Raw genomic sequence first — 54,493 nt, forward strand, 5'->3', positions numbered from 1 at the left:
TCTGTGCTTTTGGGAAAGAATTTTGGGCAAATCTAATTTGGCCATATCATAACTATGAGGTGCTGGGTGACCCATGACTTGAAAGACTTGCAATTGGCCTTCAGTCAGAACAGATGACCCGTGACGAACTAAGTCCATCCGTCTACAAGCCAAATTTCATATCATACTATTTTTTTATCTATATGACTAATTGGACGGAACTTGGTGTCTTCCAGCTCCCATCTCAGGAGGGCAATGAAAATCCTAGCACCCGCCGAGTCCCTGCTTCGTCCGCATCACAACGCCCGTGATCCCAGCGCCTCGCAGCCGTCTCCACCTTCCGGATTCAAGATCCCCCTTCCTCCGCGTCTGCAGCTCCTCCGCCTTAGCCCGCGCCTCCTCCTCCAGCATCAACGCGATCCATCCCAGCAATCCAGATCACGCGATCACGCGATCACGCCTCCGTCCGCATTCCCAGCTCCATTCCAAAACCCCTCTCCTTCCTTCCGCGATCCGAATCCCAGCATCGCGCCCGTCTCAGCCTCCCATCTCATTTTCTTCCGTCAGCACATCAATCTCCCGTTGATCCCGCTGCGGCCAGCCATGAAGCATTTCGGATTCCATCCGCGACCCAGCCGATCGTGAAGCCCTGTGATCAGCGGCCCTCCTCCGTGATGCAGCAGCGCACGATCCTCCCGGCTTCGTCCGCTCAACCCAACGCATTCTCAGCGGCCATCACCCGAATCCAAGCCGTGATCCGCTCCTCCCAGCACCGATTCCGGCCGCCCATTTCAAAGATCCACAGCAACTCCATCCCGTGCGGAAACAAGGGAGAAGAAAAGATCCCACACCCGCGGCGCTCTTCATCCGGTCCACCTCCCGAGATCCCGCGCCCGTTTCTCCTCCTCTCCATACTGTGGTGATCTATAAATAGGGGAGAGCTTGGTGGAAGAGAGGGGAGAGCTCTCGGCGGGGTGGTGGCCGGCTGGTTCAAGAAGTAACAGGGGAGAGAAGAGAGAAAGAAAAAGAAACAGAGCCATGCTCTGTCTCGGGTCGAAAAGAAAGGAATATTTTATTAGCTTTGTTTGAGTTTAGTTTTTTTTAATTTAGGAGAGCAATGTTTTTCTTTAGTTTGAGTTCATGAGAACAATGTATTTTTTTAGTTGTACTTTAATTGAAAGTTTTAATTGAGAAGTTATATGTTGAGTTTGAGAGCATGTTGTTCTTATTTTTTAGCTTTATTTTAGGTTTTGTTTTGAGTTTTAATTTTTGAGAGTTTATTTGGGTAGAAAGTTATATTCATTCTGCAATTTTAATTTCTGTTATGCAATACAATTAAATCTTCCTTCATGCAATTTGTGTTCGCTTCAATCTTCTTGTTTTTGATCCATTTTAATTTATGCCAAAACTCTTCTTTGATTAATTAAATAAATATTTTTCGAATCTGAGTACCTTTCTTTTAGTTAGTTTCAATTAGAAAATTATTTAACATCCTCAAAGTAATGTTTTTTCTTTTGTTATTCAAAAATCGACTTTGAATCCGAGTGAACGTTCTAATTTTTATGCAACTCCAATCGCCTCCCTGTGGATCGACCTCTTATAACCATTATTCTTCGGGTAGAACAGATAAGAGTAAATTAAATTTAAACTTTGTTTGTCGGTTCTAACAACGATCTGTCTAGCATATTTTTAAGTAGACAGGAATCGGACGAACATTTTCTTAATAACCTATTGATTCATCATAGAGGGAGGAACAAAAATATGCTTCTGGTATGATATTTGGCTTTGTGAGCGTAATTTGGCATCTTCATTCTCTTGTTCGATGTTGTCACAAAACAGGAGATCAAAGATTTTTAGCACTTTCTTCGTGGCATAACATTAATTGTATATATCAGTAAGTTGGTTAGAGATTTCTACCTATTATACATCAGAGCCGGCTTTATATGATAAACTGATCAATGAGGGCTCAGCATATAGTGGATTGACCACTCAAAACTTGCTACATGACTGATTCAAAAAGCACAGAAATATGAGAGTTGTTGTGGCCAATATATGTGTCCGAACATGGGCTCCAGCTCTCATCAATATATTGTATTCTCAGGGTCTCTCCAAGTAATTCTATTTTGCCTCTTACACTGCTTCCGCTCTTTGATCTCCTATTTTTTTGAGAGCCATATTTAATTTAGGCATCGAACAATCTCCTATCTTTTGGAAATTTTGAAAGAACCATTTGAAACTTTTTATATCAAAGAAAAGTCGAATTGGCATGCGTCCTATAATTTCTTTTTTAAAAAAACAAAACTTGAAGGCGATGCCAAATCCTTTCCAAATTTCTAAAAGCCTTATCCATAATCTCTATAGGAGAAGTATTCTTGTGCTCTCGTGCCAGCTGATTGCAATTTGCCTTCTCTTCCTCTTCCTCCCTTCTTCTCCTCTTCTTCTCCGCCACCGCCCCCACCATCATAACCAATGTCGCCGCTGGCGGCACGACAGAATCATTCCTTTTGGTGGGGTCCACTGCATGGAGCGGCTTAAGGACCCATCACCTCTGAAAAAGATAATTGATGTAGCAATTTAGGACAACATCTAACATGCCCAAAGTAATAGCCTTTGTTTGACGACAATGCCTTGCCAGTCGTCTGGTAGGTAAGTAGTAACACCGCTGCCATAGACATCGACCATACCCGCAATCATTACCGATATTAGAATAATTTTAGGGATCACATAACATCTCATATTATTTTTCTTTGTTAGCATGATCCTGTATTGGTCAATATTTTTTTTCTTTATTAGCATGATCTTGTTAGAGTAATTTTTGGGATCACATAACGACTTATATCAGCGAGTATTTTTTTTTATTAGCTGATCTATATATATATCAACCTATTTTATTTTTCTTGTATGGAGTCTATACACGAATATATATAACTCCTGAGATGTATCGAATATGATGGAATAGAGAAATAAAATTACTTTTCCTCCTCTCTTTGTCTCTTAGTTTTTACTTCTTCTGCAAATATTTTAAAATGGTATTAGAGCCACCGATCATGTAACCTGTTGCCATCATCTTTTCCACCTTTGTTATGGTTGTCATCACCATGTCTAGAACCTTTGAAGACCCTCATTGCCGATCTATCAATCTCTATTTTCGGATGAATCAACATCCTAAAATTTTCTATTTTTTGGTGGATCCGCAGATTCTCTATTTCTCCGTAGGTTTTTTTTTTTAATGAATCAATATTGATCTCATTAGTAGATCTGCATATCCTCTATTTCAGTTTCAGATCTTCGGTCGTCTCTCCTCACCATCGCTCGGCCCCATTCTCTCCATCTCCGATTTTATTTGCTGTCTTTGGCTCTTTCACCCTTCAGATCGAAGTTAATTGCTCCTCTTCAATGGTGCCTCCGTCTACGAGGATCATCGACCTTTAGTTGCCTTCTCTTTGAGCTCTGTCTTTACTACAACTGTCATCTTCTATGTGTCTTCTTGTTACCACATATCAGATAAATCAAGCAGCCACATCAACAAACATGTCAGTCTGTTACGTCAATCAAATACATCAATCTGTCATGTCAGTCAGACACATTAGTTTGTCATATCGACTTCTGAGTTGTTATGTCAACTCCTAATCTGCTACATCAGCTTGTAAGTTGCAACTTAGCTCTTGATCTAGTACATCGGTTTCTACATATATTTGTGTTCTAGTTTTCAAACTCAAGTTGGCACTTATAGTACCATCTTGAGTTTGAGGAGAGATGTTAGAATAATTTTAGGGATCACGTAATGACCTGTATCACCCCATGCCATATTATTTTTTTTTTGTTACCATGATCCTGTATCGATCAATATTGTTTTTCTTTATTAGCATGATCTTGTTAGATTAATTTTTGGAATCACATAACAACTTCTATCAGCGAGTATTATTTTTTTATTAGTTGATCTTATATCAGCCTATATTATATTTTTTTGTATGGAGTATATACATGAGTATATATAACTCTTGAGGTGTATCGAATATGATGAAACAGAGAAATAAAATTACTTTGCTGTACAAGGCCGACATCGAGAAGACGTCGCCGATTTCCCACCATGCTCCTCTGACATGGGCTTCGGTGGCGATGTGATGGCGAAAAGACATGGGTCGCAGTTTTTTTTTTTTTTTTTTTTTGGCTAAAACGGATGATTCATACGGTACTAATATGGATACATCCAATAAGATTAGAAAACAACAAGTCCCAGAGTACTCTAGGCAACTCACCACCCGTCCTCGAAGCACTCCGCCGACCCCAAGTCCACAAGCTTCAGGTGCCCCCGCTCATCATAAAGCACGTTGTCCGGCTTGATGCCCCGGTGTGCCACCCGGCGGCTAATCCGGTCGAAGAGGTCTAGCCCCGGGCACAGCTCCACCGCGTGGAGCCACGCCTCGTCCTCGTACACCGCGTGCACCTGGGTGGCGTGCGGCAAGCGGGGCACTCTTGGCCTTCCGCTTGACGCACTCGCAGTCAACAATGTCAGAGAGGAGGGCCTTCTCGATGGACTTGATGGCAAACGCCTTGCTGGTCTCCGTCGCGATGCATCAATACATGATGCCGAACCTCCCCGTCCGATCTCTGGTCCGATCTCGTATTCCGCAGGGATCTCAACCACCATGTCACCCTAAAAGGGTGGGACCCTGGCCAACATTATGTCAAGCACCACCCCGGCACTCCAAATGTCCACCACGGAGCTCGGCACGATCGGAGAGGTTTCTTCTCCACCTCCCACGAATGGAAGATCGTGGTCGACCGCGATCACAAAAAAATAGGCTTGTCCTCTTCAAGCCGGCCCATTAGCCCAAAAGAGCGGGCTATTACACATAGAGACGTATGGCCTCCTTCTCCTTAACAAGGACCACCACCCAGGTTTGACGCCTCTTCATGGATGGCATTCCACATCGCCATATCCCTGTAGAGACTTGCTTGTGTTTCAGTTGTTGGGCAGCTTCCGGCAAAGGCAACATTTTCGCTTCTCAGAACTACTCCAGAGGTGCAAAACTATGGTGATTCAAGAGATTACCTAACAAATTATTTTGATCAGTGGCAATAGAAGGAAGATGATAAGAGTACGAATGTTATTGGGTAAAGTACGACGATCAGAGAACTCAAAAGATAGGTGCAGCTCATACCCTAAAAACCTAGAAGGGCAAGGTTAGCAAATCGTGCCTTTGATCCCTACAGCTACGCAGGTATCTCAATTGTTGTCGCGATTTCTAATTTGCAAATCCTAACATAAGTGCGGTACTAACAGGAAATTTTTTTAGATATGAACAGCAAGACTACCAAAATCTACATACGGTCGCATGATGATTGCGACAGCTATACACAGAAAAACAAGAAACACAGGCATGTATTAGTGTTTCTGATCTGCCCAATGGAACTTGCCCTTCTACTTTCATATCTTGACCGCACTTCATACTATTATTTCTTCCCACCTCTAGTCTTAGACTTCTTGTTTCTTGCTTCTTTGGCTACCTTCTCTGCTGTTTCCTGGTATTTAACAAATCAGAAGAGCGAATATTATAAAGGATTAGCAAAAGCAATGCAAAATCCCATTTCAATATACAAGTAATTGAAGCAGCCAATTTAGCAAGAGATTGCGCTATTGCTCTTTCAAACAAGAAGACAATGTAGAGTGTGCCAAAAACAAATAAGGAAAAGACAGAGATATGTCATATCATCTTAGAAAAGCACAAATAATATTTAGTCAAAAGCAAAGCAAATCACATGTATATGGTATTGAAGCACATCTCCCTGCGGACACAGAGCAGTGAGATTCAATTTATGTCTCAATATCTCAACGAAATTCGTACCAAGGTTGATGCATTGGCTGCAGCAGGCTCTAAGACTGATTCAGAAGATGTCATTCTCTATGTTCTAAATGGCTTACCCACTATATATGACTCCTTTGCCACTGCAATTCGTACCCGCTCCTCCCCCCCTCACTCTGGATGAGCTTTACGCTCTTCTCTGCAGTGAGGAGACCATCTTGTCCGCTAAGGAAAAACAACATATCACATTTGATTCTACATTTGCTTTATCTGCAATTCAAGGACGAGGTCGTGGTGGCCGATTTTATTCTGCATACCGAGGTCGAGGCAGAGCCCGCTCAGACTTCCGATCTGGAGCCTGGTTCATCTCCGGCCGTGGCAAATAAAGAAGGCCCATCATTGACTGCCAAATATGTGGAAAACGTGGTCATTCTGCAGCACACTGTTGGTATAGAATGGACAGCAATTACTCAGGACCATCTTCAACTTCCTCTGGTCCTCAGGCCTATCTCACAACGCCCGTCACTACATCTACTCCAGGAGATTGGATCATGGATAGCGGAGCAACCACCCATCTGATTGCTGATCCCTCAACCATTTGCCAGCCATCAGTCTATCAAGGTGCTAAGCAAGTAACTATTGGCAATGGTGACTCAATTCCAATTCGCCATTCAGGGGCTGGTATTCTTCCACTCCAACTCATACATTCCATCTTTCACAAATTCTTCATGTTCCTCGTATCTCCCATAATTTGCTATATGTTCATAAGCTTGCTTCAGATAACAATTGCCTTCTTCTCTTTGACTCTGATGGTTGCGTCATTAAGGACAAAAACACCAAGCAGATCCTCTTCCAGGGCCGCTGCACTGAAGGCTTATACCGCATTCCATTCACCTTTGTACCACATCACCCGCTATCAACCTCTGCACCACAGGCACATCTGTCCACCCTTACCTCAGTCGACTCATGGCATCACCGTCTTGGACATCCGGCTGCCTCCATCATCTCTCAAATAGCCAAACACGCTCCAATTCAAGCTACTCATAAGCCCGTCACAGTCTGCTCCACCTGTTGCATGGCCAGAAGCCACAAACTACCTTTCAACTCTGCTGGAATTACATCTCAGCATCCACTTGACTTAATTCATTCAGACGTTTGGGGCCCTTCCCCTCATTCCTCTGTCAATGGGTCTAAGTACTATGTGTTGTTTGTGGATGACTTTTTTCCGTTTTAGTTGGGTATATCCCCTTGTTTCCAAATCTGATGTATTCCACCATTTTCTCCATTTCAAATCTCTAGTTGAGAATCAATTCTCTTCCTCCATCAAAGTGTTTAGATCTGATGGTGGCGATGAATTCAACAACAAGAAATTTCAATCACTTTGTTCCTCTTCTGGCATTGTTCACCAAATGTCTTCACCATACACCCCTGAACAAAACGGGGTCGCAGAGAGGAAACATCAGCATATTCTTGAGGTGGTTCGAAGTATGGTCATCCATTCCTTAGTTCCAGCCAAGTTTTGGGTTGAAGCACTGCTCACTGCAATCTTCCTAATCAATCGTCTCCCAACACCACTACTACACCAGAAATCTCCATATGAAAAACTATTCCACAAACCTCCCAATTACAGTTTCCTCAAAACGTTTGGGTGTCGGTGTTTTCCCTAGCTTCGGCCCTACACTCACGACAAGCTATCCCCTAGATCGCCTCCATGCATTTTCTTCGGCTATTCCCTGTTAGCAATATATCATATAAATAAACAAATAAATCTATTAATTCAATTAATGAAAAATCTTAAAGGGAATAATATACATGCATATTATTCGTCATCCAAATAATTTTATTTCAATGCAAAATAAATCTAATCTAGCACAAAATAAATCTATGCATTTAATAAATTTATATCATAAAATTTCAAATCCTACAAATCTACTAATATTGAATTAAAAATAAAAGTAGAAGAAAGTAGCCTGATTGGAGGCAGGTCGAAGCGCGTAGACGCTGTCCCAAAGAAGTATTTGCCCCCACGTACGGATCTTCCGGCAATCCTTCTCGGAGATACGACGACCCTACAACTTCTTCTTCGGCACGTCTCGGAAGAAGTCAAAGTGAACCCGATCGGACTTGCAGATCCAGCAAAGAGCGGAATAAAAAGAACAAAATAAACTTAATAAAAATGTAAAAACAAAAATTGGAAGTGGCTAAGAGGAAGAAGAATTTTTCTAGAATTTTTTCACTATTTTTCTCAAATTTTTCGTGTTTGAATAGGATGAAATAGGGGGGTTTATATAGAGATTTATAACAGGGGCAATATGGTCTTTTCGGTGGACACGTCCGCGTCCGCGCTCTTCGCGCGAACGTGGGCAACGTGCGCCAGCGGACGCCAGTTGGCGCCCGCTGGTGTGTTCCCATTTAAACCAAAAACGCCCGTTGGGCGTTTCCAATTCAAACGGGCACGCGGTTCAATAAACCGCGTGCCATTAATTTTTCCCACAATCCCCCACAAAAATTAATTTTTAAATAATTTTAAAATCAAAACAACATGCTAGATATCTTATATTATATAATAGGTGTAGGTACCTTTCGGTTTGAACCTTCACTTAGTGACAATTGATTATATCTGTGGAGCCAAGGTGGTCTTAACCTTGAACCTCGGTCCATGGCTCAAATTAAATCAACAGCACACATAATATAGCCCGATCTGGGTTCTAAACGGGTTGCGCTATTATGGCCATGCGCATGTATCTATAATGTGCTTTTTAGAGAATCGCCCATTTTCCATAATCGCGGCCTCACGACTGCACATATAGGTGAGTCCTAATAAGGAAACTAGCAAGGAAGCTCCTGCCTCTTGGATCTCGGACTCATTAGGAGTTATACAAACGAACTCATCCTACCGCTTGCTTTTATGAGCACTAGCGCCATAGGGACGAGGAAAACATGAAATAGTGCTCCTCTTAGTCACACTCTGGTTTGTTTCTACCCATTGAACCTTTTAAGGTTGGGTTCCCACCGTGGTGATCTATCTTTATGGGCTAAGCCCCATCTCCCTCGACGACTCTAGAACCACTGTTCTAGATAAACCTTTTGTAAGCTGATCAGCCAAATTATTTTCTGATTTTACAAAATTTAAGGCAATAACATTATTTTTCAATTTATATCTTAATGATTTATGACATACTTTTAAGTGCCTGTTCATTTTTACATTGGCATTTTCTTGGTTGCATTTATCTATTGCAGATTTGCAATCACAATGTAAGGAGACAGGTGGTAAAAGGTGACTCATCTACTGGAAGATCTATTAGTAGATCTCTAAGCCACGCAGCCTCAGTGCTAGTAGTATCTAAAGCTATCAGTTCAGACTCCATGGTACTCCTAGATATCAAAGTTTGTTTGGTAGATTTCCAAGACACAGCAGCTCCTCCTAGAAGAAAGACATATCCTGTGGTGGATTTAACATGTAAGGTGTCGCTGATCCAGTTGGCATCACTATAGCCTTCTAGAACAGCTGGAAATCCACTAAAGTGCAAACTATAGGACTTAGTACCCTTAAGATACCAAAGAATCCTTTCTAATGCTGTCCAGTGATCTCTATTTGGATTAACAATATATCTGCTAAGTCTATTTACAGCATATGCTATGGCTGGCCTGGTGTAATTTGTTAGGAATCCTAGTGAACCTATGATTTGAGCATATAGACTTTGAAGGACAGAAGTTCCTAAGTTCTTTTTAAGATGAGTAGAGGGATCAAATGGAGTAGAGACAGGCTGACAATCGGTATAATTAAATTTATTGAGTATTTTATCAACATAATGACTTTGGGATAGCTCAATACTATTTCCACTTCTAATTATTTTGGTATTTAAAATTAAGTCAGCTTGTCCCAAGTCTTTCATATCAAACTTATGACTTAAGAATTGTTTTACTTCATCAATTATCTGAAGATCTGTCCCAAAGATCAGTATATCATCTACATAGAGGCACAAGATCACAAATTTGTGTTCAACTCTCTTGTGGTATACACATTCGTCTGTACTATTGATTTCAAATCCAAATGTCAGTATGGTTTCATCAAATTTCAAGTGCCATTGCTTGGGTGCTTGTTTAAGACCATAAAGAGATCTGACTAGTCTGCAAACTTTATTTTCTTGGCCTGGGATTTTAAATCCCTCTGGCTGGTCCATATAAATTTCTTCATTTAAGTCTCCATTTAGAAAAGCTGTCTTAACATCCATCTGATGAATCACTAATTTATGAATGGAGGCTAATGCTATAAGGACCCTAATAGTAGTAATCCTAGCTACAGGTGCATAAACATCAAAGAAATCTACACCAGGTCTCTGAGTAAAACCCTTGGCAACTAATCTAGCCTTAAATTTATCTACAGATCCATCAGGCCTAAGTTTCTTCTTAAAGATCCATTTGCATCCTATTGTTTTACAACCAGGAGGAAGTTCAGTTAATTCCCAAGTATGGTTTTGGATAATTGATTGCATCTCATTGTCCACAGCTTCTCTCCAAAAAGGTGAATCCAAAGATTTCATTGCGTCCTCAAAGGTAGTTGGAGAGTCTTCTATTAGGAAGGTATAAAAATCATCTTCAAATATTTTCTCTACCCTGGATCTTTTACTCCTTCTAGGTTCTGCTTCTACTTCTATTTCTCTTGTCCTTATTCTACTAGAGCTACTAGCTATACCGCTATCTACTCTAGTCTTAAGTGGAAAGGTGTCTTCAAAATATGTTGCATCTCTGGCTTCTATGATAGTGTTGTTACTAATATCATTTACTTCTGAACTTATTACCAGAAATCTATTCGCATTACTATTGGCTGCATAACCTATGAATATGGCATCCACTGTTTTAGGCCCTATTTTCTTTCTCTTAAAATCAGGTATTTTTACTTTTGCCAAGCACCCCCACACTTTTAAATAGCTAAGATTAGGTTTTCTATGTTTCCAAACTTGATATGGGGTTAGATCATTATTTTTAGAGGGAATCCTATTAAGGATATAACAGGCTGAAACAAGAGCTTCCCCCCACAAATTTTCTGGCACTCCTGAGCTTATAAGCATGGAGTTCACCATATCCATTAAAGTCATATTCTTCCTTTCTGCTACTCCATTTGATTGGGGAGAATAGGGTGCAGTCACTTCATGAATGATTCCATGATCTTCACAAAATTGAGTTATATCATTGGATGTATATTCACCTCCCCGATCTGATCTAAGAATTTTAATTTTTTTTTCTTGTTGGTTCTCAGCTTCGATCTTAAATATTTTAAATTTGCTGAGCACCTCATCCTTGGTTTTAATTAGATAGATATAACAGAATTTGAATAGATCATCTATGAAGGTCACAAAATATTTGTTACCTCCTCTAGAAGTTCTACCAGAGTCACAAACATCACTATGGATCAACTCTAATAGATCTGAATCCCTATTAACGGATTTAAAAGGCTTCCTAGGGAGTTTAGCTTCTACACAAATTTGACATTTCTCATGGTTCTTAAGATCACTTTTTGGTATTAGATTTAGGTTCATAAGTTCCTTAATTGAATTATAATTTACATGACCTAATCTACCATGCCAAATAGAAGGGGGTTCTATATTCATAATCAAAGAATTTTCATTTATTAAAGGAGCTATTACATTCAACTTGAATAATCCTTCACTAAGGAATCCTTTTCCAATAAACATTACACCATGAGAAATTACAACCTTATTGGACTCAAAAACAAGACGAAAGCCTTGCTGGACAAGCAAGGAACCACTAATGAGATTTCTCCTAACAACTGGAACATGTTGGACGCCGTGCAGGGACAGGACTTTTCCAGATGTAAGTTTTAAGTCCACACGTCCTACTCCTAACACACGCGCCTCCGAGCTGTTTGCCATGATCACAGCTCCTCCACTTGAGATCTGGTAAGAAGAAAATCAGGAGCGATCCGAACAAATATGAATACTAGCTCCGATATCAATCCACCAATCAAGTGCTTGTAAAGTCATGTTAACTTCAGGAGTGAAGGAAACATACCTGAAAGCTGTCTCAGAGGAGCCAGCGCCGGAAGTCACCATGTTGACTTGAGCACTGGATGTGTGTGGACCCTTCTTCTTAGATTGAAGAGGTGCAGTTTTCTTATAGAAGCACTGGGGAGACAAATGGTTGGTCCGACCACACACATAACAGAAACGAGCACCACCTTCCTCTTTCTTCTTCTTCTGCTCCTGGGATTGAATAGGCTTCCCATTGTAGTGGTGGTTAGGGTTTCTAGGGTTGTAGGGTTTTTTCTTGAAATTCTTACGGAAGGGTCGGTTCTGATTTTTCTTAGGAGGAGCCTCTACATTATGTGCATTATTTTTGGGTCCAGTAGAGGTATTATTTTTGAGCCTATGCTGCTCTTCAATCCTAATGGAGTTTAAGACTTGGGTTAGGGTGAGAACTCCTTGGGTATGGCTCAGGGTCTTGGCAAAATCAGACCAGGAAGTAGGTAGTTTATCTATCAGATAGGCTACCTGGAATGATTCATCCAAATTGGTTCCATTAGCCCTAAGTTGGTGGATCAGGGTTTCAAATTCATGAATTTGGTCATTCATAGGCTTTGAGTCCACCATCCTAAACTTATTGAAGTCGGAGGCCTTGAACCTCTTTACCCCAGCATCATCAAGACCATATTTGCTATCTAGGGTGTCCCAGAGTTCTTTGGCACTCTTGGCTGTGTAATAGATATCATACAACCTCTCAGAAAGAGCACTTAGGATTCTATGGATACAATGATAATCTATCTCATCAGGTGTCCTAGAGGGTGTGCCAGTGGAGACAGAATGTTCAGTATTGGAAGAGGTAGTTGGGTTGGACCCATTATCAACTTCGGTAGTACTTTCACCTATGGCTGAGATTAACCCTAATGTGGTGAGCCAGAACCGCATTTGGTTCTGCCACCTCCTAAAGTTATGGCCATCAAATTTTTCAGGTTTGGCACTAAGGTGGTCACTAGTGTTTGAGGCCATAGGATCAAGGTTACAGAATAGAGACAGAAACCTGATTGAAGGCAAAAAATCTATGTCAAAAGATTGCACTAATATTTATATTGAACTTTGGATGTCTAATTGATATATCCAAAAAACTAATAGCCAGATCAGCTCCAGATCGGTGGTGGAGCACTAGGCTCACTTAAGTACCAGCTTTTCTTAGGCACGTATGCCTTTTTGACAAGCTTTTCTTAGATACTATTAGTTAGTGGATATAATCACTAGAAATCACACAAATTCAATATTTAAAATAACCTAAATGCAAATTTAAACGGATTAACTAATTTTTGAATTTTTTTTTTTGACCTTTCCGAATTAGTAACAATTGATTACTAAATTTAATTCTAGCAAACAATTATTGTAATTGAAATCTAATTTGTCAATTCAATAAATTATATATATATTAGAATTGATTTATTTACTTATTAGAATAATTAATTACTAATTTTCTAGCAAACCAATTATTGTAATTAAGATGTCAATTCAATGAATTAAAAGATTTATTTCTGTATTAGACTAATTGATTGAGATCTAATAAGTCAATTCAATAGATTTATTATTATGTATCAACCAATTTCCGAATTTTCCGTTTGAATAGGATTTGGAAATTACTCCTTGAGGAGTCCAAATGGAGGTATAATAAACCTCTTGGAGGTTAATTAAATTATTACCTCTTTAGAATAATTTATTATTAATGATGTGCTAGCAAAGACAATTATTCCAATTAAAATCTAATATGCCACAATTGTAATAAAGAATTTAATGAATTATATATTACTAACAAAAAATAAAAACAAATACTTCTTTGGATTGTTAGCAATATATCATATAAATAAACAAATAAATCTATTAATTCAATTAATGGAAAATCTTAAAGGGAATAATATACATGCATATTATTCGTCATCCAAATAATTTTATTTCAATGCAAAATAAATCTAATCTAGCACAAAATAAATCTATGCATTTAATAAATTTATATCATAAAATTTCAAATCCTACAAATCTACTAATATTGAATTAAAAATAAAAGTAGAAGAAAGTAGCCTGATTGAAGGCAGGTCGAAGCGCGTAAACGCTGTCCCAAAGAAGTATTTGCCCCCACGTACGGGTCTTCCGGCAATCCTTCTCGGAGATACGACGACCCTACAACTTCTTCTTCAGCACGTCTCGGAAGAAGTCAAAGTGAACCCGATCGGACTTGCAGATCCAGCAAAGAGCGGAATGAAAAGAACAAAATAAACTTAATAAAAATGTAAAAACAAAAATTGGAAGTGGCTAAGAGGAAGAAGAATTTTTTCAGAATTTTTCCACTATTTTTCTCAAATTTTTCGTATTTGAATAGGATGAAATAGGGGGGTTTATATAGGGATTTATAACAGGGGCAATATGGTCTTTTCGGTGGACACGTCCGCGTCCGCGCTCTTCGCGCGAACGTGGGCAACGTGCGCCAGCGGACGCCAGTTGGCACCCGCTGGTGTGTTCCCATTTAAACCAAAAACGCCCATTGGGCGTTTCCAATTCAAACGGGCACGCGGTTCAATAAACCGCGTGCCATTAATTTTTCCCACATTCCCCACATCACAAAGCATACAGATGCTATAATCTCATCACAGGCAGAATCTTTATCTCTCGCCATGTTAAATTCGATGAGTCCTATTTTCCTTTCTCTCACACAACTCAGCGAAACTCCCCTCCAACAACATTACCTTCCTCTCTTTTGGTCCCTTCATCATTAACAACACCACCCACATCATCTAATCCACATACTTCTGACCATCTTTCACTAGCAAACAGCATTACCATAATACCATTACAACCTTCTGACACACTCAGAAGTCCTTCTCCGCTACCAGCTCCCTCCACCATACCTCCTCCCAGACACCATATGGTGACACGCCTCCAGACAGGGTCTCTAAAGCCAAGACATATTCTCTCTCTGCTCAGCACCACCTCCATTCCTGAACCTACTTGCTATAGTACAGTATCTAAAGATCCTCACTGGAGGGCTGCCATGTCCCAAGAATTCAACGCCTTAATTGATCAAGGAACATGGGAACTAGTACCAAAATCCCCAAAGCAACACGTCCTTGGATGCAAATGGACATATAAACTCAAACATCATTCCGATGGCTCAATTGCTAGATACAAAGCTCGCCTCATGGCTCAGGGCTTTAAACAACAATATGGGATTTATTATTTTGAAACTTTTAGCCCTATAGCCAAATTTCAGACTATTCGGATTCTCATTGCATTTGCTCTCACATCCAGATGGTCAATTCAACAAATAGATGTGTCGAATGCTTTTCTCCATGGCACATTAGAGGAGACTGTTTATATGGAGCAACCTAGGGGATTCGTTGACACTCTACGCAGCGATCATGTTTGCAAACTAAAGAAAGCAATCTACGGTCTGAAACAAGCCTCCAGGCAGTGGTTTGCCACTTTTTCCAGCTTTCTAATTCAGCTTGGCTTCAAATCTAGCACAACTGATCCTTCACTTCTTCTGCTCCATCAGCATGATACAGTCATTTATGTTCTTGTATATGTGGATAACATCCTCATAACTGGAAACAACATCACTACAATCAACAAGCTTCTTCTTCAATTGCATGGCAGATTCCGAATCAAAGATCTTGGTAGTCTCTCTTATTTTTTGGGGATACAAGCAGTATATTCTGCATCTGGTGTTGCATTATCTCAGACCAAATATGCACACAATTTGCTACAAAAGGCAGGTATGCTGGATTGCAAGCCAGTCAGTACTCCTCTATCAACAAAGCAGCCGTCATCAACCACAATAGATCCATTTCCACATCCAGAGCATTTTCGAAGCCTGGCTGGATCTCTTCAATACCTCACCATCACCAGACCGGATATCTCCTTTGCCGTAAATTTCATCTGCCAATTTATGCTTACCCCACTTCAAATCCACTATCAAATGCTCAAACGGATTCTCCGATATATCAAAGGCACAATAGCTCATTCCATTCATTACACAATTGATTCGTTAACTCTCTCCGCATATTGCGACTCAGACTGTGCCGGTGATCCATCAGATCATCGCTCCACCATGGGTTTCTATATTTTTCTTGGCTCCAATCTCATCTCATGGCATGCCAAAAAGCAACCTACGATTGCACATTCATCAACTGAAGCAGAATACAGAGCTCTGGCAATCACAACCACTAAGATCGTTTGGCTTCGTCGACTCCTTCAGGAATTGCAGCTTCCGGTTTCCTCCTCAACGGTATTATGCTGCGACAACATCTCTGCCATCACCCTTGCGACGAATCCAGTTTTTCATGCTCGCACGAAGCACATAGAGGTTGACTATCATTTTGCGAGGGAAAAAGTTCAGTCCCACGAAATCCAGCTTGCTCACATCTCCTCCCAAGATCAACCTGCCGACATCTTCACAAAAGCTCTCTCAGCTACAGGCATGATCTTCTATGTTCCAAGCTTCGTGTGCTACCAGCACCCTCAGCTTGAGCGGGGATATTGAAGCACATCTCCCTACAGACACAGAGCAGTGAGGCACATCTCCCTGCGGACATAGAGCAGCTCTAACAGGCACTCAAAATGTTTCAAACTGAAACGTTTTGAACTACCTCTAACATCCCAACAAAATCTGGCGCCATAACAAATTCTGAACTAATTCCGTTGGGCTCTAACTGACCCAACAGAACTCATGTAATAGTTTCTATATAAACCCACTCTGAGATCTGAGAGGGTAAAAAAGACTTACTGCACTTCATTCATTCTTCCTCTTCTTCACATCTAAAATTTCTTCATATGGAACCAAGGTGAAGTAAATATTTCACCACAAGAAGCCCTGCCCATCTAATTTCTTTATTCCTGATTACAAAATCCCATGTCTCATTTACATGTTCTCAATTTTGGTATTTCCAATCCAACCTAGCAGTTTAATAAGAACAATAATTCTTACATGCGCGCACAAGAGAGAGAGAGAGAGAGAGAGAGAGAGAGAGAGAGAGAGAGAGAGATCAAGCAAGCGTGTGTGTGTGTGTGTGTGTGTGAGAGAGAGAGAGATAATAAGCATAGATAGATAGATAGATAGAGAGAGAGAGAGAGATAATAAGCATGGATCCCCTTATGCATAAGTAATAAAAGACATAATATATATCAAATCTTCTCAAGAAAAAGAAGATTATGATGACAATTATGCAATGCATCAGCTAAAAGGATGAGAATCAGCTCATTCTTCAAGATCTGTATGCACCGATAAGTTCAAGAGGATGCCGCTCTTTTATTTTCTTTCATATGTAAAGGAAGTACTTGCTCAAATATAACATAATAAAAAAGTTATGTTTTCTTTCTCCTTCAAAGTTCAAACCTATGAAGTTTCAATACAATTGATAAAGTGATTCTCCACCTTCTCGGTAGACCAATCAATGAGGCCCTTTTATGTTACGCCCCGATCCAAAGCATGCTATGGCCATGTTACCAAGGGGTACAACCCACGATAACACAAAGCCAAATGTTTCATTCAACTTCCAAATTCATCTTAAACAAAATATAATAATAAAAGTCCAATTTTATTATCCATTAATTCCCATTTGATAACTTTAATAAAATAATTCGAAAAGACTTGATCAAGCGTATGGTGGTTTTGTGTAGGTCGGGTCTAGATGATTTGCTCAATGAATTAGACTCAATTAGGACCAAGATTAATAAACATGGTTCATCAATGGAGATTTTAGAGATATTCGATAGGGCCAAAGTGATCGGTCCAGTAGGCGGCCCAAGCACCAAGGCGGATCAAGACCTCTTTCCAGAGGTCAACTCGGATTCGTAGATCATGTCGATAGGACTTGGTTCATGAATCCATGAGTCATTTTAGAGAGGAAAAGAAGGAGATGAGAGAGAAAAAATAGAAAAAATATGAGAGAGAAAGAGAGAGAGTTCTCACTCTCCCCCTTCTTTCTTTTTTTTTCTTCTTTCTAATTCTTTCTTGGCAAAATAGAGGAGGAAGGGAGGCAACTAGTGACTGTGATCGTGGTGGTCCGCCAATATGGCAGCCGGCAGGGGGTTGGCGGCGGCAGCCGGCTGGCCAAATTCAACCTAAAAGGAGGGCCAGGAAGGGAGTTTATTGGCTTGATCATTCTCGAATCCTAGCCAACTTGCCGGCGGCTGGTCTGGAGCAGCCTTGGTGACAAATGCCGACGGCAACGGTGGTCGAAAAAGGGAGAAGAGGCAAAAATAGAGCAAAATAGTGGATCCTTTTCTCCGAGCGGTTTTCGATCGATTTCTCGGCCAGAGGCCATGAATCTTAGTCATTCAAAGAAGAAAAAAATGGTAGAAAGATCGGAGTGTTACCTCGGCTCCGAAGGTGCCGACGACCTCGATTTCCGGCAAGCACAATGACGGATAGCCACAATTTCGAAGCGAGAGAAGAGAGTGAAGGAGATGCGATCACCGTCTTGGAGAGCCTTAGAGGGGAGGAACTAAAGAGTAGAGAGAAAACAACAGAAGAGAGAACCGCTCTCTCTCTCTCTCTTCTCGAGCAGTGGGAGGTGCCCGACGGCGGCAACCACTCGTGGCCGGCAACCCACAGCGGTTGACGACCCATGCGGTGTCAGCAGTGTGCCACACCTAGCAACAGCCAACCAAAATGGAAGAAAGAAGAAAAAGACCGAAACATGGGAGGCTTGTATGTGATCAATCCAGCGATTCGCCGAAAAAACTGCAATCGACAAAGATGACATGGAATAGGCGAGCATTGAAATGGAAACCGGTATCAAGGGAGAGACGATGGCCCAACAACCAAAAAAAGGAGAAGAGAGGGATCAGCAACAAGAACTGATCCTGAATCAATCCACAAAAATGGGCTTGGTGGTGTCATGTGAACCAAACTTCAGTGTCAGCTCATTCAAAAACCTTATCTCCTAGGGAAATACTCGTAGATTAACAAGTCAAAAGCTGTCATTATAAGTGCATTGGATGAGGTAACCCATAAATCCCCTAAACTGATGTTTTGCTTTCAGAAAACTCCATGTCGTGAGCTGGAAGACCCAGAACAACTAACCGAATGTTAGCCCACCCCTCGCGGCACTGGTTCAAGTAAAATAGATTACGTCTAGGTCTGGCCAGCTTGGAATAAAAAAAGAGATGAGAAAGACGAAACTTTATGCTGGACTCCTATAAAAACTAAGAACTGCTAAACTTTGGCACTGTACATACCCCAATGGATACAGATTTTGCAACTAACCCTGATACTAGTATTATTGAAACATGAGCTTCTTATATAATGCTGATATGACAACTTCCTTGAGTAATCATGTTTTTAAAATTTAAGTTAATTGTCAGCTTCCAAAGCGATGTATTAATGGAAAAGTTATATATAACTAAAAGGTCATGAAATTGAAGTTAGTTGACAAACTAGTTATACGCATAAATTCTCAGAAAGCTAATTCATTCTGGTATTTTTTTTTTCTATGATCATTGATGCCATAATGATTACTTATTTGTATGTGGTGCATATGTATGCAGAAGTGTAATATGTGATTAAGAAATTGCAGATAATAAATGGTACTAGAAATCCAGCAGAAGGACTGTGATGCAATGGATTCAACTTCTAAAATTAAATTAATTTTTTTTAAAAAAATGAACAAACATATGTAAATGGAAACTTGAATATCACGACAGCCATCTGATCTGAATCATAGTTTTTCATTTTCCTTTCCATATGCAGAAGCATTGACATTAATGCTTTTCAAAATAAACCCTTAAGAAAGATAGCTCACAATGCCTGTCGCCTAAAATTCTTTTTTTATGTTAATGTGACAATCCTTCCTAGTTAGTGGAAAATAAAAATAAATATTTACTGTTTGTATGGTCTGCTACCGACAAAAAAAAAAAGTATGCTGTGAATGAAGCATCCAAAGACCCTTATACATTTTGACATGATGCATGAGACAGGATTCACAAAAGGCCCACGTAATTATTTATTTGGTCAATGTAATACTATTCAAAATCAATGGTCAAAGACAAATAGTTCTGATGAATTTTAACACTCCAGATGTCTCAAAGATGTCCATGTCAAACTTAAACATCACCACAGCAGGACTTTTAAATGCAGAGAAGGTGCTAATCCTTGAACACATTTGCTATGGTGACAGAAGGATTGGAAAAAAAGGAAACAAGGAAAGGTGCAATAGGCTTGTAAAACAAACCTTCCGTTTAAGAGACATGGATGCACTCACAACTGGCTTAAAAAAGGATTCCAGTCTACAAAAACCTAAATGGGGTCATAGACTATCTGGAGGAAAAAAAAAAAAGGAGAAAAACATAAATAATGACATTAAAGTGCTTACCGCCCTTGGGAGGATTTATTCTTTGCTGCTTTAATCTTTTCTATTGCCTATTGAATATTTACAAAAAAAAAAAAACAATTGGTCATTATCGAGGATTTTGAGGGAAATAGGCTCACAGGAAATACTGCTTTATGGCATGAATGAATACCTTTATTACTCGGTCATGGTTGAAACCATTGTCTTTCACCAGAAAGTCCACAAGACCCTACAAGATGAGGAAAAGAAAGCATCTTGTTATCTGTTTGAAGCCAAACTAAGAGGTGTACGAACTAACTTGGATATCACTAGATGCCTCCTCATCTGGAGCAGTCCATTAATTTGAGGTCTGGAATTCTTGAGACACGGTAGGTTCTTTGAACAGGTGCCGAGCTTCTTGGCATGGCCAGTCCCCAGGCATTTGATACCTGCAAAACAAATGCCTTAAACAAAATTCTGACAACACACACGGAGAATTTCTGTAATGTCACTACACGACTAATGGAAGTTCTGTAATAATTCTGTACCCTCATCTTTTGGCTATCTCAAATTAAATTTCAACGGCAGTCGGTCATTGAATAGTGTGACTGGAGGAGTTGGATTTGTGATCAGAGACCACCTTGGTAGAATGATTACAGCAGGAAGGCGGCGTACGTCAGGACTCACAGTGGTCGGAGCAAAGCTGCGGGCTCTTGGCAGGGCATATCTTATGTGTGGCAAGTACTGGGTATGGAGCGGGTCTGCCTCGAGGGAGACTCATCTGTGGTTATCGACTGGCTCTGGAGGGCGGATCGGTTTGGGGATTGTCATCCCCTCATCCGGGATACTAGTAGGATGACCCAGTTGATGAGTGATGTTTAGATTGGACACGTGTTTAGAAAGGCGAACATGACAGCAGATTGGGTCGCCTCCTTTGTTGCCCGCCGGGGATTTTCTTTGTCCCTCATCCTTTGTATCTTTTACTTTTCTGCGATCTGGTAGGTTGTACTCATGTTAGAATTATATGAAATGAATAGCCGTTTTTAATAAAAAAAAAACAAAACAAAACAAGGCCAACGAATAGGAAATCCATGTTACATGAGCCATCAACAGGTGCACATATGCATCCGTACATTTTTTTGCATGTGGGGAAGAGATTCTGCAGAAAGCAACCTCAATCCATTGACAGAAAGACTGTGTCAGGCATGTACCCTAGGCAATTTAAACAGGCTGCATGAACAAATAAAACCCAGCCTTCCAATTTCATTCTGTCAAACAGCGAGTATAAAAACACTTTAAGCTACTCTATCTACCCATTTGTCCACTCTTCAGACAACGGGTTACCAATAAACAAAAGGTATATTTGAGTATTTATAAAAGATCGAGCTGTTGATATACATAAGGTTTATTGGAGTATTTATAAAGAAGTGAAAGCCCAATACAACCCTTGTCTTCATTCACATATAATGGAAAAGGTCCAATGATATTCTGGTCATCTGACCACTCTATAAATGACAAAAGTATTTTGCTCCTGTACATTGTTTTCCTTCTAAATATGAAGTAGCAAGAGATGACATACAAGATAGAAAAATGACAATTTTACAAAAGGTAATTCTTTTTCCACAAGGATTGAAAAGGAGAGTTATTGCAAGGTAGATATGTGCCACCAAACATTTCATCCTTCTCAACCTCAACCATACAAGTCACTCTGCAATGTCATAGAGCATTATGAAGTGTGTGCCGAATGAAATATCATCAACCTAGGCAGATAAATCTTTAATTGAAGCCACCAGATGCCAGATTCTTTTTTAAGGTCATCACTTCCCAGCATCAACTAAAATGACTGAATATTATTCTAAAATCACCTACAAAGATGGTAAGAATAAAAAGATTTTCCATATACATGGGCACAATTTCATTGATATTTGGTTCCACGCGGTGTCGACAAGAAAACCACAAAGCATTATCAACCGTTTATGTAATGAAATATCGCCAACCTAGGCAAAAAAAATGATTCCCAGCTATGCTGGTGTTGTACCGGTATAATGACCCATATCGTGTCGGTATGGGATAGCCCGGCACTGTGCCAGTTCAGCCAGAAACCAGTACCAGGCTGGTATAGGTTTGTAAAACCTTGATTAGCAATCAATTCAAGAGCATAATTTGATAAAATTGATTATAAGTAATTCGATTGAGGTACTAAAGAAAAATCACTGAACTTTTTGCTTCACAAATTTTACAACACATTGCCCATGAATATATTGCTAGCATACAGTATTTTATAAAAAAAAAAGGGTAGTAAAAATTCAGAAAAGTTTGCTTATGAAATAACTTGATATATAATGAAGACCCAAGGCAACTTATGGAGGCTTCAATCAGATGTGGTGATGTGAAGTTGTGTAGGCATCTTCCATGGAGTGACCACAAAAGAATTACAAGGAGCCATTGTCTATGCAAGTTTTGACTTCTAAACCTGTCATAAACAGAAGCCGATTTATCCTAGCAAAACGTCCACTTTGAGTGGATATTTATGATTCTCTTCAATAGCCATTAGTCAATGGGGATCATTACCGTTCTTTGTTTTAAGCAGCAGTTTCTTAAAAGGGCAACACAACTTGACAAAAAGTGAAATGGAACAAAGAAAAGAACAACTAAATATCTGGTCATGTTCATTGGTGATGACCTTCTGATAGATTTTTCAGATGCGCAGCCACCAGCAAATCGGCCAAGTGATCATCATATTGAAAAGTAAATAGAGGAAGAATATTCTCCTGAGAAGACTGATACTTTATACATCTACAGTAACATACGTAACAGAAACACACACACATATATGATATACATTTAACATGCATAAATAATGCTTTTGCAGCGTAATCACTGGATCACAACTGTCTTATATTGAAGTTATATTCCATTAGATCAAAAATTAGCTTATGTAGCACATATATTTGTGTAATCATATTGGCAATTGCCTCTTGAACAAACTCGTGTTTATCTAACTTGGTGGCCCATCATGTTTCTACTCAACAATTCTATACAAACCAGACAAAAAAAACAAAGGAAGAAACTTTTACCAGAAAAAAATAAAAAGAAAAGAATTAGGCGTATATGTCTCAGACCTAAAACAAAAAAAAGTAGGGGAAACTAATGTCCGGTCCATTTTTTGACCGGACTGTAATGTTTAATCCCTGTTGAACATAACTTTAACAACTGGTCCATACCCATTTCCAATGCATAATAAATTTTCATAAAAAGACCATAATGCCCTTCACCTCCTTCATCTTCATTTTTCCTTTTTTTTTCCCTGTTTTGAATCCTATTCCTTCCATAAGGTCCGCGTGTGCCCGTTCCGCTTCTGCATCATCGGCTCCGACCTCCAGGCCAAGTGCGACTCCCTCTCCGCCGCCGTCTCCGTCACCACCTCCCTTGCCCTCGACCTCCACCCGTGCTTCTTCCCCACCATCGCCGCCCGTGAGAGAATCCGGAGGAGAAAGAGTCTCGACCGCGCTCCACCGGCCATGTCGCCAAGCCACCGCCGGCCTCGGCACTCTTCCGGCGCTGCCAGCCTTGCGGGAGGAGAAGGAGAGAGGAGAAGAAAGAAGAAAGAAGAAGAGGCATCAGGAAGAAGAGAAGAAAAAAGAAAAGAAAAAAAGAAAAGAAAGAAAAGAAAAGAAAAAGAAAGAAAAATAAATAAATAAATGTGTATATATATATATGAATGAACGAATAAATAAATAAATAAATAAGATAATAAATAAATATATTTTAATAAAATAAAATAATAAATAAAATAAATAAATAACGACCCGGAACTCTTCCGGCACCGCCGGCCTCGCAGGAGGAGAAGAAAGAAGGGAGGAGAAGAAGGAAGAAAAAAGAAGAAGCTTCGGAAAGAAGAGAAGAAAAAAGAAAAGAAAAAAAAGAAGAAAAAGGAAAGAAGAAAAAAGAGAGAAAAATAAATAAATAAATAAATGCATATAAAAATATATCTATGGATGAACGAATAAAGAAATAAATAAATAATTCAGATAATAACTAAATATATTTCAATAAAATAAAATAATAAATAAATAAATAATAAGGAGGGAGGAGAAGAAGAGAAGAAAAAAGAAAGGAAAAAAAGAAGAAAAAGGAAAAAAAAAGAAAAAGGGAAAAAATAAAAGAATAAATAAATAAATAAATGCATAAATAATTATATCTACGAATGAATGAATGAATGAATAAGATAATAACTAAATATATTTCAATGAAATAAAATAAAAATAAATAAATAAGATGGGAGGAGAAGGATAGAAGAAAAAAGAAAAGAAAAAAAAAAGAAAGAAAAGGAAAGAAAAAGAAGAAAAGGAAAGAAAAAGAAGAAAAAAAAGAAGAAAAAGAAAAGAAAAAGAAGAGAAGGAAAGAAAAAGAAGAAAAAGAAGAAAAGAAAAGAAAAAAAAGGAAGAAAAAGGAAAATAATCAATGAGTGACAATTAGGTTAGTAACATGTAATATAGTATGGCACATATTTAAGTAAGCTTAGCATACGGTTAGTCAATATTTGAACACTTAATCTAGTCTAGCACACAGTTAAATCTTGCTTAACTGTGTGCCGAGAAGATTTAACTATGTGTCAGGCTAGATTAAGTGTTCAAATATTGATTAACTGTGTGTCAAGCTTACTTAAATGTGTCCCATAGTATATTACATGTGTGCCAAACTTCTCTGCACACACTTAAATCTTCTCTGCACATAGTTAAGTGTTTTATATATCACACAGTTAAGTTAAGTATTCTTTGTACACAATTAAGTCTTCTCTGCACATACTTAAATCTATGCATCACATTTCTTTCATTCTCTTCGTTTCTTTTTTTTCTTTTTCTTCTTTTCTTCTTTTCTTTCCTTTTTCTTCTTTTTCTTTTCTTTTCTTCCTTCTTCTTTCCTCTTCTTCTTTTTCTTTCCTCTTCTTCCTTTCCTTTCCTTTTTTTTCTTTTTTTTCCTTTTCTTTCCTTTTTTTTCCTTTTCTTCTTTTTCTTTCCTTATTTGCTTTTTCTTTTCTTATTTCTTTTTCTTTCCTTTTTTTTCTTCTTTTTCTTTCCCTCTCTTATTTTTCTTTTCTGCTTCTTTTTCTTTCCTTCTCTGCATACAGTTAAGTATTTTTTGCATCACACAGTTAAATGTGTGCAGAGAAAACTTAATTGTATACAGAGAACACTTAACTGCGTGCATCATACAGTTAAGTATTTTTTGTATACAATTAAGTCTTCTCTATACATACTTAAATCTTCTATGCACACAGTTAAGTATTCTATGCATCACACAGTTAAGTTAAGTATTTTCTGTATATAATTAAGTCTTTTCTGCACACACTTAAATCTTCTCTGCACACAGTTAAGTATTTTCTGTACACAATTAAGTCTTCTTTGCACATACTTAAATCTTTTCTGCACACAGTTAAGTTTTCTATACATCACACAGTTAAGTTGAATATTCTCTGCACACAATTAAATCTTCTCTGCACATATTTAAATCTTTTCTGCATATAGTTAAGTGTTCTATGCATTACACAGTTAAGTATGTGCAGAGAAGACTTAATTGTATGCATCACACAGTTAAGTGTTCTTTGTACAAAATCAAGTCTTATCTGCACACACTTAAATTTTTCTTTTCTTTTCTTTTCTTCTGTTTTTTTTTCCTTTTTTTTTCTTTCTTTTTTTCTTCTTTCTTTTTTTTGCTTCTTTTTCTTTTTCTTTCCTTTTCTTCTTTTTTTTCTTTTCTTTTTTTTTCTTCTTCTCTTCTTCCTTTCTTCTTCTTTCTTCTTTCTTCTCCTCCCGCGAGCCGGCGGCGCCGGAAGGGGGCCGGGCCGTGGCGGCCGCAGAAGGAGGCCGCGGGAGAGGGCCCGACCATGGCGGCTTTATTTATTATTTTTTATATTTTTTTATTTCATTAGATTATATTATTTATTTATTTATTTATTTATGTATTTATTCATTTATTTATTTATATTTATTTATTTATGCATTTATTTATTTATTTATTTTTCTTTCTTTTTTTCTATTCTTTCTTTTCTTCTTTCCTTTTCTTTTTTTTCCTTCTTCTTTCTTCTCTTCTTCCCTTCTTCTTCTTTCTTTTTTCTTCTCCTCCCGCGAGCCGGCGACGCCGAAAGGGGGCCGAGCCATGGTGGCCGTTGGAGGGGGCCGCGGGAGGGGGCGGGGCCACCATCGGCGGCGGCCGCGGCTGGCCAACGGAGAACATCTCTCCTCCCGCGAGGCCGGCGGCTCCGGAAAGGAGCTGGGCCAGGGCGGACGCAGGAGGAGGGCGGGCCGCGGCCGGCGATGGCCGCAGGAGGGGGCTCGTGAAGAGGCGGGGGCGGGGGCATTCCTGGCGGCGCGGCCGTGGGAGGGGGCAATCCGGGGCTGGCGGCGGTCGCGGGAGGGAGCTCGAGTGGGGGCGGAACGTGGGATGGGGCTCGGGAGGGGGCGAGCCAGCGTCAGCGGCGGCCGCGGGAGGGAGCTCGGGCGGGGACGGGCAGTGGTCGGCGGCGGCCGTGCGTTTTTTTTCTTGTTCTTCTGGAAATGGGAGATCAAAAGGGGCAGGGGCATTTTCGGTATTTTTTGAAAAAAAAAAAAGAAAGAAGCTAAGGGACCGGAAATTAAAGTTGGTAGAGATACTGGACGGAAAGTTTTAAGACCGGTCAATAGGGATTTTTTGTTATAGCGCAGTCTTTTAAAGGATGGGGAATTAATTATCCCAAAAATGTAACCATGTTGATAGATGCACCCTTCTTTGTTTATGTTATCCAATGTGTTTTTTATGCAGCCATGCTTAGAGATAAGCTTCAACGCTGTTTGTCCCCCAATACCTATTTCAAAGGCATGCATTGACAGCATTATAACACAGTTTCTGTGGCGTGCAAAGTGAAATCAAAAGATATATTAAAAAAAATAAATGCATGATGATAATAATAAGTTTACAGCAACAGAACAAAAACAGGGTTGTTCACAGTCCAATGAATCAATCACCTTTCACAAGCAATTCCTCTGCAAGGTAGAGAGCGACAGATGGAACTAAATAATATTTCCTAAAACATTGCTTAAGAGAAAGAGATTAAAGACTGTGGTTAATACAATGGATGTTCATGCGGACCTTACACAAATGACATGCATACACCAAGAATCAAAACTCAGCCTGTAGCTTCACTTGTCATTAGTAATCTTAATGTCAGTGTAGAAAATATAATGGTGATTGACGTGTTAAGTATAACTGAATGCTAATAGAGTTATAAAAATCACTTAGGAGGGTAACAGTCTGTTTCCAGCTGAAGTTTGAGCAGCAGACACTATTAAAAATCACTTAGGGCTACGAAACGAAACAGGGTACGAGGTATTCACCAGGATCGGACGGTGGTCTGAGACTATTCGGGGAAGTTGATGCACATGAAAGTACAAAAACTTCTAGATCCTACAAGGCGAAGTAAATACTTTGTTTATCCTCTCCAAGACACGAGTCCGGCTTAGTTTGTTGTTGCACTAGGTGAATCACTGTCCTGTAAATTCCAAGCCAGGCAAATCATTGGATAAAATGAACTTCTGGAACTCCCTGACTTCACTTTTGTTGATGAAGGCTTTCTCCCCCTCCTCTCATCCGAGCCATCAATACAATTGAACTCCCCCACAACCATCACTGGATATCCCTGCGGGATTAGACTGGTGGCCTCGTCCCACAGCACCTTTCGCTCTCTGTAGTCTTTGCTAGCATAGGCTGCCAGGAAGACCCAAGGAGGATCATTTTCCTCAGATATCACCATGATTACCTGCCGGAAAACTATAAGCTGGACGTGCAGCGCCCATCAAGTTAAGCTTACGGTCAATACCATGCGAGCTATTTATATGAGGTAGCCAGCGTCTTTGCCTTTTCCCCCTGCCTTCTCACTTTATCGCTTGTGCTTGGAGTCGCCGCATACAACGTCTCAAACCACTGCCAATAGTTTCGTCATGTTTCTCACCTCTAAATAGTCTTGATAGCCTTGACCCATAAGTGTCAACAGCTATTTGTTACCAGTCAAATGATTCATTAGGCCATGAATCTGCCACGAGGTTACTATTGAACAAAATATTGCAGTGGCCATCAGCTCCTGTCAATAAAAAGAAAATGAAGGGAAGTACAAGAACACTGACAGTTCTTGCACTCATGGATGAAGCCCGATGTTGATGCTTAATGGAGCTATTAATACATATGACTTTTCATGCATTAAGAAATTTAACAACTATTTAGTTTTTCATTTTTTGTACAATATCAACTATTTAGCTTAATAATATTTCCTGACCATGCAAAGTATCATAGTATGCTGCTTTCTGTTTTTTGGTTTGATTAGAAATATCTCGTCAAGCATTGTTTGTTTGATAAGGCCAGTCTAAGAATTGAAGTGGTTCGTGTCTAAAGCTGAATTGTAGAAAGGTTTAGTGCTGTAAATAAATTTCATATAACTAGATGTATTCTAGCTATGATTGTGTGGTGATTGTTGCTTTAATTGGTTTTCTGGTGCGAGAATAGTATGAAATTTTGGAAGTAGTACTTTGATCACATGTCTATCAATATCGCCATCATCATATGGCTTTCTATATTTGTTTTATATTTGCTTCTCTAATTTACTTAATCTTATCCCATTCCTTTCTTATTTTATTCCTTTTGACCTGGCCATTTTGTGAAATTGTCGCCCCCAACACTTGAGGAGACTTTCATGAAAGGGACTTCGGCGAGCGCTTTTGGAAAAAATGGTGATTTCAACATTGTATCAGAGTTTGAGTTCAAATCTTGCCTCCGCACTCTTTAATTTTATTATTAAAAAACTCACATGTTGGGCTCATTTATTAAAGAAAAGTCCAATTCACATATAAAAAAATAAAAAAATAAAAATATATATCAATAAATCTTTTTTATTCTATAAGCTTAAATTTTTGAAACAATTGGAGATTTCATGGAGCAAAGCCGGCACACCGTTCGCAAGTTTGGCTCTCTCCCTGGAGCGCCACCGCCCGTGCTCGTGCTGGTGATGTTCCTTTCCCGAAACATTAATAATGCCGGAAGGGTATTTTGTGCCAAGTAATGATGCTAGAGAGAGAGAGAGAGAGAAACTATTTTATGATTCTTAAAAACATATTATGGCACACATGCACCGAAAAAAAAACATATTATAACGCACATATAATCAAAGGAAAGTGATGCAGCGATCGGGAACTGCTGTTTTAGACGATGGTGCACCAACTGGGGTCTTCGCAGCCCATGGAATGGTAGCCGGAAAGGCACATGCCACAGCGGCATGGCACCAACCCGCACGGCAGCGGGAATGGTGGTGGGCACGTGCCACAGCGGCATGGCACCGACCGGCACGAGGGCGGCGGACATGGCGGACATGGTGGTGAGCACCTGCCACAGCGGCATGGCACCGACCGGCACGGCGGTGGGCATGGTGGTGAGCACCTGCCACAGCGGCATGGCACCGACCGGCACGGCGGTGGGCATGGTGGTTGGCACTTGCCGCAGCGGCATGGCACCGACCGGCACGGCGGTGGGCATGGTGGTTGGCACTTGCCGCAGCGGCATGGCACCGACCGGCACGGCGGTGGGCATGGTGGTTGGCACTTGCCACAGCAGCATGGCACCGACCGGCACGGTGGTTGGCACTTGCCACAGCAGCATGGCAGCGGGCACGGCTTGCAGGTCTTAGGTTCCTCTTTCTTTTTTTCGGGGTTAATGGATTCGATGCTGACGGCCACCTTGATCTTCTTCAACACCCTCACTATGCACACCGGGTCGACAATTCCGATCACCGTCAGCGTGCCTTTCTCCATATCCACCGTCATCTCGTCGATGCCTGCCAAAAGTACTGCTCGCTTAATGGACGAGTAAAGCAAATATAATCTAACTCGTAGAGCTTCTACCTTCAAGCTTGCCGACAGCCCTCAGCATGAAGCTTGTCTTGCACGTCATGGTGACCTTTAACACGATCTTCTGCTTGCCCTTGGTTTCATGCAAAACCACAAAGACATACAAGATAAATTAGAGCTCATGTGTATGAATCTATTTACAGCTCTTTCCGAACTTTTAGATGAACGGGAGCAAGGAGGGTCGGAGCCTACCATGGCGGCACAGACGAGAACCAATGGAGGTCCGATCGACTTCTCTGCAGGCTCCGAGCGATGGAGATAAAATTCACCTTGTCCACTTTTTGCGTTATGCATACTTTTATACACACACACACACGCTATTATTAATGAATTGACTTCACGTGGTTTGATAGGCGGACAAAAGCCATCTGTCACACCACCTATACTCAATTAATATACTCAATTAATAACTTTATACATGTTTATATACGTGAGATTCTTGGATGCCCCCATGTTACTGTGCTGGCGCTAATTGACTAAAGGTGGTTTGGCAGATGGATAAAAACTTGAGTGTAGATGATTTGGCGAATGGCCAAAAACAAGTCAACGATTCTTTCTTAGCAGTGGAGATAAAATTCATTTTATCTAATATTTGAGTAATTATTAATTGAGTATGTAAAAGAGATACTCGAGATATTAAGTATTTATCTCAAATTATTGTTTTTTGTTTCCTTTTTCTACTATCTCCGAAAACCTTGCTAACTTAAGCATCGAAGGCTCTCCAACTAGATCAGCTCTAATGATCTTTTTTGTTTTTATTTTTATATGCAGATCGACACTTCATCTTGTACCGTAGTAGACTGATTAGTGTTCTCCTCATCTCTAGGTCATCATATCATATTTTAGCTGTTTGAATTTTTTATGCATCTATACTTTGCATGTTAGCTTGTTAAGAAACAAAAAGAATAAACTGGTTTGAGGATGTACTTCTAAGGATGGAACAAGCTTTTTATTGGAGTCCATCGGTCTCAGTTTGTTAATAAAACAAACCATCTCCCGGTTACGAAGAACCATTAGCACTTGCTCTTAAAAACATAAATGCAACTGGAACAAAAACAAAAAAGAAAAACTACAAAATAAAATGGACTAGCTGAAATGATCCATAGAGCCAATATGCTAGTTTATTTCATGTTTGTTGATCTTGGGTATGACTAACCGGGATTGGTACATTCTTATTTCTCATCTTTCCTCTATTTTTGTGAACCTAGGGAAAATACTTATTAAAGTGGCATTTGGGGACACAAATGAGATTGCCAAGGTATAATCATAGATCACTATTATGCTATGTTTCAGTGATTAAAAACCATCTAGTATCTACAAGTAATATGTTTGATATTCCATAGAAATCCAAGACCTCTTAATATATTCCATAAAATATATTAATTAATCAAAGAAAATATATTATCATAAATTATGAATATATTTATTAAGATATTAATTGTTAATGTATTCCAAAAAAAACATATTTATTAATCCTATAAAAATGTATTAATTTTTTATTATAGAATTAATATTTTCATTTAGACTTATAATATATTATTATTTTAATACTAATAATTATTTTGATTAGGAAATAAGGAAAATAGAAGTAATATATTAAATAATTTCATAATGTAAGTATACAGTATAATAATATATTTCTATTAGAATTTAAAATTATAATTGAATAATACCACTATATTGTTGTACTAAAAATATCACTATATTTTTTATATGGAAATAGAAAATAAGAGAAGATCAAGTTGTCGAACTGTCTTTGTTAGTTGACCAAGTGCTGCTAACTATATTATCTTACCATTAAGGGGAGGAGAAATCCTAGGTTGGCAGGGGAGTTGGTACCTAAAGGTCCCTACCATGTGGTAGATGTGAAAAATGATACTCTCGAAAAGTTGCTTAACAAACTAATCTTATGGTGGGAAATAAAATGGACTCTTGTTTCATCTTTGAGCATGGATCCTTCATGCTGGATGGGGCGACACCATAAAGTGCTATGCAGCCGTAAGATAGATGGCTATTGAATAAGACAGCTCAGAGCATGTACTGGATCATACAAGATGCACATTGTTTGATGGCCATCCATCTTGATGTCTATCCAGAGATCACAATATTCTTTCCTTCCTCTCTTTCATTCAAGAAAATAATTGTGGGAGATCAACTCTCTTCTTTGCCAACTAACCACCCCGATGGGCAAATTGGCAATAAGTGGCACCAAGCTTGGAGAAATTATCAGGTAGACTTAGTCTACTACATTAGCCATGGACTAAGCCAATAAAAATTAGCCACGTCAGCCAATTTAAATCGCTGCTGTTTCAAAAATTAATTATAGATAACCATGGTTAAAAGAATAAAAAAAGTTCATGGAAACTGTCGTAACCTCCCTACCCAGCGAAAGTCCTACTCATCTTTTTATCCATCCCTAATCTCTCCAAACGTAGCGGCGTCGCGATCCAAATCTCTCCACCACCACATCACCACTGAAGCCCAACCCGGTGACCTGAAGCTAGAGGGGCGCAGTGGGAAGTCGGCAGCATCGAAGATCTCCTCAACCATCATCTTCTCGGCATGGGCCTTCTTTTTTTTTTTTTTTTTTTTGCTGAAACGGATGTATCGTACATAACGAGTACGAATACATCCAAAAAAATCAAAGGATAACAAATTCCGGAGCGCATCGAGTAGTCCTTTCTCCCCCAACCAAAGAGTCTCCCCAAAATGGTTAGCTACATAACAAGCTACCCAATCTACTGCCATATTAGCCTCTCGATACACGTGCTTAGCCTGCAAGGTCATCCCACCACTCATCATAGCCCGGATATCCCTAAGCAGCGGATGATTATTGCCCACCCCTCCCACACTCTAATGAATCCATCCAATAACTATAGCCGAATCGCCCTCAAGCACGATAGCACTAGCTCGCAACGCGCGCCAAGCGTAACTCAAGCCGGTCCAGGATGCCCTCAACTCTGCCTCCGAGATGTCGAAGATCTGGCAACCACCAGCTGCAATCACTCTAGAGTCCGGACCTCTAATGATGAAGCCAACCCCTCCTCTACTCTCGCCATGTAGTACACATCCGTCAAAAATTATCCTGAGGACGCTCGGGGAACGACGGACAGAAGGCCAATCTTGATGGAGACTACAAGTATGGTCGGGTCCGCAGTGGGGACGCCGACCTTGGCTGGGCCGGCGGTGGGGAGAGAAGCGATGGGCGTGCTTTTTAATATATATATATATATATATATATATATATATATATATATATATATATATATATATATATATATATACACACACACACGGCTTCTGTACTGCGGATGTCTGAATGGTTGTATCTCGAGCTTGCTTATTGTTCTTTCTTACTCCTTACCAACCGGACAAAATTGTTTATTAATGAGGCTGGACTTTAGAAGAAGTTGTCATTGCTTTGATGTGTCCTACCTGCTTCATCAATAAGACTATAGCTGCCACCAAGGTGGTAACCTAGTGGTACTGAGCAGCAATTCTAACCACAAGGTCTCAAGTTCGAATCGCTGCGGCGACGATTAAATTGTGGACCGGAGCTCACTACTTTGGCCACTGCTTGGACTTGTGGTGTAGGACCGCTCTTGAACCGCTAGTAGCCGGGGTGGTGCCGGGTGTGACGTACTCACACGTGGGACTCGAGCCAGAGCTCAGAGGAGTAGCTGAGCCGGGCCTACGGGTGGGGAGGGTATGAGTAAAACCGGTCGGGGTGCCCAACACACGGCCATTTCTGCCCGCATCAAACATTCTCCTGGCGGGGCGGGGGCCCAGTGGGGCTGCTACGTGGGGGTGGGCTTGTCCCTTCCTCCCCCCTACCCCTTTTCATTAGCAAAAAAAAAAAAAAAAAAAAAAAAAAAAAAAGACTATAGCTCCTTTTTTTTCCGAGAAATGATTGAGAAGATTTTTCTTTCGGCTAGAGGTTTGAGAAGAGTTAATGTTTTCTTAATAAGCCATTGATTCATCTTAGAGGGAGGAACAAGAATATGCTTCTGGTACGATATTTGGCTTTGTGAGTGTAATTTGGCATCTTCATTCCCTTGTTCGATGTTGTCACAAAACAGGAGGTCGAAAATAGTTGGTTTTTGTTGCCCCATGCATGGCAAAGGAAAATATCCACCATTCCTGCAAGCTATATAACTGAGAGACCTCCAGATTAGAGAACATCCGGATCAAAACTAAATGGTGGTGGCTTGTAGGAATAGCAACGTTACTTCAGAGTTCAAACTGCCTTTAAAATTCATAATTTTTGTTGCTGGAATTTGGACCCGGGGGCAACCGTCGGCTGAGGAGGGGGAAACTCCGACGAGAATCGACGAACGGCGGTCCGGCTGGCGCGCAACGTCCTCCGGAAAACCTACAAGAAGCCGGTGGCCGGAGTTCCCGGTGCCGGCTCTCCGAAGCTTAAGTCAGAGAGGGCAAGTGTATCAATCGAGAGAATTAGTCAATATTCAGAGTTTCAATCTCCCCCCCTCTAAAATGGAGAAGTTTTCCTTTTATAGAGGGAGGTTGGGTTACCTGTGATGTGACGGGGCAAACGGTCTGTCGTACGATTGGACATGTAGTGGAAATTAATGTTCGATCGTGTGAATCAATGTTGTTACTGTAGGAGATTAGGCCGAAGTTCTCAAGTCATCGTGGAGTCATGCCATCATTCGTAGCCACGCAGGTTTGCCGTAAGGGGCTTGGTGTTCGTAGACAGCAGAAGCCATACGCCTTAATTGTTGAGTAGGCTGGGTGCCTGCAGGGGCCATGCGCTTTGATTGTTGAGTAAACTGGATGCCTGCAGGAGTCATACACATTGATTGTTCACGAAGGCAAGGCGTAGTTTTTCGGTCGCGCTGCGGGGGGATGTGACCACAGCGCGCAAATCGGGCATCTTTGGGTTGGTAGAGCTACTCGGATGCTTCCAGGTCAGAGGAGGTCTGCTCGACCGGCTCCAGGTCGGAGGAGGTCTGCTCGACCGTCTGCTCGACCGGCTCCAGGTCGGAGGGGCCACTCGGGCGCCTTCGGGTCTTCTGGTCGAAGGATCTGGTCGGTCGCCTCCAGATCGGAGGGTCTGGTCGGACGCTTTCAGGTCGGAGAGGCCACTCGGGCGCCTCCAAGTCGGACACCTCCAGGTCGAAGGGTCTGCTCGGATGTTCGTGAAAGCGTGACGACATTTTTTCCCCCAACAATTTTCATGTCGGCCCCAACCAAGAATAAACAGTTCTATTTGAGAGGTCTTATTTCGTTGTTTTTTCCCATATTTTGAAAATAAATTTTACAACCATAAAGATTTTAAGTAGAAAATTGGAAAACACTTTTGCTCTAAGCAATGTTGCCTCAAATATCAGGCACATCGCTTGCATCCAGAACAAAGCCATCCCGACTTCATACGATAAACTAATCAACAAGGGCTCACCATATAATAGACTGACCACTCAAAACTTGCTACATGGCTAATTCAGAAAGCACAGAGATATGCAGGTTATTATTATAACGACCAGCATATGCGTCCGAACACAAGCTCCAACTTTCATCTATATATTGTATCCTTAAAGTCTCTCCAAGCAAATTATATTTTGACTTTTATGCTACTTTCACCCTTAGACCTTCTTTAATTTTTTGAGAGCTGTATTTGAGTTAGACCTTCTTTGGGATTGTTGCTAGAAATTGGACCTGGGGCGATCGTCGGCTGAGAAGGAGGAGCTCCGGTGCGGGAATGGTGGGTAGCGGTCTGGCGGTGGTCGGCATCCTCCGAATGACCTGCAACAAGCCGGTGACCGGGGTTTCCGGCGCCGGCCCTCCGATGCTTAAGTTAGAGGGGACTAATGTGTGGAAGGATGGATGGAGTAGGTTTCCTCTGTTTTCTCTTTTTTTTCCTCTCCGAAGGAGCGGTTTTTCTTTTATAAAAGGATACAGGTATACCTGCGATGTAGCGGGGCGAACGGGTTACCGCCATGATTGAGTACGTCATCCGAATTAATGCACGATCGTGTAAATTATTGCGTTGTCGTAGGAGATCAGGCCGGGGCCAGTGAGTCGTCGTGGCTGATCGAACGTAGTTGAATGAGTCAGCTATTTGCCATGAAGGGCTTGAGATTCATGGATGGCATTAATTGTTGAGTGAACCGGAGATCAGCAGAGACCATGCGCTTTAATGGTTGAGTGAACCGGAGATCAGCAGAGGCCATGCATTTTTATTGTTGAGTAAGCTGGAGGCCTGCAGAGACCATGCACATTAATTGTTGATGGCGGTAGCAGGGCATGGCCTCCGGTCGAGCTGCAGAAGGATGTGACTGCAGTAGGTGAGTGGTGAGGTCGGACTTCTGAAGTTAGGCTCCCGAGGGAGATTAGGCCGAGGTCGAATGCTTGGACGGGGCGTCTCGGAGTCCAGCGCCTGATCGGACGTCGAGCTAGGCTACTCGTTTTAAGATCGGACGTCTTCAGGTCAAGCGCCCTCAGGTCGGACGCCTTCAGGTCGGGCGCCCTCAGGTCGAAGGCCTTCAGGTCGGACGCCCTCAGGTCGTTCCGGGATGACTTGTTTTATGTATTACTTTTTGATTTTTGATTTTTTTAGCTGTATTCATATATATTATGTATGAAACTTCCGTATCGGGAAAAAAAAAAAAACTGTATTTAATGTGGACAACGAAAAATCTCCTGTCAGAATCATTTAAAACTTTTTATATCAAAGAGAAGTCAGATTGGCCTGTGTCCTATAATTTCTTTTTTAAAAGAAAAACTGAAGGAGATGCCAATGCCGCTCCAAAATTTCTAAGAGCCTTGTTCAAGATCTGTATAGAAAAAGTTTTCACGAGCTAGTTGACCATAATGTACCTTCTCTCCCTCCTCCTCCCTCTCTCCTCCACATGCCGCCGCTGGTGGCGCGACAGAATCATTCCACTTGGTGGGGTCCAGCGCATGGGGCGGCTTGAAGACCCATCTCCTCCGGGAAGGATAATTGACTGTTGACGGGAGAAATTAAGGACCCAGCTGTCTTCGGCGAAGACGCCGCCGATTTCCCGCCGTGCTCCTCCGGCTTCAGATTGCCGATGTGGTTTCGGTGGCGATGTCATTGCGGAAAGACTTGAACGGCTTTCAGGATTTTTTTTAAAAATTCTTCTAACCATGGTTAACAATCTTGGTTAATCTCTAAAGCTGTAGGAGTTTAAATTAGCTGACGTGGCTATTTTTTATTGGGCTGGTGTATCACCGGCATGGTAGACTGAGCTTTTAGATGGAATAGTAATATTTTTTAAAAAAAATTAAAATTTTTTTTTAGCTTTGCGAGAAAGCTAAAATAATTTTTTTTGGAAGAAGCTCTATTTAAACTCCGAAAAAGTACTTTTAAGTTCCACCAGAAAACTGTTTTCAGTTATAAATTTTTTCTTTTTTAGACCAAAATACCCATAATAAAATATAATAACTATAAAAAATGATAATATTGTTATATAACGATAATAATTAAAATAGTTTATACCTTTATTATTGTATTATACTATAAATATAATATTATATTACATTATATCATAATATATTGATATATTATATTATACAATATCAAATTATATTATATTATTATGCTATAATATACAATATTATATTACTATATTATAATGATATTATATTACATTACTGTAATATTATATATATTATATATTTATATATTAATATGTATTATATTTTATTATGCACTACTGTATAATACTATATAATATTTTTTATGGTCATTTTGTCATACCAAAAGTACTTTTTCATTTTGTTTACCAAATAAATATTCTTTATGTAGTTAATAAAAGTTTTACTTCAAAATGCTTTACTTCAAAAAGATCTACTTCCGAAAGCTCTACTTCCGAAAGCTCTATCAAATGAGGTCTTAGACCTAATGATTTCGACAGAGAAAGAAGATAACCAACCAGCCTCAAATCGAATGCGCTTAGGATCATCTACTCACCGCCACATGTAGCCCCTGAAAAGTGCGTCCCAGGAACATCAAGTGCTCTTCATTCTTCAACCACGTCATTTCATTTCAAGGGGCTAAAACACAACTGTACAAAATTCACATTCCATAAGTACAAATTACATTTAGATCAAAAGATTCAAATCATTAGCCCTATTTGATATAACCATAGCTAATGAAAAAATAAAATCAAAATACAATAATCTAGACAACTTTTTATTTTTAAGTTTTTTTTAAGAAGAGACCCATGTTCAGTCAATATTATAATCTGCCATCTCCATCATGCAAGTTTACATTTGAAAAAATAACTAAGATGGCGTTTGGTGACCCAAATGTGATCACCAAGGTGATTTTAGATCATCGGCGACCTTTATCCCAGGTTAATCTAATTCTCGATGATTTAGGATCACCAAGTTTGGTATCCTATATTGTAGTGATTAAGAATTTCTAAATATCCACGAGTCCTATTTGGTATTCCATGAAAATTCAAGATCACTCACCATATAATACCAAAATTACCCCTGATATATATATATATATTATAATAAAAATATTAATATATTTATTTATATATTTATTATTGATATATTTCATAAAAAATATTTATTAGTTCTATAAATTATTAATCCTATAAAGATATATTAATTGTTATTATAGAATTAATATTTTTATTTATATTTTAATATATTATTTTAAATACTAATAATTATTTTAATTAAAAAATAAGGCAAATAGAACTAATATATTAAATACTTTCATATATAAATATGATTACAATAATGTATTTCTACTGTAATTTAAAATTATCACCGAATAGTAATACGACAAGAATATGATTTATAATATAATATAATATACATAATATTAATATAATATTATATATAATATTGATATAATATATTAATGGTATATTGATATACCATTTTTTTCCGCGGGACTAAGGGCATTTTTGTCCTCTAGACTGAGAGGCATTTTTGTTTTCAACTTTTAACCCAAAATTACTACTCTGGATGATCTTGAATTTCTGACCTCAAGGACGGGCATCCCATCACTGCATTAGGTAGTGATCGGTGATTTGAGGGATATGGATGATTCAAAATTATTGACATGTAGGATCGTCGTGAAGCAATCAAAGGTGGTGATCTCATCATCTCCACCCACATTATCCTTGATCTTGGGATGATCACCCCATACCAAATGCCCCCTAACATATCTATCTTATTTTTTATAAAATAAAAATTTAGGTTTCACATTTCAAAGATCAGAATATTAACAGTGATGCCAATGTAATCTTAATGTTTTTAGTTGTTGCTTCAACACGTAAGAAAAAAATACAAAGCAAGGTGCCATATACTTGTATTTTGTATCTTCCATTTAAATGGCATAGAGGAACTCATGTAAGTGGTCCACCAGAAAAAGAAATAAATAGTAATGATATTTTATTAGCCTACCATCCTTGGAAGATTTTTTTTGCTGCTTTAATCTTTATTATTGTATATTGAATACACAAAAACAAATAGCCAATGTCAAGAATTTAGAGGGACTAGCATGTAATCGCTTGATGCGCAAGGTACTTTTTTTATTTAAAATATATATCATCCCTAAAATATTAATTTTTTTATTAATTACATAGTTAGAAAATAATATATTTTTATTAATATAAAAATATTTATTTTATTATAATTTTGTTAATATATTAGTATATTATCGAATATTATTAATCCTTTTAAAATATTATAGCAAAAATATTATTTTTTGTACTAAAATATAATATATTTTATCAAAATACTATTAGCATTATTAATGTTATTAATATTTTAAATTTTACTATTTACTAAAATATTGTTTATTTCAATTAACTTATTAAAATATTATTGATCTGTATTAATATTTATAATAAAGTATTATTAATTTTTGTTACTAATCTCTTCCCAATTTGGTAGCTTAATGCATCTAGCAGATAATTTCTAAATATTTCGAAAACACATTTTCCCACACTGTGCCCCAATGGATATTCAGTTAAAGATTCAAATGAGAAGAAATGCATAATTTTGATGTGCGGCAATGTCAGCGGAAAACAAAAATATTCAAAATAAAGCAGAAAAATTGTCCTAATAGAGCCCATTTTGCAGGTACCCTTTTTTTATTGCCATTCCTACCCTTAACTTAGGATTTTCAAACATATTCTTGAAGTTTCCAAACTAGTAATGTTATTACGAGGCCATCACATGGTAGCATAAAATTGTATTATGACTAAATTACTCTTCATATCATAAACGATAGTCTTAATTAAAGGAATAGGTAGGGGGTAGATTATACCATTCGCCTAAAAGGACTCACCTTCCTTCGTGGAAATCCACCATTGGATCCTCCATCACACGGACCTCAAAGTGCTCCAAACTTCTTTATTCATCCACCCGCATAAATCTCAAATCGATGATCATCCATCTACCTGCACAGATCTCTTAGTGTCTGGTGCATGACCAAGATCATCCATCTACCTGTATATATCTCAAAGTGATCAATGGATGATTTAGATTATTCATCCACCTACATAGATCTTAAAGTGATCAATGCATGATCTGGATAGTCATTCACCTGCAGAGCTCTCAAAGTGCCATGTGGCTGATCAGGTTTAGTCATCCACTTGCATAGCCGGGATAGATAATATGGAACCCCATCATCGTAGTTCGGGAGGCTCCCACTGTCGGAGATCCCAATGTCGTGATCTTTGAAGAAGGGAATCATTGATAGAATTTTGGCCAGATAAGGGCGACGATCGAGCTTGAAGGGGTGGAGATCTTGGCCAAGGGCTTCGATTGCTATAAAGCTCCTGCAATTAGGGGAACTAATGTATGTGCGGTCCTCCAGTCAAGCAACAGGGAGGAAGAGGAAGAAGAAGAAAAGAGAGGTTGATTCAAGCCCTTATTTATAAATCCGTAGTCGAGGATGATGCCTTGCATATATCTCAAAGCAATTGTATAGATGATTCAGATATTTATCCACTTGCATTGATTTTAAAGCGGTCATGATCAGGCCAAAAGGGAGAAAATGATATTTTCATCAATTGAGACGGCAGACTAATAATGTCCGCTGGTTGAGCTGAAGGACAAGTTTGGAAAGGGTAACGTCCGCCGGTTGAGGGGCTGAAGAACCTGTTTGGAAATTTGAAAGAGTTAGAGAGACGTTACATTGCCCCTTGAGTTAAGAGTTGTCCCAATAATTTTCACAAAAAAAAAAAAAGAAGGCGATGGCGATGTCATACCTAAATTTCCGACGGCCTTATCCATGATCCCTCCAGGAGAAGTAGAAGACCCCCTTATTCATATATATTCATATATATGTATTTGTTTGAAGTCAAAGAGGAGTTGCATGAGCTAACTGAACGTCACTAAATCCAAACCATAACTTATTCTATACACATTTAATGCACTTTATTCTTCACCATTATCCCTTCCCCTAGCCAAACACCAATCCATCAGAATAACGTTAACATGTCCTTTCAACAGGAGAAATTATTCGTTGGACCTTTCTTTTTGACGGGTATAAGAAATATGTTGTTAAATCTGCACAACTGAATACCTTTATTGCTCATTATTGAAACCATTCTCATTCAATTGAAGGTTCACGGGAATCCAAAGAATTAGAGGACAAGAATAGTCATATATCTATTTGTTTGAAGTCCAAGAGGCGTTGCATCACCTAACTGAACGTCACTAAATCCAAACTATAACTTATTCTATGCACATTAAATGCACTTTTTTCTTCACCATTATCCCTTCCCCTAACCAAACACCAATCCAACAGAATAAACCTGTCCTTTCAACAAGAGATTTTTGGCCGGACCATAACGTGATATTAACAATACTTGGATTAACTTTTTTTATTCTTAGACACTACTAAAGAATCCAAAGTAATCTTAGAAATAAAGAGGATTCAGCTGATTTTTTCTTGTTAAAAAACAAGAGAGAATTCAACTGGTATCTTTCAGTTCTGGTCGTCCTCAAAAAGCTCCGAGAGAGGGGCCTGCCTAGGATTAGTTTTGTGGTATTTTAGCCATTGTCGACTCTTTTAGGGTCTCTTCTTTTGAAGTCCTAGTAGCATAAAATAGTATAAGGAAAAGGGGCTGGCTGTAGACCATGGTTTAAAAACCAAACCAACTAGCTAGTCGAAATTCACACAATTCCTTATAAAATAATATAAGGAATTGTGTGAATTATCAGTTAAAGCGGTAATTCATTCTAATAATTTCATGTGCAAATAGTTATGAAGATTTTCGGTTTATATTAACAAGATTAGAGCATGATTCTTTTCTAATTAGAAAAGGAAAATTATGAAAGTTGAAGAACTTTTATCTTAACAAACTTGTAATCTTTCTAAAACTTGAGGAAAAAAACATCTTCAGAAACATAGCAAAGAAATAAGAAAATATTTTCTTATATTTTTTCCACTGGTAGTGGGGTTGGGGGGTGATTGGGAAAGAGAGACGAGAGTATCATATGTTTTCTTTTTTTTCAATTATTTATTGGTAGATGGATATAAATGGTAGACCCCCTGCCAAAGATAAGAAGGTGGAGCAGAAGATATAATCTAAAGCACCCGTATGGCCCATTCTCTTGTTTGCATATCCAACAGGTGCTCTCTTATCCCTTGATGCTGAAAACAGAGGACCAATCTCAGCCTAGTGCATTATGATATCTTAAATGCACTGAAAAGCATGAATATTTTCTTTTTATTTTTTTCATAAGAAGAAAAACTTCATCATGCAAAAGAATTTCAATATTTTTTCCAACATGCATGGCTTGTCCTTGAGGCCACCTACATAAAGGTTGCCCTAAGATTTTTTGTTATGTGTAGTAGATAGGTGATGGAAATCCGGAGTTGTTGCATGAATCCAGCCTAAGATTCATGCATTTTCGCTGCCATAAAGTTAGTTAATCAATCTGTTTGATTGTTTTCCTTCAAAGTTTGAATTTGACTTATTTCAAATTCCAGTTTCTAGTCTTTAGCTGGTTGTTATTTTTGTTTTCATTTGTAATTTGAATTCCTACACTTCCAACCTCTTGCTCTATAAAAGGAGGGATGAAGAATAAGAAATGGCAGAGTTGAGGTTGAATTCCTTTTCCTGAAGTGAGATGTTTCTATCTACTGGTGAGACGCCAGTTTCTTTGAGAGTTTGAGTGTAGGTGAGATGCCTTCACCCATTCTTATCCCTATCCTACCTCTTTCCTGCATCAATTTTGGTATCAGAGCTATTGTCCCATTGGAGCTGCTGTCAACATGAGTACGAGGAGTGGTCGTTCTTACAATAATGGCCAGTTGTCACAAAATCAACGAGATGAGTTGTTGGTCGACGTTGCCAACCAAGTTGCTATCTTATCGTAGAAGATGGATGCTGTTTGGGAGCAGGTTTTTCCAGTGCAGGAAAACATGGAAAAAGATCATGGTGAAATTGACAATCCAGAAAATCAAGAAGTACCAGTAGGAGATGACCCTGAAGCCGAGAACCAACCACCTAGAGGTCCTCACCAACCACCTCCACAGGGTCCTCAAGCACCACCACAAATTAATCCTCGCATAAGGATTAATTTTGAGAACGCTTACCAACAGCAGTATCAACGACGAGAATATGATGTTTTTGACGAAGCATCGAAGTGGATCCGTGTTGATGTAGCTGATTATAGTGAGAGCTTGGATCCGAGTAGCTTTCAAGATTGGTTGATGTCGCTGGAAGACTACTTCGAGTGGTTCAATATGTCAAGTGAGAGAAATGTTCGATTTGTCAAGATAAAATTGAAGGGCTAGGCACGAGTTTGGTGCAATAGTGTGGTAGAGGAGCTTCAACGACTTAGGCAACATCCCATAACTGATTGGGATAAGATGAAGTTAAGTTTGAAAGAAAAATTCCTACCCTTGGATTATGAAGAAACTCTTTTGAAGACTTATTGGCGCATCGATAAGGGAAGTCATCTATAGAAGACTACACTGCTAGATTCCATGAGCTCACTATTCGTAGCCAAGTGACAGAAATGGAAAGGCAAGCACTAGCTCGATACCTATCTCGGCTGAGAGAAGACATTTGAAAGGAATTGGTAACGACCAGATTGTTCAGCTTGGAGGAGGCATGCCAGCTTGCCCTTAGTGTGGAGGCACAATTACGATATCATCGCTCTGGCAACACCCCATTCAGACGTGGAATGGCAGAAAGTAACAATAGAGGGGTTCCTTTTCCTCAAGATGCTCGTGCATTCACAAAGCCAGCATTTCCTGCTAGTCAGAATCAAAATACAGAGAGAGGGGTGGTGCAAAAATAAAATTGTTCTCCCAAGTGCAGGAGAATCGCACAAGTAGTATAACTCGAAAGTCCGAGGTCGATTCCTCAGGGAACGATCTATGGATTATTAGCTTAATTTCAGATTAATTGATTCAATAAACTTGTGGATTAAGATGATGGTTTGCAAATAGAAAATAAACCAGTAAATAGAGAGTCGAAGTTTGGATAGATTAAGATGGTGTAGGGATCCAGAATCTCCTTCAATAATATCAAGTTCATGCAATAAATTCTATGATTCTTTTGTTTTCTTTAAAAATTATAAGCAGATAAAATTTAATTATTGAGTATGTTCTTGATAACATGAATTCTCTTTTTAAGCATTCAACGTGCCTTAGAACGTCAACGATGAATCAAATAATTGAGGAAGACATGTATCAATAAGCATAAATCATAAAAGAATTTTCAACATATAAGAATCATAACATAATCAAAAGATAAATCGTACAAAGCAAAGGATTAGAATTTACATCATGAACTCGGTACACCAAAGGATCCTCCTTCACCCATCACCAAGGATTTTAGCTCATCATCTTCCTCTCTCTTTCTCACTCTTTTTTTTTTAATAACAGAAACAGGACATCCCCTGTTTCTTTCTACTTTTTTTTTTTCTTTCTACTGCAGCAGCCCGGCTCCTCCCTGTTCTTCTTCTTCGATGGCCCCCCCTACTTTCGGATCAGAGGTCTCCTCATATAGATCCCCAGAGCCCGTGGAATCGATGATTCCCCTGATCGCGCGTGGGGAGGAGCGGACGTTAAGGATCGTGCGTTGCGGACGGCTGGGCTGATGCTGGTGCGGACGATGCGCGAACATTGCGATGCTTCACGGGTTGCTGGTGGTGTTGTTGCTTGATTTGGAAACTGGGATCGGTTGATATGCCTGGGAGCCGAACTGTGGACAGATGGGAGATGCGCGAGATGGGCGGAAGATCAAATTACGGATCCGGGAGGTGATCTTGGGCGCTGTGGAGGAAGCAGACGGCACGGTCGGCTGGGTGTTCTGGGATGCAGACGCGGCAGATGGATGGGTAGAAGCTCACGAACGGCTGGAATGTAGGAAGAGGCGGGCGCTGATCTCGGCTGGGAGGTGATCGCGGCCGGATCACGAGAGAAGATTGCTCACGGGGTGAAGACAGACTTGTAGGGAGAGGAGGACTGGACGCCGTGGATGAAGCGGACGCTGGGACCATGAACACGGGAGAATCACGCTGAGAGCTGGACGCGTGAATGGAGGAGGCGGACGCTGGGAGACACGAGGCAGATGAAATTTGGGTGAGCGAAAACAGGGGATGCACGCGTGAGAGGAGCTGGAGATTGGGTGCGGGAGATCAGATCACATATCCTGATTTGGGGGAAAGATCACAGTTCTTTGGACTCGTGAATGGTTGAGGTGGGTGAAATCTGGTAGAGTGGACGCGGCTTGCATGCGGAGATGCTTGCGAGATGATGGGCTCGACTAGGCCATGGTGAGATCGGGTGCGCACAGCTTGGGCTATGCATCTTCCTGAACCAAATCTGTATCAAATATGCATTTTATTTCTGATTTACGATAACCTATACGAAACAAAAGTATAATATTAACTCGACGAAATTATCATCATCTGTTAACAATAAGACTAATTTAAGTGATATGTAGATCGCACTTTTGTGCTCTCATCACACCCCCCAACTAGCTTATTGCTAGTCTCTAGCAATTAATGAGCAAATGATAACATGAGAGTACAAAAGATGTTGGTCAATCCTTTGACTTTTTATTAAAGCTAAAGACATAAAACTAAGATATGTACCCTCTTCGTAGGGCATCACAATTGCACTTAGCGCATGCAACAAGCCGTTAAACCCCTAGGTTACCCTAGTGGACGAGTGTTGTCTCGTGAGGGTTTTCAGGGATGTTACCCACAAACATCATGAATGATATGACATGAGATCCTAAAAATATGAAATAAAGCCTAAGCTAATACACATGTAATTAATTAATATATATTTTCAAGCATGGCAACTTTCAAAGCAAGGAAAATATGAAAGTGTAGTGTGCATAAAATAGTATGACTTTCTCAGAGTACTAATACCTCCACCACAATAGGGCACCATCCGAGTTTTAGGTGCACTACTTCAAGTTCACAAGTGTTTTCTACAATTTGTTAAAACCTGATCCATCAAATTTTCAGAATATCACATGTTGTCTATATTCGTCAAGAATGGTTCGTATGTAAAGAAAGAGCTATCAATCCCAACTAAATATCCAAAGTACACAGAGGTCCAATGGAGTCAAACCAGCCATTACCACATGTCACTGGGTTCAGCCCGACCAACCCTATTCATGCTTATTTTTATTTTTGAACACATATGATGATTACAATAGTCCAACCCCCTTAGGCTCTAGCAAGGTCCATGTAGCGAGTTTTCGGCCAATGACTCCTGATCCAGTTGGCTCAAGGCATTAGGTGAAACACCCCTCGGGCTTAATTACTCGAACCAGACTACGCCACGAGGTTAGACTTGTTATCTCCTCTTTTTTTTTTTTTTTGGAATAGAGAAGGTAAACTGAACCATATAATGTGACTGTATCGTGACTATAGGTCAACCAAGGTTGGAACATAAGACACTTAGATGATCTAGCCGGGGTATTCAACCTATATCTTTATGTGAAAACCAAATTATGAACCTTATAGTACGGACAAGGATACTCGTACTTCTTTTACAGATACGGCTTAATAAAAATGCATTAAACAAATATGAACTCCTGAGGCTTTCCTATAATCATTAAGTACATGTGCGGGGATCTAATAATAGGTCTCTGATCAGTCATAATATGCATGTGTTCCTTGCCGTAATAGTTGCACAAACTCAATATGAAAATACATGTGCATTTGCTTAGAAAAGAAAGTAATAGAATAAATTAAATGCAAAAGCAATTTTTTTTTTTTTTTGCAAAATATTTTCCTCCCCCAACTTAAACATTGCATTGTCCTCAATGTAATAGATACAAGAAAACTATATATGAGAGACAGTAGAGAAAATAATATTGGAGAGAAGAGGAATACCTTGAGCTGTTGATATCTAGAAAATAAGACCTACAAATAAGAAGAAAAATAGAAATAAAAAAAAATTTAATTCTAAATAATATATACATACCTTTGCCATCATGCTTTAGTCATAAGAAGGTTCCTCCAAGAAAAAGGAGTCCTCTTCGTCTGCAAAATTCTCAAGAAAAGGTTTTAACTTGTGTCCATTTACCTTAAAAATTCTACCATCCCGTAGATTCTCAATCTCAACCGCCCATGTGGAAAAACAGTTTTTATAATGTAGGGACCTGTCCATCTTGATCGCAACTTACCAGAAAACAGATGTAAGCGGGAATCATATAAAAGAACTTTTTGCAAAGGTTCAAAAGATTTTTTTAAAATTGATTTATCATGTAAGATCTTCATTCGTTCTTTGCAAATTTTAGCATTGTCATAAGCATCTCTGCGAATCTCATTAAGCTCGTTCAATTGCAATTTTCTAGCTAGACCGGCATCTTGTAAATCAAAATTCAATTTTCTAATTGCCCAATACGATTTATGTTCTATTTCTACAGAAAGATGACACGCTTTTCCGTAGACTAGCCGGTAGGGAGACATGCCAAGAATGGTTTTGTATGTAGTCCGATAGGCCCATAATGCATCTGATAGTTTCAAGGACCAATCTTTTCGTGATGGATTTACCGTTTTTCTAAAATACGCTTGATCTCCCTATTGGCTAATTCTACTTGGCCACTAGTTTGCAGGTGATATGGGGTAGCAACTCTGTGGGTGACACCATACTTTTTTAATAATGTCTCAAAAGGCTTATTACAAAAGTGTTTTCCACCATCACTAATTATGACCTTAGGCATCCCAAATCGTGAAAAAATATTTTCTTTTAAAAACTTCAGGACGTGTTTGTGATTCATTAGTCTTACAAGCAACGCTTCTACCCATTTGGACACATATTCGACACCGACTAAAATGTACTCATATCCAAAAGATGGTGGGAATGGGCCCATAAAATCGATGCCCCAACAATCGAAAATTTCGATAATAGTAATGGGTTGAAGAGGCATCATTTGTCTACGAGTTAGACTTCCAATACGTTGACATGGATCACATGTCCTGCAGAACTCGTGGGCATCTTTGAACATAGTGGGCCAATAGAAACCACATTGTAAAACTTTTGCAATAGTTTTCTTAGAGGCAAAGTGTCCCACCGCAAGCATCAGTGTGGCAGAAAGAAAGTACGCTTTGTATATCATGATCCGGTATGCATCGTCTAAAGATTTGATCATTGCAATATTTAAACAAATAGGGTTCGTCATAGTAATAATTCTTTACTTCGCGCAAGAAAATTTTTCTATCTATCGACCCCCAATGCTCCGGAATCCGGTTTGTAACAAGAAAATTTACAATATCTGCATACCATGGCATACTAGAAAGTGCAAACAACTGCTCTTCAGGGAATGAGTCCTTGATGGAAACTGTGGCACTGAATCATGAAAAACTAGCCATGATAAATGGTCAGCAACCACATTCTCTACTCCCTTTTTATCTTTAATAGTGATGTCAAATTCTTGGAGTAGAAGTATCCATCGTATTAAGCGTGGTTTGGCCTCTTTCTTATCCAGCAAATATTTTAATACTGCATGGTCTGTGAAGATAACAATAGGAGCACCAAGGATATAAGAGCGAAATTTATCTAAGGCAAATACTACTGCAAGCAATTCCTTCTCGGTGGTGGTATAATTCATTTGAGCATCGTTTAAGGTTTTGCTTGCATAGTAAATGACATATGGCTTATTATCCTTGCGTTGTCCTAAGACAGCTCCTATCGCATAGTCGCTAGCGTCACACATGATCTCAAAAGGTAATGACCAATTGGGTGGTCGCACGATGGGTGCAATGCTAAGCATAGACTTCAACTTTTCAAATGCCTCCTGATAGGTGTCAGTCCAATTGAACGGTGTATCAAGGGATAGGAGGTTACATAATGGTCGAGCTATGACACTAAAGTCCTTGATGAACCTCCTATAAAATCCGGCGTGACCCAAGAATGATCTAACATCTCTAACCGTCTTGGGTGCAGGTAGCTTAGCAATTAATCGGTCTTAGCTCTATCTACTTCCATTCCTTTCGATGAAACAATATGTCCTAGGACAATTCCCTTTGGCCACCATGAAGTGACATTTCTCCCAATTCAGTATCAAATTCTTTTCTATACATCGAGCTAAGACTGCTTGTAAATGTGACAGGCAATCATCAAATGAGTCACCAAAATAGAGAAATCATCCATTGAACACTTCCAAAAATTTCTCGTTCATGTCTTCAAAATGCTGAGCATGCATCTTTGAATGTTGCAGGTGCATTACACAACCCAAATGGCATTCGTCGGAAAGCAAATGTGCCAAAAGGACAAGTGAAGGTAGTCTTCTCTTGATCTTCTGGTGAAATTTCAATTTGATAATATCCCGAATAGCCATCGAGAAAACAATAGAAATCATGCCCTGCAACCCTCTCCAATACTTGGTCTAGGAAGGGTAGAGAAAAGTGATCCTTTCGTGTGACCAAATTCAGCTTTCGGTAGTCAACACACCATGCGCCAACTCGTCGGGACACGAGTTGGAACTAGTTCACCTTGTTCATTTTCTACTACCGTCAAACCCGATTTCTTAGGAACGATTTGAGTAGGGCTTACCCCACTTGCTGTCGGAAATTGGGTAAATAATACCCACGTCAAGCAACTTGAGGACTTCTGCCTAAACCACATCTCTCATCGTAGGATTCAACCTTCATTGCATTTGCCTTATGGTTTTGGCATTGTCCTCCAAATATATCCGGTGCGTGCAAACTAAGGGGCTAATCCCCTTCAAGTCGGCAATAGACCACCCTAAAGCTCCTTTATGATTCTTTAGAACACCAAGTAATTTTCTTTCTTGGTCATGATTAAGATCAGATGAGATAATTATAGGGTAAGTGTCCTCGGGTCCAAGAAAGGCATACTTGAGTTCCTTCGGTAAAGGTTTTAACTCGAGCTTAGGCACTTGCTCATGGGATGGTACTATCTTTGCTTCTCGAGGTGGCAACTATTCAAATTTTTTCTACTTTTGGTCTCCAACCCATTGATCATTCATGGCGTTCGAAAAATTCATACTAGGTTTGGACCAACAAATCAACTGTTATTGGTGCCATTAGAACACCAATCAATTAAACTATCGCCGGATGGATCATTAAATGCTTCAGCTAACAAATATTCCTCCGCGATAGTTTCAACCCAATCAACCTCCTTACTCTCTTCGGGATCATTAGGTTGTTTGCACACATTAAAAATGTTCAGTTCTAAGGTCATGTTAACAAAAGAAAGCTTCATGACGCCATTCCTACAATTAATCAATGTATTAGAAGTTGCAAGGAATGGACGTCCTAAAATGACCGGAATCTGAGACTGTGGAGTTCGAAGCCGGATGTGTGTCCAATACGATAAATCGCCAGGAAAGTAGAACTTGTCTACTTGGACTAATACATCCTCGACAATCTCCCTTGGAATTTTAACTGTCCTGTCAACTAATTGCAAAGTGACGGAGGTTGGCTTCAACTCACCTAAACCAAGTTGCTCATATACAGAATATGGCAATAAATTCACACTTTGCCCCAAATCTAACAATGCTCGCTCTATCCTAAAGTCGCCTATGATGCATAAAATGGTTGGGCAACCTGGATCTTTATATTTAGGGAGAATGTTGTGCTGCAAAATAGCACTCACATTTTTAGTTAAAAATGCCTTCTTCTTAACATTTAATCGGCGTTTGACAGTACACAAGTCCTTCAAAAATTTGGCATATGAGGGTACTTGTTTGATTGCATCAAGAAGAGGTATGTTGATCTTTACTTGTTTAAAAAGGCTCAAGAATTTCAGAATTAGGTTCGAGCTTTTGCAACGGCTTTAACCGTTGTGGAAAAGGTGGAGGAAAAGGACATTCAACTTTCTTAGTAGAAGTTGGGACCTCAACTTCTTCTTTGTCCCTTTCATCAACTTTGGGAGCAATCAGAATTAGAAGTGACCTGCGGTCTCATGGACGGTTTGATCAATGACTTTCCCATTATGGCAAAGTCAATGATGCTCTTTGCATGCTCTGTATGCGAACTAGAAGGAGCCGTATTATTACTACCGTGCACTTGTGGGGTTAGGTTGGGGTTGAGCTGGAAGCTTACCCTTCTCTTGGGTACTTAGGACGGTAGTCAACATTGACAATTGGTTCCTTATGTCTTCAAAATTTCGAGTATTTTGAGCATTGATATTAGCTTGACCTTGTAAAAAAAGTTTGTATGGGTTGCAAGGTATCCTCCATATTTGGCTTTTGAGAAGGTGATGGTGCATAAGTAGGATATGCAGGGTGGAGGGGCTGAATGGTGTGACTGTTGAGGATGATCGTTTCTCCACCTAAAGTTTGGATGATTCTTCCAACCAGGGTTATAGGTATTCGAGTATGGATCGTTTTAAGGCTTTTGGTAGGAGTTCATAGCATTTGCTTGATCGTGCAAGACTTCCTTGAATGCCGGTATGGTGGGGCAATCTGTAGTGGTATGACCCGACATATCGCAGATACCAACACACTCGTTCTAAGCTCTATAGTCTTGACAGGCTCAACCTTCCTAAGCTCAATTTCTTCTACCTTCCTAGTGAGGGCTGCCATTTTAGCATGAAGATCATCCTCAGTTCTGAGGTTGTAAAGGCCCCTCCCTGTACAGAGCTAGTAGGCTTAGGCAAAGACTTGTTGTTTCTATCCCCGTTATCCCAAAGTTGGGCAGTCTCAGCAAGGGAATCCAAATACTCCATGCCTCATCAGGTTGTTTTTCTAAGAACCTACCATTGCACATGGTCTCACAAACTGTTTCAACTGTGGAGATAAACCTTCATAAAAGAAGCTAATGGTTCTCCATGTTTCGAATCCGTGATGAGGGCATGAGAGAAGAAGGTCTTAAATCTTTTCCAATATTCATAAAATGTTTCATTATCTTTTTGTTGGAAATTGCTGATATGTCTTTCAAAAGTTGGTCCTTTGTGTGGGAAGAACTTCTTTAAAAATTCTCTCTGCATATCTTGCCAAGTTCTTATTGATCTAGGTCGCAAAGAGTTTAGCTATGTTTTGGCCTTATCCTTTAGAGAGAAAGGAAACAATGTCAACTTGAGGACATCCTCGGTGATGTTTGGCACTCTAAATGTAATGCTCAATTCTTCAAAATCTTTAAATAAAGATACGGACTTTCGGACTCTAACCCATGAAACTTGGGCAGCAATTGGATTACCCCTGGTTGATGTCAAAATGTCCTACATTATCATTAAAAATTATGCATGAAGGCTGACTAGTCCTAGCCGGTTGTAGGTATTGTCTTAGATCATAACATGGGGTTCTCGTTCTCGATTGTGGTGACTCCCCGCATCTTCATTTAAATCAGCCATCTCACAAGGTGTGAGATACTGCGAAGGAATTTCAGGGATGTGTCCTAAGGGATGATCTAAAGTTGTACGACTTAGTCGACCGGTGTCGTCCCTATTCCACTTTGCATGCAAATATTTTCCCTCTCTTTTTTAAAAAAATAAATATAAGTACCAACTAAAGATACCCTAAAACGAAAATCTATTTACAATCAAACATGCAACAAAATATTACACCTCAATTTCTAATGTTTTTCTTAAATTTCTGACAGCTCCTAACTGGTTTGAAGAGGGCACCTAAGCCTCCAATTCGGTCTAATGAACCGAGTTGACCAGATAAGCTCCCAGGTAAGTGGAGGGGTCACGATGCGTTCGCAAAGGTCCCACTTAAAACCCACTTGCCTCGAACAGATGAACTGTCTCCCTTATAGGGACAAAGCTTGCCTAGACATCAACTAAGCCACAGAGCGAATTGGTGCAACTTTCGTGGTCTTCGTCCTATTGAGCTCGAATGTCCTTAGGGGCCAACATCTAGTTGATTTTAGTTAAGCTTAGGATATTTATGCACTGGGGTGATTTTTGGCTAAGGACGAGTGATGAAATTCCGACCTTATCTTTTTAAATGGGTTCTGCCCTTAAAATATTTTATGCTGATGCCTTATACTATATGCAACAATCAAGAGATTTTTTTTAATGTTTTATGACATGACATTAAATTTCATTGAATAGGTGATCAAGCAAATTATTTATTTTTTAAAAAAATTTTATGAGTTGACGTTTGAAATTTGAATTCTGAAATTTGAAATTTGAAATTTGAAATTTTAGGTTTTCCTCTCTTTTTTTTTAATTTTTGAATAATCACCCTTGATCTTTTCTTAAAGTTTTTTTGTTCTTAAATTTCAATTAGCAACAAGGGTTAATGAGATATGATAACAATAAAATCTGATTCTAAAAAAAATTAAATGCAGAAAATTTAAAATAGAAAGCAGCAAGGTTTCGTATTAATATGATGGTCTTAAAAATGTCAGAATGTCAATCAGACCGTTCAGATTATCGAACAATGTGTCTTGCACTAGCTGACCAAATTTGAGTCAAATCAGACGGCTAATTTCTATGATATCAGAGTTTGATGCAACTGTGCAGGGAATTAAAAATAGTAGTAAAGATTTAATTTTTTTTTTCAAAAGAAAAATACTAACTACTAAGGTAAAAATTAAATCTAAAATTATACTAATAACTCAGCCGTTCCCCGGCAACGGCGCCAAAAACTTGGTGCAAAATACTAATAAAATTGTTCTCCCAAGTCAGGAGAATCGCACAAGTAGTATAACTCGGAAGTCCGAGGTCGATTCCTCAGGGAACGATCTATGGATTATTAGCTTAATTTCAGATTAATTGATTCAATAAACTTGTGGATTAAGATGATGGTTTGCAAATAGAAAATAAACCAGTAAATAGAGAGTCGAAGTTGGATAGATTAAGATGGTGAGGGATCCAGAATCTCTTTAATAATATTAAGTTCATGCAATAAATTCTATGATTCTTTTGTTTCTTTTAAAAATTATAAGCAGATAAAATTTAATTATTGAGTATGTTCTTGATAACATGAATTCTCTTTTTAAGCATTCAACGTGCCTTAAAACGTCAACGATGAATCAAATAATTGAGGAAGACATGTATCAATAAGCATAAATCATAAAAGAATTTTCAACATATAAGA

The 54,493-nt window shown here is 39.4% G+C and overlaps 3 protein-coding genes and 1 non-coding gene across 4 annotated transcripts; 1 reads left to right on the forward strand and 3 right to left on the reverse strand.

Moving 5' to 3' along the window:
- Positions 1-4,234: 4,234 nt before the first annotated feature.
- LOC120104203 (calcium-dependent protein kinase 8-like) lies at positions 4,235-4,630 on the reverse strand. Its single transcript, XM_039114876.1, has one exon. The coding sequence runs from the start codon at positions 4,628-4,630 to the stop codon at positions 4,235-4,237; it is 396 nt and encodes a 131-aa protein (XP_038970804.1).
- Positions 4,631-4,899: 269 nt separating this feature from the next.
- LOC113461585 (flap endonuclease 1-A-like) lies at positions 4,900-27,895 on the reverse strand. Its single transcript, XM_039114880.1, has 5 exons — positions 27,698-27,895; positions 20,300-20,356; positions 20,152-20,198; positions 20,011-20,065; positions 4,900-5,505 (listed from the first exon to the last, which is right to left on the reverse strand). Exons 1-5 carry the CDS (start codon positions 27,893-27,895, stop codon positions 5,437-5,439), a joined length of 426 nt encoding a protein of 141 aa, XP_038970808.1. The 3' UTR covers positions 4,900-5,436.
- A 1,318-nt stretch (positions 27,896-29,213) lies between these two features.
- On the reverse strand, positions 29,214-30,294 carry LOC120113084 (keratin-associated protein 9-1-like). The gene is made up of 3 exons (XM_039133836.1): positions 30,228-30,294; positions 30,030-30,108; positions 29,214-29,962 (listed from the first exon to the last, which is right to left on the reverse strand). The coding sequence occupies exons 1-3, from the start codon at positions 30,228-30,230 to the stop codon at positions 29,334-29,336; spliced, it is 711 nt and encodes a 236-aa protein (XP_038989764.1). The 5' UTR covers positions 30,231-30,294; the 3' UTR covers positions 29,214-29,333.
- Positions 30,295-52,283: 21,989 nt separating this feature from the next.
- Positions 52,284-52,389, forward strand: LOC120104286. Its single transcript, XR_005506748.1, has one exon. It is a non-coding gene; the product is annotated as a small nucleolar RNA R71 (small nucleolar RNA).
- The last annotated feature ends 2,104 nt before the right edge of the window (positions 52,390-54,493 follow it).

The sequence above is a fragment of the Phoenix dactylifera genome, chromosome 1 (assembly GCF_009389715.1).
Source record: "Phoenix dactylifera cultivar Barhee BC4 chromosome 1, palm_55x_up_171113_PBpolish2nd_filt_p, whole genome shotgun sequence".
Taxonomy (NCBI): Eukaryota; Viridiplantae; Streptophyta; class Magnoliopsida; order Arecales; family Arecaceae; genus Phoenix; species Phoenix dactylifera.

Bases quoted from the DNA above. Each gene is read 5' to 3' on its own strand.
- LOC120104203 (XM_039114876.1), bottom strand. From the start codon at position 4,630: ATGGTGGTTGAGATCCCTGCGGAATACGAGATCGGACCAGAGATCGGA.
- LOC113461585 (XM_039114880.1), bottom strand. From the start codon at position 27,895: ATGGTGATATCTGAGGAAAATGATCCTCCTTGGGTCTTCCTGGCAGCC. The intron at 20,199-20,299 runs GTATTCATTCAT...AATATTCAATAG, and splicing joins ACCATGACCGAGTAATAAAG to GCAATAGAAAAGATTAAAGC. The intron at 20,066-20,151 runs GTAAGCACTTTA...AGGTTTTTGTAG, and splicing joins AATAAATCCTCCCAAGGGCG to ACTGGAATCCTTTTTTAAGC.
- LOC120113084 (XM_039133836.1), bottom strand. The intron at 29,963-30,029 runs GTAGAAGCTCTA...TACTTTTGGCAG, and splicing joins GGCTGTCGGCAAGCTTGAAG to GCATCGACGAGATGACGGTG.